General features: G+C 30.0%; 2 protein-coding genes across 7 annotated transcripts; both read right to left on the reverse strand.

The window, feature by feature from the left end:
* Positions 1-38981: 38981 nt before the first annotated feature.
* Positions 38982-53572, reverse strand: LOC127798577 (uncharacterized). Of its 6 annotated transcripts, none has more exons than XM_052332182.1 (12): positions 46521-46608; positions 45408-46427; positions 45035-45334; positions 44750-44934; positions 44523-44640; positions 44193-44437; positions 43024-43236; positions 42833-42925; positions 42652-42750; positions 42519-42569; positions 41984-42039; positions 38982-39184 (listed from the first exon to the last, which is right to left on the reverse strand). In XM_052332182.1, the coding sequence occupies exons 2-9, from the start codon at positions 45592-45594 to the stop codon at positions 42697-42699; spliced, it is 1395 nt and encodes a 464-aa protein (XP_052188142.1). In that variant the 5' UTR covers positions 45595-46427; positions 46521-46608; the 3' UTR covers positions 38982-39184; positions 41984-42039; positions 42519-42569; positions 42652-42696. The 6 variants fall into 6 exon arrangements, with proteins under 6 accessions (XP_052188142.1, XP_052188140.1, XP_052188143.1 ...); XM_052332180.1 differs by having other exon boundaries at positions 42249-42569; XM_052332181.1 differs by lacking the exon at positions 38982-39184 and adding an exon at positions 40389-41412 and having other exon boundaries at positions 42249-42569.
* Positions 47362-49314, reverse strand: LOC127788405 (uncharacterized). Its single transcript, XM_052316619.1, has one exon. The coding sequence runs from the start codon at positions 49312-49314 to the stop codon at positions 47362-47364; it is 1953 nt and encodes a 650-aa protein (XP_052172579.1).
* Positions 53573-72089: the final 18517 nt, after the last annotated feature.

The following is a 72089-nucleotide window of genomic DNA, read 5'->3' on the forward strand; positions in this document are numbered from 1 at the left end:
ACAAAAAATTGTTTGTGATCAGATTTTTTTCGATGTCATGATAATAGTATGGAAATACTGGTTCATTTCTTATAATTTTTTTTAGATATCTTGATTTCGAAGCACTCCCTGCAATTGATTCGGTTACTCATAATTGTACTGAAAATCAAGTTAAACCCTAATCTAGTGAATATTTCATTTACACTTCCAAATAAAATTACACTTAAAACCATATGAAATTATCTTCATTCCACCATTGAAAATTTAGAAAAAAAAAAAAAAGAATTTTTTTTTTCGACCAATGACGGGAAATATGAAGAAATTGTGCTTACGCCCTATTGTTCGATTTGATCGCTAATACTTTTGTTTCAACATTCAACAACCAAAAGGTTATTCTAATAACTAAATTAAAGTGTATTTTGAGTTCAATTATGTTTTTGTAAACGAATTCCGACGTTTTGACTTTTCGGCCGAAATTTTAGCTGCACAAAAAACTGTTTTTGATTAGATTTTTTTCGATGTCTTGATAATCATATGGAAATGCTGGTTCATTTCTTATAAATTTGTTTAGATATCTTGATTTCGGAGCACTCCCTGCAATCGATTCGGTTACTCATAATTGTACTGAAAATCAAGTTAAACCCTAATCTAGTGAATATTTCATTTACACTTCCAGATAAAATTACACTTAAAACCATATGAACTTATCTTCATTCCACCATTGAAAATTTCGAGAAAAAAAAAACAATTTTTTTTTTCGACCAATGACCGGAAAAATGCAGAAATTGCACTTACGCCCTATTGTTCGATTTGATCGCTAATACTTTTGTTTCAACATTCAACAACCAAAAGGTTTTCTAATAACTAAATTAAACTGTATTTTGAGTTCAATTGACTTTTTGTAAACGAATTACGACGATTCGACTTTTCGGTCAGAATTTTAACTGCACAAAAAACTGTTTGCAGTCAGATTTTTTTTCGATGTCCTAATAATCGTATCGAAATTCTGGTTTATTTCATACCATTTTTTTTAGATATTTTGGTTTCGGAGAACTCTCTACAATCGATTCGGTTACTCATAATTGTATAAAAAATCAAGTTCAAGCCCTAATCTTGTTAACACTTCAATTACACTTCCAAATAAAATTACACTTATAACGATATGAAATTATCTTCATTCCACCATTGAAAATTTAGAAAAAAAAAGAAGAAATTTTTAATTTTTGACCAATCACAAGAAAATTAAGAAATTACACTTACGCCCGATTGTTCGATTTGATCGCTAATAATTTTGATTCAATATTAGACAACCAAAAGATTGTTCTACTAACAAATTTAAAGTGTATTTTGAGTTCTATTGACTTTTTGTAAACGAATTACGACGTTTCGACTTTTAGGCCGGAATTACTGCTGCACAAAAAACTGTTTCCGATGTAATTTTTTTCGATGCCATAATAATCGTATCGAAATTCTGGTTCATTTCATATAATTTTTTTTAGATATCTTAGTTTCGGAGCATTGCCTGCAATCGATTCGGTTACTCATAATTGTACAGAAAATCACGTTAAACCCTTAATCTTGTGAATATTTTAATTACACTTCCAAATAAAATCACACTTAAAACCATATGAAATTATCTTCATTCCACCATTAAAAATTTAGAAAAAAAAAAAGAAATTTTTTTTATCGACCAATCACGGGAAAAATGATGAAATTACGTTGACGCCCTATTGTTCGATTTGATCGCTAATACTTTTGTTTCAACATTAAACAATCAAAAGGTTGTTCACATAAATAAATTAAAGTGTATTTTGAGTTCAATTGACTTTTTGTAAACGAATTACGACGATTCGACTTTTCGGCCGGAATATTAGCTGCACAAAAAACTGTTTCCGATCAGATTTTTTTCGATGTCATAATAATCGTATAGAAATTTTGGTCCATTTCATATAATTTTTTTTTAGATATCTTGGTTTCGAAGCACTCCCTGCAATCGATTCGGTTACTCATAATTGTACCAAAAATCAAGTTAAACCCCTAATCATGTGAATATTTAAATTACACTTCCGAATAAAATCGCACTTAAAACCTTATGAAATTAAATTCATTCGACCATTGAAAATTTAGATGAAAAAAAGAATTTTTTTTTTTACCAATCACGGGAAAAATGAAGAAATTACGCTTACGCCCTATTGTTCGATTTGATCGCTAATACTTTGGTTTCAACATTAAACAATCAAAAGGTTGTTCTAATAACTAAATTAAAGTGTATTTTCAGTTCAATTAAGTTTTTATAAACGAATTCCGACGTTTCGACTTTTCGGCCGAAATTTTAGCTGCACAAGAAACTGTTTCCGATCAGATTTTTCTCGATATCATGATAATCGTATGGAAATGCTGGTTCATTTCTTATAATTTTTTTTAGATATCCTGATTTCGGAGCACTCCCTGCAATCGATTCGGTTACTCATAATTGTAATGAAAATCAAGTTAAACCCTAATCTAGTGAATATTTCATTTACACTTCCAAATAAAATTACACTTAAAACCATATGAAATTATCTTCATTCCACCACTGAAAATTTTTCCACCAATGACAGGAAAAATGCAAAAATTACGCTTACGCCCTATTGTTCGATTTGATCGCTAATACTTTTGTTTCAACATTCAACAACCAAAAGGTTTTCTAGTAACTAAATTAAACTGTATTTTGAGTTCAATTGACTTTTTGTAAACGAATTACGACGATTCGACTTTTCGGTCAGAATTTTAACTGCACAAAAAACTGTTTGCGGTCAGATTTTTTTTGATGTCATAATAATCGTATCGAAATTCTGGTTCATTTCATACCATTTTTTTTAGATATTTTGGTTTCGGAGCACTCCCTGCAATCGATTCGGTTACTCATAATTGTATAGAAAATCAAGTTCAAGCCCTAATCTTGTTAATATTTCAATTACATTTCCAAATAAAATTACACTTATAACGATATGAAATTATCTTCATTCCACCATTGAAAATTTAGAAAAAAAAAAAAAGAAATTTTTAATTTTGACCAATCATAGGAAAATTAAGAAATTACACTTACGCCCGATTGTTCGATTTGATCGCTAATAATTTTGATTCAATATTAGACAACCAAAAGATTGTTCTACTAACAAATTTAAAGTGTATTTTGAGTTCTATTGACTTTTTGTAAACGAATTACGACGTTTCGACTTTTAGGCCGGAATTACTACTGCACAAAAAACTGTTTCCGATGTAATTTTTTTCGATGCCATAATAATCGTATCGAAATTCTAGTTCATTTCATATAATTTTTTTTAGATATCTCGGTTTCAGAGGCCTGCAATCGATTCGGTTACTCATAATTGTACAGAAAATCACGTTAAACCCTTAATCTTGTGAATATTTTAATTACACTTCCAAATAAAATCACACTTAAAACCATATGAAATTATCTTCATCCACCATTAAAAATTTAGAAAAAAAAAAGAAATTTTTTTTATCGACCAATCACGGGAAAAATGATGAAATTACGCTTACGCCCTATTGTTCGATTTGATCGCTAATACTTTTGTTTCAACATTAAACAATCAAAAGGTTGTTCACATAACTAAATTAAAGTGTATTTTGAGTTCAATTGACTTTTTGTAAACGAATTACGACGATTCGACTTTTCGGCCGGAATATTAGCTGCACAAAAAACTGTTTCCGATCAGAATTTTTTCGATGTCATAATAATCGTATAGAAATTCTGGTTCATTTCATATAATTTTTTTTTAGATATCTTGGTTTCGGAGCACTCTCTGCAATCGATTCGGTTACTCATAATTGTACTGAAAATCAAGTTAAACCCCTAATCATGTGAATATTTAAATTACACTTCCGAATAAAATCACACTTAAAACCATATGAAATTAAATTCATTCGACCATTGAAAATTTAGATGAAAAAAAGAATTTTTTTTTTTGCCAATCACGGGAAAAATGAAGAAATTACGCTTACGCCCTATTGTTCGAATCGCTAATACTTTTGTTTCAACATTAAACAATCAAAAGGTTGTTCTAATAACTAAATTAAAGTGTATTTTGAGTTCAATTAAGTTTTTATAAACGAATTCCGACGTTTCGACTTTTCGGCCGAAATTTTAGCTGCACAAGAAACTGTTTCCGATCAGATTTTTCTCGATATCATGATAATCGTATGGAAATGCTGGTTCATTTCTTATAATTTTTTTTAGATATCCTGATTTCGGAGCACTCCCTGCAATCGATTCGGTTACTCATAATTGTACTGAAAATCAAGTTAAACCCTAATCTAGTGAATATTTCATTTACACTTCCAAATAAAATTACACTTAAAACCATATGAAATTATCTTCATTCCACCACTGAAAATTTTTCCACCAATGACAGGAAAAATGCAAAAATTACGCTTACGCCCTATTGTTCGATTTGATCGCTAATACTTTTGTTTCAACATTCAACAACCAAAAGGTTTTCTAATAACTAAATTAAACTGTATTTTGAGTTCAATTGACTTTTTGTAAACGAATTACGACGATTCGACTTTTCGGTCAGAATTTTAGCTGCACAAAAAACTGTTTCCGATCAGATTTTTCTCGATGTCATGATAATCGTATGGAAATGCTGGTTCATTTCTTATAATTTTTTTTAGATATCTTGATTTCGGAGCACTCCCTGCAATCGATTCGGTTACTCATAATTGTACTGAAAATCAAGTTAAACCCTAATCTAGTGAATATTTCATTTACACTTCCAAATAAAATTACACTTAAAACCATATGAAATTATCTTCATTCCACCATTGAAAATTTAGAAAAAAAAAAAGAATTTTTTATTTCGACCAATGACAGGAAAAATACAGAAATTACACTTACGCCCTATTGTTCGATTTGATCGCTAATACTTTTGTTTCAACATTCAACAACCAAAAGGTTTTCTAATAACTAAATTAAACTGTATTTTGAGTTCAATTGACTTTTTGTAAATGAATTACGACGATTCGACTTTTCGGTCAGAATTTTAACTGCACAAAAAACTGTTTTCGATCAGATTTTTTTCGATGTCGTAATAATCGTATCGAAATTCTAGTTCATTTGATACCATTTTTTTTTTAGATATTTTTGTTTCGGAGCACTCCCTGCAATCGATTCGGTTACTCATAATTGTACAGAAAATCAAGTTCAAGCCCTAATCTTGTTAATATTTCAATTACACTTCCAAATAAAATTACACTTATAACGATATGAAATTATCTTCATTCAACCATTGAAAATTTAGAAAAAAAAAGAAGAAATTTTTAATTTTGACCAATCACGGGAAAATTAAGAAATTACACTTACGCTCAATTGTTCGATTTGATCGCTAATAATTTTGATTCAATATTAGACAACCAAAAGATTGTTCTACTAACCAATTTAAAGTGTATTTTGAGTTCTATTTGTTGAGTGTAGATTTTGATGATTGGCATATGTGAATGTGAATTTATATTTTATGTACTAACAACGCATGAAGCCTTCATAAGGCTTACAAAGCTACTCTCTAGAGATTTCTTGACACAGGTTATATATGGAAACTTCTTATATTGATATAGAGATTTCATTATATATGGAAACAAGTTTTTAGAGAGCTTTCTAGAAATTTGAGTATTTGAGCTATGTATGGAAAGTTCTTCTTGGATTTGAAAGTTTAGAAGATATATATATATATATGGAATCCTTGTTGGGAAGTTCAAAAGATCTATATGGAAGTTTTTGAGGAGATTGGAGTAGTCCACTATATGGAGTTGCCATATATTTAACTTGGCGACATGGCATTGTTAACATGGCATTTTGATGACATGGTAGCCACGTGGAGCACACTCATCAAGGCTAAATCATCTCGTTGGTCTAGATATGGTAAGAGAATCATGGAGTAAATTTAAAGGTTCCTAAAAGCTCCTCTACTCAGTTAAATATGGAAGATTTTTTTTGAATTGCATTCAAATGGAGAAGTTAAAGATTCAGCATTATTGTTCAACATTAACGGAGGAAATTAAGGTTTGAAAATTAAACCTTGATTGATATTACTTTCCTTTATTGTTGATTCTCTCTCATTAAAATGATATGGAGGCTCAAATCATGGAATCAAGTATCCTACTAATTATAGCTAATTGATATCTTCATTATGGGAGAATATTCAAAGGATATCTTGCATATATTCAGCTACACAAATTGATTCTCTACTTGTCAACATTTTTTAGTATGGAAACTTGATCAATTAAGGGCTTTTGAAGTTATAATTGATATATTCATTGTTGGACAAATTTACTTCATTATTTGGTTGGATTTTACACCATTTGGAGGTTTAAATTCAAATTTCAAATTAGCTATGCTTGTTATGGAAGCTAAGGGGCCAATTGCACAATCAAAGGAGTTTGAAGATCAACTAGAAGTCAGAATTGATTATTTGTTATTTAATTTCGATTTTGCAAGAATTATGAAGGGTTTGGATGATATTTTTAATCCTTGAAATCAGTCATGCATTAGTGGAATTGATTTGTTCATTCAAGGCTGATTGGAGATCTACAAAAGTCAAAGGTCTTGAAGATCAATCAAGTTAGCTGATTATGGAAGGTAAATCAAAAATTCAAAACGAAGGGCTAAGATTGGCTTGAAGACTTGACACATGGAGGGCTGAGATTGATCAAGGAAAGCCAACTCTAACACTATATAAAAGGATCTCTTGAAGGCTTTGGAACAACTTTTGGAAGCCCTATTATTTTTTACATCATTGGCCAAGATTTTCATTCTCTCTAAGTCTTTTCTTTTCCTCTATCTTCTTGAGAGAAAACTAAGAGAGTTCTCTACACTTCATTGTATTATTTTTGAGAGAACCCTATTTCTCAATCTCTGTTATTCTTGTATCTTGTAAAGAGCGTACAAAATCCAAACCAGTGAGTGTGAGACTCCAGAAATAGTTTGGTGGTGGTGAAGCCAAGTGAAGGCTTCTATGGTTGTATCAAAAGTTTCATATAGTGGATTTGGTTGAAAATCCTAAGGAAGGAAATCCTTAGGTAGTGGATGTAAGCCATAAGGGCCGAACCACTATACATCGCTGTGTTCTTCTTCTCTTCACTCTTTACTTATTCTTGCTTGATTATACTTGTTTGTTTTTGGTACTATATTCTGTTTTGCTTTAACTGATCATTCTTTATTTAAAGTCTTGTTATTGTGTGCATTCAAATCACATGTTTTCACCAAGTTGTAATTTGAAGAGTATATTGGATCTAAGCACATACTAGCACAGCTGGCGGATATCATATTATCCATCTAGTATTTAAGTGCTCCCGTACTCTCAACTACAATTTTGGTTTGTATTAAATTTGTTTTCTCATATATATACATGCATAAGTTTTGCATTAGAATTTTTAGAAGGTGTCAATTCACCCCCCCCTGACTAGGGTAGAACTCAACACTATTGACTTTTTGTAAACGAATTACGACGTTTCGACTTTTAGGGCGGAATTACCGCTGCACAAAAAACTGTTTCCGATGTAATTTTTTTCGATGTCATAATAATCGTATCGAAATTCTGGTTCATTTCATATAATTGTTTTTTAGATATCTTGGTTTCGGAGCACTGCCTGCAATCGATTCGGTTACTCATAATTGTACAGAAAATCACGTTAAACCCTTAATCTTGTGAATATTTTAATTACACTTCCAAATAAAATCACACTTAAAACCATATGAAATTATCTTCATTCCACCATTAAAAATTTAGAAAAAAAAAAAAAGAAATTTTTTTTATCGACCAATCACGGGAAAAATGATGAAATTACGCTTACGCCCTATTGTTCGATTTGATCGCTAATACTTTTGTTTCAACATTAAACAATCAAAAGGTTGTTCACATAACTAAATTAAAGTGTATTTTGAGTTCAATTGACTTTTTGTAAACGAATTACGACGATTCGACTTTTCGGTCGGAATATTAGCTGCACAAAAAACTGTTTCCGATCAGATATTTTTTATGTCATAATAATCGTATAGAAATTCTGGTTTATTTCATATAATTTTTTTTTAGATATCTTGGTTTCGGAGCACTCCCTGCAATCGATTTGGTTACTCATAATTGTATCGAAAATCAAGTTAAACCCCTAATCATCTGAATATTTAAATTACACTTCTGAAAAAAATCACACTTAAAACCATATAAAATTAAATTCATTCCACCATTGAAAATTTAGATGAAAAAAAGAATTTTTTTTTTTTTTGCCAATCATAGGAAAAATGAAGAAATTACGCTTACGCCCTATTGTTCGATTTGATCGCTAATACTTTTGTTTCAACATTAAACAACCAAAAGGTTGTTCTAATAACTAAATTAAAGTGTATTTTCAATTCAATTAAGTTTTTGTAAACGAATTCTGACGTTTCGACTTTTCGGCCGAAATTTTAGCTACACAAAAAACTGTTTCTGATCAGATTTTTTTCGATGTCATGATAATCGTATGGAAATGCTGGTTCATTTCTTATAATTTTTTTTAGATATGTTGATTTCGGAGCACTCCCTGCAATCGATTCGGTTACTCATAATTGTACTGAAAATCAAGTTAAACCGTAAGCTAGTGAATATTTCATTTACACTTCCAAATAAAATTACACTTAAAAACCATATGAAATTATCTTCATTCCACCATTGAAAATTTAGAAAAAAAAAAAAAAAGAAATTTTTTTTTTCGACCAATGACAGGAAAAATGCAGAAATTGCGCTTACGCCCTATTGTTCGATTTGATCGCTAATACTTTTGTTTCAACATTCAACAACCAAAAGGTTTTTTAATAACTAAATTAAACTGTATTTTGAGTTCAATTGACTTTTTGTAAACGAATTACGACGATTCGATTTTTCGGTCGAAATTTTAACTGCACAAAAAACTGTTTTCGATCAGATTTTTTTCGATGTCATAATAATCGTATCGAAATTCTGGTTCATTTGATACCATTTTTTTTTTAGATATTTTGGTTTCGAAGCACTCCCTGCAATCGATTCGATTACTCATAATTGTACAGAAAATCAAGTTCAAGCCCTAATCTTGTTAATATTTCAATTACACTTCTAAGTAAAATTACACTTATAACGATATGAAATTATGTTCATTCCACCATTGAAAATTTAGAAAAAAAAAAAGAAATTTTTAATTTTGACCAATCACGGAAAAATTAAGAAATTACACTTACGCCCGATTGTTCGATTTGATCACTAATAATTTTGATTCAATATTAGACAACCAAAAGATTGTTCTACTAACAAATTTAAAGTGTATTTTGAGTTCTATTGACTTTTTGTAAACGAATTATGACGTTTCGACTTTTAGGCCGGAATTATCGCTGCACTAAAAACTATTTCCGATGTAATTTTTTTCGATGTCATAATAATCGTATCGAAATTCTAGTTCATTTTATATAATTTTTTTTTAGATATCTTGGTTTCGGAGCACTGCCTGCAATCGATTCGGTTACTCATAATTGTACAGAAAATCAGGTTAAACCTTTAATCTTGTATATATTTTAATTACACTTCCAAATAAAATCACACTTAAAACCATATGAAATTATCTTCATTCCACCATTAAAAATTTAGAAAAAAAAAAAAGAATTTTTTTTATCGACCAATCACGGGAAAAATGATGAAATTACGGTTACGCCCTATTGTTCGATTTGATCGCTAATACTTTTGTTTCAACATTAAACAATCAAAAGGTTGTTCACATAACTAAATTAAAGTGTATTTTGAGTTCAATTGACTTTTTGGAAACAAATTACTAGGATTCGACTTTTCGACCAGAATATTAGCTGCGCAAAAAAATGTTTCCGATCAGATTTTTTTCGATGTCATAATAATCGTATAGAAATTCTGGTTTATTTCATATAATTTTTTTTCAGATATCTTGGTTTCGAAACACTCCTTGCAATCGATTCGGTTACTCATAATTGTACCGAAAATCAAGTTAAACCCTAATCTTGTGAATATTTCAATTACACTTCCAATTAAAATTACACTTAAAACCATATGAAATTATTTTTATTCCACCATTAAAAACTTAGAAAAAAAAAGAATTTTTTTTTCGACCAATCACTGGAAAAATGAAGAAATTACGCTTACGCCCTATTGTTGGATTTTACCGCTAATAATTTTGTTTCAACATCAAACAACCCAAAGGTTGTTCAAATAATTAAATTAAAATGTATTTTGAGTTTAACTGTCTTTTTGTAAACGAATTACGACGTTTAGGCCAAAATTTTGGTGGAACAAAAAACTGTTTTCGATCATATTTTTTTCGATGTCATAATAATCATCTCTAAATTCTGGTTCATTTCATATAATTTTTTTTCGATATCTTTGTTTCGGAGCACTCCCTACAATCGATTCGGTTACTAATAAGTGTACCGAAAATCACGTTAAATCCCTAATCTTGTGAATATTTCAATTACACTTTGAAATAAAATTAGACTTAAAATCATATTAAATTATCTTTATTCCACCATTAAAAATTTAGAAAAACAAAGAATTTTTTTTTCGACCAATCACGAGAAAAATGAAGAAATTACGCTTACGCCCTATTATTGGATTTGATCGCTAATACTTTTGTTTCAACATTAAACAAGCAAAACGTTTTTCAAATAACTAAATTAAAATGTATTTTGAGTTCAATTGAATTTTTGTAAACGAATTACGACTATTCGACTTTTCGCCCGGAATTTTGGCTGCACAAAAAACTGTTTCCGATGAAATTTTTTTCGATGTCATAATAATCATCTTGAAATTCTGGTTCATTTCATTTAATTATTTTTAGATATCTTGGTTTCGGAGCACTCCCTGCAATCGATTCAGTTACTCATAAATGTACCGAAAATCAAGTTAAACCCCTAATCTTGTGAATATTTCAATTACACTTCCAAATAAAATTACACTTAAAACCATATGAAATTATCTTTATTCCTCCATTAAAAAGATATAAAAAAAAGAATTTTTTTTTTGGACCATTCATCGGAAAAATGAAGAAATTATGATTACGCCCTATTGTTCGATTTGATCGTTAATACTTTTGTTTCAACATTAAACTGTCAAAAGCTTGTTGTAATAACTAAATTAAAGTGTATTTTGACTTCAATTGACTTTTTGTAAACAAATTACGACGTTTCGACTTTTCGGCCGAAATTATTGCTGCACAAAAAACTGTTTCCGATGAAATTTTTTTAGATATCTTGGTTTCGGAGCACTCCATGCAATCGATTCGGTTACTCATAATTGTACTGAAAATCACGTTAAATCCCTAATCTTGTGAATATTTCAATTGCACTTCCAAATAAAACTACACTTAAAACCATATGAAATTATCTTCATTCCACCATTCAAAATTTATAAAAAAAAAAAAAAGAATTTTTTTTTTCCACTAATGACAAGAAGAATGAAGAAATTACGCTTACGCTCTATTGTTCGATTTGATCGCTAATACTTTTGTTCCAACAATAAACAACCAAAAGGTTGTTCTAATAACTAAATTAAAGTGTATTTTGAGTTCAATTGACATTTTGTAAACGAATTTCGATGATTCGACTTTTTGGCCAGAATTTTGGTGGCACAAAAAACGGTTTCCGATCAGATTTTTTTCGATGTCATAATAATCGTATCGAATTTTTGGTTCATTTCATTTATTTTTTTTTAGATATCTTGGTTTCGGAGCACTCCCTGCAATCGATTCAGTTACTCATACTTGTACCGAAAATCAAGTTAAACCCTCATCTTGTGAATATTTCAATTACACTTCCGAATAAAATTACTCTTAAAACCATATGAAATTATCTTTATTCCACCATTAAAAATTTAGAAAAAAAAAGATTTTTTTTTCAACCAATTACGGGAAAAATGAAGAAATTAAGCTTACGCCCTATTGTTGGATTTCATCGCTAATACTTTTGTTTCAACATTAAACAACCAAAAGGTTTTTCTAATAACTAAATGAAATCTAGTTTGACTTCAATTGACTTTTTGTAAACGAATTACGACGTTTCGACTTTTCGGTCGGAATTTTAGCTGCACAAAAAACTGTTTCAGATGAAATTTTTTTCGATGTCATAATAATCATCTCAAAATTCTAGTTCATTTCATTTAATTGTTTTTACATATCTTTGTTTTGGACCACTCCCTGCAATGGATTCAGTTACTCATAAATGTACTGAAAATCAAGTTAAACCCTTAATATTGTGAATATTTCAATTACACTTCCAAATAAAACTACACTTAAAACCATGTGAAATTATCTTCATTCCACCATTGAAAATTTAGAAAAACAAAAGAATTTTTTTTTTCGACCAATGACGGAAAGAATCAAAAAATTACGCTTACGCCCTATTGTTCGATTTGATCACTAATACTTTTGTTTCAACACTAAACAACCAAAAGATTGTTCTAATAACTAAATTAAAGTATATTTTGAGTTCAATTAAGTTTTTGTAAACGAATTCCGACGTTAAGACTTTTCGGTCGAAATTTTAGCTACACAAAAAATTGTTTGTGATCAGATTTTTTTCGATATCATGATAATAGTATGGAAAGGCTGGTTCATTTCTTATAATTTTTTTTAGATATCTTGATTTCGAAGCACTCCCTGCAATTGATTTGGTTACTCATAATTGTACTGAAAATCAAGTTAAACCCTAATCTAGTGAATATTTCATTTACACTTCCAAATAAAATTACACTTAAAACCATATGAAATTATCTTCATTCCACCATTGAAAATTTAGAAAAAAAAAAAAGAAATTTTTTTTTCGACCAATGACTAGAAAAATGAAGAAATTGCGCTTACGCCCTATTGTTCGATTTGATGGCTAATACTTTTGTTTGAACATTCAAAAACCAAAAGGTTGTTCTAATAACTAAATTAAAGTGTACTTTGAGTTCAATTAAAGTTTTTGTAAACGAATTCTGACGTTTTGACATTTCGGCCGAAATTTTAGCTGCACAAAAAACGGTTTCTGATCAGATTTTTTTCGATGTCATGATAAATGTATGGAAATGCTGGTTCATTTCTTATAAATTTTTTTAGATATCTTGATTTCGGAACACTCCCTGCAATCGATTCGGTTACTCATAATTGTACTGAAAATCAAGTTAAACCCTAATTTAGTGAATATTTCATTTACACTTCCAAATAAAATCACACTGAAAACCATATGAAATTATCTTCATTTCACCATTAAAAATTTAGAAAAAAAAAAAATTTATCGCCCAATCACGGGAAAAATGATGAAATTACGCTTACGCCCTATTGTTAGATTTGATTGCTAATACTTTTGTTTCAACATTAAACAATCAAAAGGTTGTTCACATAACTAAATTAAAGTGTATTTTGAGTTCAATTGACTTTTTGTAAACGAATTACGACGATTCGACTTTTCGGCCGGCATTTTAGCTGCACAAAAAACTGTTTCCGATCAGATTTTTTTCGATGTCATAATAATCGTATAGAAATTCTGGTTCATTTCATATAATTATTTTTTAGATATCTTGGTTTCGTAGCACTCCCTGCAATCGATTCGGTTACTCATAATTGTACCGAAAATCAAGTTAAACCCCTAATCATGTGAATATTTAAATTACACTTCCGAATAAAATCACACTTAAAACCATATGAAATTAAATTCATTCCACCATTGAAAATTTAGATGAAAAAAAGATTTTTTTTTTTTTTTGCCAATCACGGGAAAAATGATGAAATTACGCTTACGCCCTATTGTTCGATTTGATCGCTAATACTTTTGTTTCAACATTAAACAACAAAAAGGTTGTTCTAATAACTAAATTAAAGTGTATTTTGAGTTCAATTAAGTTTTTGTAAACGAATTCCGACGTTTCGACTTTTCGGCCAAAATTTTAGCTGCACAAAAAACTGTTTCCGATCAGATTTTTTTCGATGTCATGATAATCGTATGGAAATGCTGGTTCATTTCTTATAATTTTTTTTAGATATCTTGATTTCGGAGCACTCCCTACAATCGATTCGGTTACTCATAATTGTACTGAAAATCAATTTAAACCCTAATCTAGTGAATATTTCATTTACACTTCCAAATAAAATTACACTTAAAACCATATGAAATTATCTTCATTCCACCATTGAAAATTTAGAAAAAAAAAAAAGAAATTTTTTTTTTCGACCAATGATAGGAAAAATGCAGAAATTGCGCTTACGCCCTATTGTTCGATTTGATCGCTAATACTTTTGTTTCAACATTAAACAACCAAAAGGTTGTTCTTATAACTAAATTAAAGTGTATTTTGAGTTCAATTGACTTTTTGTAAACGAATTACGACGATTCGACTTTTCGACTGGAATTTTGGCGGCACAAAAAACTGTTTCTGATCAAATTTTTTTCAATGTCAAAATAATCGGAACGAAATTCTGATTCATTTCATATAATTTTTTTTAGATATCTTGGTTTTGGAGCACTCCCTGTAATCGATTCGGTTACTCATAATTGTACCAAAAATCAAGTTAAACCCTTAATCTTGTGAATATTTCAATTACACTTCCAAAAAAAATTACACAAAAAACCATAAGAAATTTTCTTTATTCCACCATTAAAAATTTTAAAAAAAAAAAGATATTGTTTTTTATATTAATCACGGGAAAAATCATGAAAAACTGTTTTAACTGCACAAAAAACTATTTTTGATCAGATTTTTTTTCAATGTCATAATAATCGTATCAAAATTCTGGTTCATTTGATACCATTTTTTTTTTTAGATATTTTGGTTTAGGAGCACTCCCTGCAATCGATTCGGTTACTCATAATTGTACAGAAAATCAAGTTCAAGCCCTAATCTTGTTAATATTTCAATTACACTTCCAAATAAAATTACACTTATAACGATATGAAATTATCTTCATTCCACCATTGAACATTTAGAAAAAAAAAGAAATTTTTAATTTTTTCCAATCACGAAAAAATTAAGAAATTACACTTACGCCCGATTGTTCGATTTGATCGCTAATAATTTTGATTCAATATTAGACAACCAAAAGATTGTTCTACTAACAAATTTAAAGTGTATTTTGAGTTTTATTGACTTTTTGTAAACGAATTATGAAATTTTGACTTTTAGGCCGGAATTACCGCTGCACAAAAAACTATTTCGATGTAATTTTTTTCGATGTCATAATAATCGTATTGAAATTCTGGTTCATTTCATATAATTTTTTTTAGATATCTTGGTTTTGGAGCACTGCCTGCAATCGATTCGGTTACTAATAAGTGTATCGAAAATCACGTTAAATCCCTAATCTTGTGAATATTTCAATTACACTTCGAAATAAAATTAGACTTAAAACCATATGAAATTATTTTTATTCCACCATTAAAAATTTAGAAAAAAAAAAGAATTTTTTTTTTCGACCAATCACGAGAAAAATAAAGAAATTACGCTTACGCCATATTGTTGGATTTGATCGCTAATACTTTTGTTTCAACATTAAACAAGCAAAAGGTTGTTTTAATAACTAAATTAAAGTGTATTTTGAGTTCAATTGACTTTTTGTAAACGAATTACGATGATTCGACTTTTCAGCCAGAATTTTGGTGGCACAAAAAACGGTTTTTGATCAGATTTTTTTCGATGTCATAATAATCGCATCGAATTTCTGGTTCATTTCATATAATTTTTTTTAGATATCTTGGTTTCGGAGCACTCTCTGCAATCGATTCGGTTACTCATAAATGTATCAAAAATCAAGTTAAACCCCAATCTTGTGAATATTTCAATTACACTGCCAAATAAAATTGCACTTAAAACCATATGAAATTATCTTTATTCCACCATTAACAATTTAGAAAAAAAAAGATATTTTTTTTCGACCAATCACAAAAAAAATGAAGAAATTACGCTTTTGCCCTATTGTTCGATTTGATCGCTAATACTTTTGTTTCAACATTAAACAACCAAAAGGTTGTTCAAATAACTAAATTAAAATGTATTTTGAGTTCAATTGAATTTTTGTAAACGAATTACGACGATTCGACTTTTCGCCCGGAATTTTAGCTACACAAAAAACTGTTTCTGATGAAATTTTTTTCGATGTCATAATAATCATCTTCAAATTCTAGTACATTTCATTTAATTATTTTTAGATATCTTGGTTTCGGAGCAGTCCCTGCAATCGATTCGGTTACTCATAAATGTACCAAAAATCAAGTTAAACCCTAATCTTGTGAATATTTCAATTACACTTCCAAATAAAATTATACTTAAAACCTTATGAAATTATCTTTATTCCACCATTAAAAAGATAGGAAAAAAAAGAATTTATTTTTTCAACCATTCACCGGAAAAATGAAGAAATTATGATTACGCCCTATTATTCGATTTGATCGCTAATACTTTTGTTTCAACATTAAACTGTCAAAAGCTTGTTGTAATAACTAAATTAAAGTATACTTTGAGTTCAATTGACTTTTTGTAAACAAATTACGACGTTTCGACTTTTCGGCCGAAATTATTGCTGCATAAAAAACTGTTTCAAATGAAATTTTTTTAGATATCTTGGTTTCGGAGCACTCCATGCAATCGATTCGGTTACTCATAATTGTACTGAAAATCTCGTTAAATCCCTAATCTTGTGAATATTTCAATTCCACTTCCAAATAAAACTACACTTAAAACCATATGAAATTATCTTCATTCCACCATTCAAAATTTATAAAAAAAAAAAGAATTTTTTTTTTCGACTAATGACGGGAAGAATGAAGAAATTACGCTTACGCTCTATTGTTCGATTTGATCGCTAATACTTTTGTTCCAACATTAAACAACCAAAAGGTTGTTCTAATAACTAAATTAAAGTGTATTTTGAGTTCAATTGACATTTTGTAAACGAATTTCGATGATTCGACTTTTTGGCCAGAATTTTGGTGGCACAAAAAACTGTTTCCGATCAGATTTTTTTCGATGTCATAATAATCGCATCGAATTTTTGGTTCATTTCATATATTTTTTTTTAGATATCTTGGTTTCGGAGCACTCCCTGCAATCGATTCAGTTACTCATAATTGTACCGAAAATCAAGTTAAACCCTCATATTGTGAATATTTCAATTACACTTCCAAATAAAATTACACTTAAAACCATATGAAATTATCTTTATTCCACCAATAAAAATATAGAAAAAAAAAGAATTTTTTTTCGACTAATCTCGCGAAAAATGAAGAAATTAAGCTTACGCCCTATTGTTGGATTTGATCGCTAATACTTTTGTTTTAACATTAAACAACCAAAAGGTTCTTCTAATAACTAAATGAAATGTAGTTTGACTTCAATTGACTTTTTGTAAACGAATTACGACGTTTCGACTTTTCGATCGGAATTTTAGCTGCACAAAAAATTGTTTCAGATGAAATTTTTTTCGATGTCATAATAATCATCTCAAAATTCTAGTTCATTTCATTTAATTGTTTTTACATATCTTTGTTTTGGAGCACTCCCTGCAATCGATTCGGTTACTCATAAATGTACCGAAAATCAAGTTAAACCCTTAATATTGTGACTATTTCAATTACACTTCCAAATAAAACTAGACTTAAAACCATATGAAATTATCTTCATTCCACCATTGAAAATTTAGAAAAAAAAAAAGATTTTTTTTTCGACCAATGACGGAAAGAATCAAGAAATTACGCTTACGCCCTATTGTTCGATTTAATCGCTAATACTTTTGTTTCAACATTAAACAACCGAAAGATTGTTCTAATAACTAAATTAAAGTATATTTTGATTTCAATTAACTTTTTGTAAACGAATTACGTCGATTCGACTTTTCGACCGAAATTTTACCTGTAGAAAAAATTGTTTCCGATCAGATTTTTTTTGATGTCATAATTATCGGATCAAAATTTTGGTTCATTTCATATAATTTATTTTAGATATCTTGGTTTCGGAGCACTCCCTGCAATCGAGTCTGTTACTCATAATTGTACCGAAAATCATGTTAAACACCTAATCTTAAGAATATTTCAATTACAATTCCAAATAAAATTACACTTAAAACCATATGAAATTTTCTTTATTCCACCATTAAAAATTTAGAAAAAAAAAGACTTTTTTATATCAATCATGGCAAAAATCATGAAATTACGCTTACGCCCTATTTTTCGGTTTGATTGCTAATACTTTTGTTGCAACATTAAACAACCAAAAGGTTGTTCTTATAACTAAATTAAAGTGTATTTTGAGATCGATTGACTTTTTGTAAACGAATTATGACGATTCGACTTTTCGGCCGGAATTTTGGCGGAACAAAAAACTGTTTCCGATGAGATTTTTTTCGATGTCATAATAATCGGATCGAAATTCTGGTTCATTTCAAGTAATTTTTTTTTAGATATCTTGGTTTCGGATCACTCCCTGCAATCGAGTCAGTTACTCATAATTGTACCGAAAATCACGTAAAAGCTTAATCTTGTGAATATTTCAATTACACTTCCAAAAAAAATTACATTTAAAACCATATGAAATTATCTTCATTCCACCATATAAAATTTAGAAAAAAAAAAGAAATTTTTTTCCGACAAATAACGAGAAAAATGAAGAAATTAAGCTTATGCCCTATTGTTCGATTTGATCGCTAATACTTTTGTTTCAACATTAAACAACCAAACGGTTGTTCTAATAACTAAATTAAAGTATATTTTGAGTTCAATTGACTTTTTGTAAACGAATTACGTCGATTTAACTTTTCGGTAGAAATTTTACCTGCAGAAAAAACTATTTTCGATCAGATTTTTTTCGATGTCATAATAATCGTATCGAAATTATGGTTCATTTCATAAAAATTTTTGCAGATATCTTGGTTTCGGAGCACTCCCTGCAACCTATTCGGTTATTCATAATTGTACCGAAAATCACGTTAAACCCCTAATCTTGTGAATATTTCAATTACACTTCCGAATAAAATCACACTTAAATCCATATGAAATTAAATTCATTCCACCATAAAAAATTTAGTAAAAAAAAAGAAATTTTGTTTTCGATCAATAACGGGAAAAATGAAGAAATTACGCTTGCGCCCTATTGTTCGATTTCATCGCTAATACTTTTGTTTCAACATTAAACAATCGAAAGATTGTTCTAATAACTAAATTAAAGTATATTTTGTGTTCAATTGACTTTTTGTAAACGAATTACGTCGATTTGACTTTTCGGCCGAAATTTTACCTGCAGAAAAAACGGTTTCCGATCAGATTTTTTTCGATGTCATAATAATCGTATCGAAGTTATGGTTCATTTCATATAATTTTTTTTAGATATCTTGGTTTCAGAGCAGTCCCTGCAATCGATCCGGTTACTCATAATTGTGCCAAAAATCAAGTTAAACCCCTAATCTTGTGAATATTTCAATTACACTTCCAAATAAAATTACACAGAAAACCATATAAAATTATCATTATTCCACCATTAAAAATTTAGAAAAAAAAAGATATTTTTTTTATATCAATCACGGGAAAAATCATGAAATTACGGTTACGCCCTATTGTCAGATCTGATCGCTAATACTTTTGTTTCAACATTAAACAACCAAAAGGTTGTTCTTATAACTAAATTAAAGTGTATTTTGAGTTCAATTGACTTTTTGTAAACGAATTATAACGATTCGACTTTTCGGCCAGAATTTTACCTGCAGAAAAAACTGTTTCCAATAAGATTTTTTTCGATATCATATTAATCATATCGAAATTATAGTTCATTTCATATAATTTTTTTTAGATATCTTGGTTTCGAAGCACTCCCTGCAATGGAGTCGGTAACTCATAATTGTACCAAAAATCTAGTTAAACCCCTAATCTTTTGAATATTTCAATTACACTTCCGAATAAACTTACACTGAAAACCATATGAAATTATCTTTATTCCACCATTAAAAATTTAGAAAAGAAAAGATTTTTTTTTTATATCAATCACGGGAAAAATCTTGAAATTACGCTTACGCCCTATTGTTCGATTTCATCCCTAATACTTTTGTTTCAACATTAAACAACCAAAAGGTTGTTCTTATAACTAAATTAAATGGTATTTTGAGTTCAATTGACTTTTTGTAAACGAATTACGTCAATTCGACTTTTCAGTCGAAATTTTACCTATAGAAAAAACTGTTTCCGATCAGATTTTTTTCGATGTCCTAATAATCGTATCGAAATTATGGTTCATTTCATATAATTTCTTTTAGATATCTTGGTTTCGGAGCACTCCCTGTAATCGATTCGGTTACTCATAATTGTACCGAAAATCAAGTTAAACCCCTAATGTTGTGAATATTTCAATTACACTTCCAAATAAAATTACACTTAAAACCATTGGAAATTATCGTTATTCGACCATTAAAAATTTAGAAAAAAAATATATTTTTTTTATGTCAATCACGGGAAAAATCATGAAATTACGCTTACGTCCTATTGTTCGATTTGATCGCTAATACCTTTGTTTCAACATTAAACAACCAAAAGGTTGTTCTTGTAACTAAATTAAAGTGTATTTTTGAGTTCAATTGACTTTTTGCAAAAAAATTACGACGATTCGACTTTTCGACCGGAATTTTGGCGGCACAAAAAACTATTTCTGATCAGATTTTTTTCGATGTCATAATAATCGGATCGAAATTCTGGTTCATTTTATATAATTTTTTTTAGATATCTTGGTTTCGAAGCACTCTCTGCAATCGAGTCGGTTACTCATAATTGTACCGAAAATCACGTTAAACCCCTAATTTTGTGAATATTTCAATTACACTTCCAAATAAAATTACACTGAAAGCCATATGAAATTATCTTTATTCCACCATTAAAAATATAGAAAAAAAAAGATTTTTTTTATATCAATCACGGGAAAAATCATGAAATTACGCTTACGCCCTATTGTTCGATTTGATCGCTAATACTTTTGTTTCAATATTAAACAACCAAAAGGTTGTTCTTATAACTAAATTAAAGTGTATTTTGAGTTCAACTGACTTTTTGTAAACGAATTACGACGATTCGACTTTTCGGCAGGAATTTTGGCGGCACAAAAAACTGTTTCTGATCAGATTCTTTTCGATGTCATAATAATCGGATTGAAATTCTGGTTCATTTCATATAATTGTTTTTAGATATCTTGGTTTCGGAGCACTCCCTGCAATCGATTCGGTTACTCATAATTGTACCGAAAATCAAGTTAAACCCCTATTGTTGTGAATATTTCAATTACACTTCCAAATAAAATTACACTTAAAACCATCTGAAATTATCGTTATTCGACCATTAAAAATTTAGAAAAAAAATATATATTTTTTTATGACAATCACGGGAAAAATCATGAAATTACGCTTACGTCCTATTGTTCGATTTGATCGCTAATACCTTTGTTTCAACATTAAACAACCAAAAGGTTGTTCTTGTAACTAAATTAAAGTGTATTTTTGAGTTCAATTGACTTTTTGCAAAAAAATTACGACGATTCGACTTTTCGACCAGAATTTTGGCGGCACAAAAAACTATTTCTGATCAGATTTTTTTCGATGTCATAATAATCGGATCGAAATTCTGGTTCATTTCATATAATTTTTTTTAGATATCTTGGTTTCGGAGCACTCTCTGCAATCGAGTCGGTTACTCATAATTGTACCGAAAATCACGTTAAACCCCTAATTTTGTGAATATTTCAATTACACTTCCAAATAAAATTACACTGAAAGCCATATGAAATTATCTTTATTCCACCATTAAAAATATAGAAAAAAAAAGATTTTTTTTTATATCAATCACGGGAAAAATCATGAAATTACGCTTACGCCCTATTGTTCGATTTGATCGCTAATACTTTTATTTCAATATTAAACAACCAAAAGGTTGTTCTTATAACTAAATTAAAGTGTATTTTGAGTTCAACTGACTTTTTGTAAACGAATTACGACGATTCGACTTTTCGGCAGGAATTTTGGCGGCACAAAAAACTGTTTCTGATCAGATTCTTTTCGATGTCATAATAATCGGATTGAAATTCTGGTTCATTTCATATAATTGTTTTTAGATATCTTGGTTTCGGAGCACTCCCTGCAATCGATTCGGTTACTCATAATTGTACCGAAAATCAAGTTAAACCCCTAATCTTGTGAATATTTCAATTACACTTCCAAATAAAATTACACAGAAAACCATATGAAATTATCTTTATTCCACCATTAAAAATTTAGAAAAAAAAAGATTTTTTTTATATCAATCACGAGAGAAATCATGAAATTACGGTTACGCCCTATTGTCAGATTTGATCGCTAATACTATTGTTTCAACATTAAACAACAAAAAGGTTGTTCTTTAACTAAATTAAAGTGTATCTTGAGTTCAATTGACTTTTTGTAAACGAATTATGTCGATTCGACTATTCGGTCGGAATTTTAACTTCAAGAAAAAATGTTTCCCATCAGATTTTTTTCGATGTCATAATAATCGTATCGAAATTATGGTTCATTTCATATAATTTTTTTTAGATATCTTGGTTTCGGAGAACTCCCTGCAATCGATTCGGTTACTCATAATTGTACCGAAAATCAAGTTAAACCCCTAATCTTGTGAATATTTCAATTACACTTCCAAATAAAATTACACAGAAAACCATATGAAATTATCTTTATTCCACCATTAAAAATTTAGAAAAAAAAGATTTTTTTTTATATCAATCACGGGAGAAATCATGAAATTACGGTTACGCCCTATTGTCAGATTTGATCGCTAATACTATTGTTTCAACATTAAACAACCAAAAGGTTGTTCTTTAACTAAATTAAAGTGTATTTTGAGTTCAATTGACTTTTTGTAAACGAATTACGTCGATTCGACTTTTCGTCCGGAATTTTATCGGTAGAAAAAACAGTTTCGCATCAGATTTTTTTCGATGTCATAATAATCGTATCGAAATTATGGTTCATTTCATATAATTTTTTTTAGATATCTTCGTTTCGGAGCACTCCCTGCAATCGAGTTGGTTACTCTTAATTGTACCAAAAATCAAGTTAAACCCCTAATCTTGTGAATATTTCAATTACACTTCGAAATAAAATTACACAGAAAACCATATGAAATTATCTGTATTCCACCATTAAAAATTTAAAAAAAAAAAGAGATATTTTATTTATATCAATCACGGGAAAAATCATGAAATTACGGTTATGCCCTATTGTCAGATATGATCGCTAATACTATTGTTTCAACATTAAACAACCAAAAGGTTGTTCTTATAACTAAATTAAAGTGTATTTTGAGTTCAATTGACTTTTTATAAACGAATTACGCCGATTCGACTTTTTAGCCGGAATTTTACCAACAGAAAAAACTATTTCCGATCATATTTTTTTCGATGTCATAATAATCGTACCGAAATTATGGGTCATTTCATATAATTTTTTTTAGATATCTTGGTTTCGAGCACTCCCTGCAATCGAGTCGGTTACTCATAATTGTACCGAAAATCAAGTTAAACCCCTAATCTTGTGAATATTTCAATTACACTTCGAAATAAAATTACACAGAAAACCATATGAAATTATCTTTATTCCACCATTAAAAATTTAGAAAAAAAAGAGATAATTTTTTTATATCAATCACGGAAAAAATCATGAAATTACGGTTACGCCCTATTGTGAGATTTGATCGCTAATACTATTGTTTCAACATTAAACAACCAAAAGGTTGTTCTTATAACTAAATTAAAGTGTATTTTGAGTTCAATTGAATTTTTATAAACGAATTACGACGATTCGACTTTTTAGCCGGAATTTTACCTACAGAAAAAACTATTTCCGATCATATTTTTTTCGATGTCATAATAATAGTACCGAAATTATGGGTCATTTCATATAATTTTTTTTAGATATATTGGTTTCGGAGCACTCCCTGCAATCGAGTCGGTTACTCATAATTGTACCGAAAATCAAGTTAAACCCCTAATCTTGTGAATATTTCAATTACACTTCGAAATAAAATTACACAGAAAACCATATGAAATTATCTTTATTCCACCATTAAAAATTTAGAAAAAAAAAGAGATATTTTTTTATATCAATCACGGGAAAAATCATGAAATTACGGTTACGCCTTATTGTCAGATTTGATTGCTAATACTATTGTTTCAACATTAAACAACCAAAAGGCTGTTCTTATAACTAAATTAAAGTGTGTTTTGAGTTCAATTGACTTTTTGTAAACGAATTACGATGATTCGACTTTTCGACTGGAATTTTGGCGGCACAAAAAACTGTTTCTGATCATATTTTTTTCGATGTCATAATAATCGGATCAAAATTTTAGTTCATTTCATATAATTTTTTTTAGATATCTTGGTTTCGGAGCACTCCCTGCAATCGAGTCGGTTACTCATAATTATACAGAAAATCACGTTAAACCCCTAATCTTGTGAATATTTCAATTACACTTCCAAATAAAATTACACTGAAAACCATATGAAATTATCTTTATTCCACCATTATAAATTTAGAATTTTTTTTTTTTTTTATTTCAATCACGGGAAAAATCATGAAATTACGGTTACGCCTTATTATCAGATTTGATCGCTAATACTATTGTTTCAACATTAAACAACCAAAAGGTTGTTCTTATAACTAAATTAAAGTGTATTTTGAGTTCAATTAACTTTTTATAAACGAATTACGACGATTCGACTTTTCAGCCGGAATTTTACCTGCAGAAAAAACTATTTCCGATCATATTTTTTTCGGTATCATAATAATCGTATCGAAATTATGGTTTATTTCATATAATTTTTTTTAGATATCTTGGTTTCGGAGCACTCCCTGCAATCGAGTCGTTACTCATAATTGTACCGAAAATCAAGTTAAACCCCTAATCTTGTGAATATTACATTTACACTTCGAAATAAAATTACACAGAAAACCATATGAAATTATCTTTATTCCACCATTAAAAATTTAGAAAAAAAAAAGATATTTTCTTTTATATCATTCACTGGAAAAATCATGAAATTACGGTTACGCCCTATTGTCAGATTTGATCGCTAATACTATTGTTTCAACATTAAACAACCAAAAGGTTGTTCTTATAACTAAATTAAAGTGTATTTTGAGTTCAATTGACTTTTTGTAAACGAATTACGACGATTCGACTTTTCGCCCGGAATTTTACCTACAAAAAAAACTGTTTCCGCTCAGATTTCTTTCGATTTCATAATAATCGTTCGAAATTATGGTTCATTTCATATAATTTTTGTTAGATATCTTGCTTTCGGAGCACTTCCTGCAATCGAGTCGATTACTCATAATTGTACCGAAAATCACGTTAAAGCCTACTCTTGTCAATATTTCAATTACACATCCAAATAAAATTACACTTAAAACCATATGAAATTATCTTCATTCCACCATTAAAAATTTAGGAAAAAAAAAAAAAATTTCGATGAATCACGGGAAAAAATAAGAAATTAGGGTTACGCCTTATTGTTCGATTTGATTGCTAATACTTTTGTTTCAACATTAAACAACCAAACGATTGTCATTATAACTAAATTAAAGTGTATTTTGAGTTCAATTGACTTTTTATAAACGAATTACTATGATTCGACTTTTTGGCCAAAATTTTACTTGTACAAAAAACTGTTTCCGATCAGATTTCTTTCGATTTCATAATAATCGTATCGAAATTATGGTTCATTTGATATAATTTTGGTTTGATATCTTGGTTTCGGAGCACTCCCTGCAATCGATTCGGTTACTCATAATTGTACCGAAAATCAAGTTAAACCCCTAATCTTGTGAATATTTCAATTCCACTTCCAAATAAAATTACACAGAAAACCATATGAAATTATCTTTATTCCACCATTAAAAATTTAGAAAAAAAAAGATTTTTTTTATATCAATCACGGGAAAAATCATGAAATTACGGTTACGCCCTATTGTCAGATTTGATCGCTAATACTATTGTTTCAACATTAAACAACCAAAAGGTTGTTCTTATAACTAAATTAAAGTGTATTTTGAGTTCAATTGACTTTTTGTAAACGAATTCCGATGATTTGACTTTTCGCCCGGAATTTTACCTGCAAAAAAAACTGTTTCCGATCAGATTTCTTTCGATTTTATAATAATCGTATCGAAATTATGGTTCATTTCATTTAATTTTTGTTAGATATCTTGGTTTCGGAGCACTCCCTGCATTCTTGTCGATTACTCATAATTGTACCGAAAATCACGTTAAAGCCTAATCTTGTGAATATTTCAATTACACTTCCAAATAAAATTACACTTAAAACCATATGAAATAATATTCATTCCACCATTAAAAATTTAGGAAAAAAAAAGTTTTTTTTCTACGAATCACGGGAAAAAAGATGAAATTACGCTTACGCCCTATTGTTCGATTTGATCGCTAATACTTTTGTTTCAACATTAAACAATCAAAAGATTGTTATTATAACTAAATTAAAGTGTATTTTGAGTTCAATTGACTTTTTGTAAACGAATTACGACAATTCGACTTTTCGGCCGGAATTTTACCTGAAGAAAAAACTATTTCCGATCAGATTTCTTTCGATTTCATAATAATCATATCGAAATTATGGTTCATTTGATATAATTTTGGTTTGATATCTTGGTTTCGGAGCACTCCCTGCAATCGATTCGGTTACTCATAATTGTACCGAAAATGAAGTTAAACCCCTAATCTTGTAAATATTTCAATTACACTTCCAAATAAAATTTCATAGAAAACCATATGAAATTATCTTTATTACACCATCAAAAATTTAGAAAAAAAAAAAGATATTTTTTTTATATCAATCACGGGAAAACTAATGAAATTACGGTTACGCCCTATTGTCAGATTTGATCGCTAATACTATTGTTTCAACATTAAACAACCAAAAGGTTGTTCTTATAACTAAATTAAAGTGTATTTTGAGTTCAATTGACTTTTTGTAAACGAATTACGATGATTTGACTTTTCGCCCGGAATTTTACCTGCAAAAAAAACTGTTTCCGATCAGATTTCTTTCGATTTTATAATAATCGTATCGAAATTATGGTTCATTTCATTTAATTTTTGTTAGATATCTTGGTTTCGGAGCACTCCCTGCATTCTTGTCGATTACTCAAAATTGTACCGAAAATCACGTTAAAGCCTAATCTTGTGAATATTTCAATTACACTTCCAAATAAAATTACACTTAAAACCATATGAAATAATCTTCATTCCACCATTAAAAATTTAGGAAAAAAAAAGTTTTTTTTCTACGAATCACGGGAAAAAAGATGAAATTACGCTTACGCCCTATTGTTCGATTTGATCGCTAATACTTTTGTTTCAACATTAAAAAATCAAAAGATTGTTATTATAACTAAATTAAAGTGTATTTTGAGTTCAATTGACTTTTTGTAAACGAATTACGACAATTCGACTTTTCGGCCGGAATTTTACCTGAAGAAAAAACTGTTTCCGATCAGATTTCTTTCGATTTCATAATAATCGTATCGAAATTATGGTTCATTTCATATAATTTTTGTTAGATATGTTGGTTTCGGAGCACTCCCTACAATCGATTCGGTTACTCATAATTGTACCGAAAATCATGTTAAACCCCTAATCTTGTGAATATTTCAATTCCACTTCCAAATAAAATTACACAGAAAACCATATGAAATTATCTTTATCCCACCATTAAAAATTTTGAAAAAAAAAAAGATATTTTTTTTATATCAATCAGGGGAAAAATTATGAAATTACGGTTACGCTCTATTGTCAGATTTGATCGCTAATACTATAGTTTCAACATTAAACAACCAAAAGGCTGTTCTTATAACTAAATTAAAGTGTATTTTGAGTTCAATTGACTTTTTGTAAACGATTTACGACGATTCGACTTTTCGCCCGGAATTTTACCTGCAGAAAAACTGTTTCCGATCAGATTTCTTTCGATTTCATAATAATCGTATCGAAATTATGGTTCATTTCATACAATTTTTTTTAGATATCTTGGTTTCGGAGCACTCCCTGTAATCGAGTCAGTTACTCATAATTGTACCAAAAATCAAGTTAAACCCCTAATCTTTTAAATATTTCAATTACACTTCCAAATAAAATTAGACAGAAACCCATATGAAATTATCTTTATTCCACCATTAAAAATTTAGAAAAAAAAGAGATATTTTTTTTATATCAATCACGGGAAAAATCATGAAATTACGGTTACGCCCTATTGTTAGATTTGATCGCTAATACTATTGTTTCAACTTTAAACAACCAAAAGGCTGTTCTTATAACTAAATTAAAGTGTATTTTGAGTTCAATTGACTTTTTGTAAACGAATTACGATGATTCGACTTTTCGACCGTAATTTTGGCGGCACAAAAAACTGTTTCTGATTATATTTTTTACGATGTCATAATAATAGGATCGAAATTCTGGTTCATTTCATATAATTTTTTTTAGATATCTTGGTTTCGGAGCACTCCCTGCAATCGAGTCGGTTACTCATAATTATACCGAAAATCACGTTAAACCCCTAATCTTGTGAATATTTCAATTACACTTCCAAATAAAATTACACTGAAAACCATATGAAATTATCTTTATTCCACCATTATAAATTTAGAAATTTTTTTTTTTTTTATATCAATCACAGGAAAAATCATGAAATTACGGTTACGCCTTATTGTCAGATTTGATCGCTAATACTATTGTTTCAACATTAAACAAACAAAAGGTTGTTCTTATAACTAAATTAAAGTGTATTTTGAGTTCAATTAACTATTTATAAACGAATTACGACGATTCGACTTTGCAGCCAGAATTTTACCTGCAGAAAAAACTATTTCCGATCATATTTTTTTCGATATCATAATAATCGTATCGAAATTATGGTTTATTTCATATAATTTTTTTTAGATATCTTGGTTTTGGAGCACTCCCTGCAATCGAGTCGTTACTCATAATTGTACCGAAAATCAAGTTAAACCCCTAATCTTGTGAATATTTCAATTACACTTCGAAATAAAATTACACAGAAAACCATATGAAATTATCTTTATTCCACCATTAAAAATTTAGAAAAAAAAAAGATATTTTCTTTTATATCAATCACTGGAAAAATCATGAAATTACGGTTACGCCCTATTGTCAGATTTGATCGCTAATACTATTGTTTCAACATTAAACAACAAAAAAGGTTTTTCTTATAACTAAATTAAAGTGTATTTTGAGTTCAATTGACTTTTTGTAAACGAATTACGACGATTCGACTTTTTGCCCGGAATTTTACCTACAAAAAAAACTGTTTCCGATCAGATTTCTTTCGATTTCATAATAATCGTATCGAAATTATGGTTCATTTCATATAATTTTTGTTAGATATCTTGGTTTCGGAGCACTCCCTGCAATCGAGTCGATTACTCATAATTGTACCGAAAATCACGTTAAAGCCTAATCTTGTCAATATTTCAATTACACATCCAAATAAAATTACACTTAAAACCATATGAAATTATCTTCATTCCACCATTAAAAATTTAGAAAAAAAAGAGATTTTTTTTCTATCAATCACTGGAAAAATCATGAAATTACGGTTACTCTCTATTGTCAGATTTGATCGCTAATAATATTGTTTCAACATTAAACAACCAAAAGGTTGTTCTTATAACTAAATTAAAGTGTATTTTGAGTTCAATTGACTTTTTGTAAACGAATTACGATGATTTGACTTTTTGCCCGGAATTTTACCTGCAGAAAAAACTGTTTTCGATCAGATTTCTTTCGATTTTATAATAATCGTATCGAAATTATGGTTCATTTCATTTAATTTTTTTTAGATATCTTGGTTTCGGAGCACTACCTGCAATCGAGTCGGTTGCTCATAATTGTACCAAAAATCAAGTTAAACCGCTAATCTTTTGAATATTTCAATTACGCTTCAAAATAAAATTACACAGAAAACCATATGAAATTATCTTTATTCCACCATTAAAAATTTAGAAAAAAAAAAGAGATTTTTTTTCTATCAATCACGGGAAAAATCATGAAATTACGGTTACTCTCTATTGTCAGATTTGATCGCTAATACTATAGTTTCAACATTAAACAACCAAAAGGCTGTTCTTATAACTAAATTAAAGTGTATTTTGAGTTCAATTGACTTTTTGTAAACGATTTACGACGATTCGACTTTTCGCCCGGAATTTTACCTGCAGAAAAAACTGTTTCCGATCAGATTTCTTTCGATTTCATAATAATCGTATCGAAATTATGGTTCATTTCATACAATTTCTTTTAGATATCTTGGTTTCGGAGCACTCCCTGTAATCGAGTCAGTTACTCATAATTGTACCGAAAATCAAGTTAAACCCCTAATCTTGTGAATATTTCAATTACACTTCCAAATAAAATTTCATAGAAAACCATATGAAATTATCTTTATTCCACCATTAAAAATTTAGAAAAAAAAAAGATATTTTTTTTTATATCAATCACGGGAAAAATAATGAAATTACGGTTACGCCCTATTGTCAGATTTGATCGCTAATACTATTGTTTCAACATTAAACAACCAAATGGTTGTTCTTATAACTAAATTAAAGTGTATTTTGAGTTCAATTGACTTTTTGTAAACGAATTACGACGATTTGACTTTTCGCTCGGAATTTTACCTGCAGAAAAAACTGTTTTCGATCAGATTTCTTTCGATTTCATAATAATCGTATCGAAATTATGGTTCATTTCATTTAATTTTTGTTAGATATCTTTGTTTCGGAGCACTCCCTACAATCGAGTCGATTACTCATAATTGTACCGAAAATCACGTTAAACCCCTAATCTTGTGAATATTTCAATTACACTTCGAAATAAAATTTCATAGAAAACCATATGAAATTATCTTTATTCCACTATTAAAAATTTAGAAAAAAAAAAGATATTTTTTTTTATATCAATCACGGGAAAAATAATGAAATTACGGTTACGCCCTATTGTCAGATTTGATCGCTAATACTATTGTTTCAACATTAAACAACCAAAAGACTGTTCTTATAACTAAATTAAAGTGTATTTTGAGTTCAATTGACTTTTTGTAAACGATCTACAATGATTCGACTATTTGGCCGGAATTTACCTTCAGAAAAAAATGTTTCCCATCAGATTTTTTTCGATGTCATAATAATTGTATCGAAATTATGGTTCATTTCATATAATTTTTTTTAGATATCTTGGTTTCGGAGCACTCCCTGCAATCGATTCGGTTACTCATAATTGTACCGAAAATCAAGTTAAACCCCTAATCTTGTGAATATTTCAATTACACTTCCAAATAAAATTACACTTAAAACCATATGAAATTATCTTTATTCCACCATTAAAAATTTAGGAAAAAAGAAGTTTTTTTTCTACGAATCACGGGAAAAAAGAAGAAATTACGCTTACGCCCTATTGTTCGATTTGATCGCTAATACTTTTGTTTCAACATTAAACAATCAAAAGATTGTTATTATAACTAAATTAAAGTGTATTTTGAGTTCAATTGACTTTTTGTAAACGAATTACGACGATTCGACTTTTCGGCCAGAATTTTGCTTGAAGAAAAAACTGTTTCCGATCAGATTTCTTTCGATTTCATAATAATCGTATCAAAATTATGGTTCATTTCATATAATTTTTGTTAGATATCTTGGTTTCGGAGCACTCCCTGCAATCGATTCGGTTACTCATAGTTGTACCGAAAATCAAGTTAAACCCCTAATCTTGTGAATATTTCAATTCCACTTCCAAATAAAATTACACAGAAAACCATATGAAATTATCTTCATTCCACCATTAAAAATTTAGGAAAAAAAAAGTTTTTTTTCTACTAATCACGGGAAAAAAGAAGAAATTACGCTTACGCCCTATTGTTCGATTTGATCGCTAATACTTTTGTTTCTACATTAAACAATCAAAAGATTGTTATTATAACTAAATTAAAATGTATTTTGAGTTCAATTGACTTTTTGTAATCGAATTACGACGATTCGACTTTTCGACCGGAATTTTACCTGAAGAAAAAACTGTTTCCGATCAGATTTCTTTCGATTTCATAATAATCGTATCGAAATTATGGTTCATTTCATTTAATTTTTGTTAGATATCTTGGTTTCGGAGTACTCCCTGCAATCGATTCGATTACTCATAATTGTACCGAAAATCATGATAAACCCCTAATCTTGTGAATATTTCAATTACACTTCTAAATAAAATTTCATAGAAAACCATATGAAATTATCTTTATTCCACCATTAAAAATTTAGAAAAAAAAAAGATATTTTTTTTTATATCAATCACGGGAAAAATAATGAAATTACGGTTACGCCCTATTGTCAGATTTGATCGCTAATACTATTGTTTCAACATTAAACAACCAAAAGACTGTTCTTATAACTAAATTAAAGTGTATTTTGAGTTCAATTGACTTTTTGTAAGCGATCTACGATGATTCGACTATTTGGCCGGAATTTACCTTCAGAAAAAAATGTTTCCCATCAGATTTTTTTCGATGTCATAATAATTGTATCGAAATTATGGTTCATTTCATATAATTTTTTTTAGATATCTTGGTTTCGGAGCACTCCCTGCAATCGATTCGGTTACTCATAATTGTACCGAAAATCAAGTTAAACCCCTAATCTTGTGAATATTTCAATTACACTTCCAAATAAAATTTCATAGAAAACCATATGAAATTATCTTTATTCCACCATTAAAAATTTAGAAAAAAAAAAGATATTTTTTTTTATATCAATCACGGGAAAAATAATAAAATTACGGTTACGCCCTATTGTCAGATTTGATCGCTAATACTATTGTTTCAACATTAAACAACCAAATGGTTGTTCTTATAACTAAATTAAAGTGTATTTTGAGTTCAATTGACTTTTTGTAAACGAATTATGACGATTTGACTTTTCGCTCGGAATTTTACCTGCAAAAAAAACTGTTTCCGATTAGATTTCTTTCGATTTCATAATAATCGTATCGAAATTATGGTTCATTTCATTTAATTTTTGTTAGATATCTTGGTTTCGGAGCACTCCCTGCAATCGAGTCGATTACTCATAATTGTACCGAAAATCACGTTAAAGCCTAATCTTGTGAATATTTCAATTACACTTCCAAATAAAATTACACTTAAAACCATATGAAATTATCTTCATTCCACCATTAAAAATTTAGGAAAAAAGAAGTTTTTTTTCTACGAATCACGGGAAAAAAGAAGAAATTACGCTTACGCCCTATTGTTCGATTTGATCGCTAATACTTTTGTTTCAACATGAAACAATCAAAAGATTGTTATTATAACTAAATTAAAGTGTATTTTGAGTTCAATTGAATTTTAGTAAACGAATTACGACGATTCGACTTTTCGGCCGGAATTTTACTTGAAGAAAAAACTGTTTCCGATCAGATTTCTTTCGATTTCATAATAATCGTATCGAAATTATGGTTCATTTCATATAATTTTTGTTAGATATCTTGGTTTCGGAGCACTCCCTGCAATCGATTCGGTTACTCATAATTGTACCGAAAATCAAGTTAAACCCCTAATCTTGTGAATATTTCAATTCCACTTCCAAATAAAATTACACAGAAAACCATATGAAATTATCTTTATTCTACCATTAAAAATTTAGAAAAAAAAAGATTTTTTTTATATCAATCACGGGAAAAATCATGAAATTACGGTTACGCCCTATTGTCAGATTTGATCGCTAATACTATTGTTTCAACATTAAACAACCAAAAGATTGTTCTTATAACTAAATTAAAGTGTATTTTGACTTCAATTGATTTTTTGTAAACGAATTAAGACGATTTGACTTTTCGCTCGGAATTTTACCTGCAGAAAAAACTGTTTCCGATCAGATTTCTTTCGATTTCGTAATAATCGTATCGAAATTATGGTTCATTTCATTTAATTTTTGTTAGATATCTTGGTTTCGGAGCACTCCCTGCAATCGAGTCGATTACTCATAATTGTACCGAAAATCACGTTAAACCCCTAATCTTGTGAATATTTCAATTACACTTCCAAATAAAATTTCATAGAAAACCATATGAAATTATCTTTATTCCACCATTAAAAATTTAGAAAAAAAAAAGATATTTTTTTTTATATCAATCACGGGAAAAATAATGAAATTACGGTTACGCCCTATTGTCAGATTTGATCGCTAATACCATTGTTTCAACATTAAACAACCAAAAGACTGTTCTTATAACTAAATTAAAGTGTATTTTGAGTTCTATTGACTTTTTGTAAACTATCTACAATGATTCGACTATTTGGCCGGAATTTACCTTCAGAAAAAAATGTTTCCCATCAGATTTTTTTCGATGTCATAATAATTGTATCGAAATTATGGTTCATTTCATATAATTTTTTTTAGATATCTTGGTTTCGGAGCACTCCCTGCAATCGATTCGGTTACTCATAATTGTACCGAAAATCAAGTTAAACCCCTAATCTTGTGAATATTTCAATTACACTTCCAAATAAAATTTCATAGAAAACCATATGAAATTATCTTTATTCCACCATTAAAAATTTAGAAAAAAAAAAGATATTTTTTTTTATATCAATCACGGGAAAAATAATGAAATTACGGTTACGCCCTATTGTCAGATTTGATCGCTAATACTATTGTTTCAACATTAAACAACCAAATGGTTGTTCTTATAACTAAATTAAAGTGTATTTTGAGTTCAATTGACTTTTTGTAAACGAATTACGACGATTTGACTTTTCGCTCGGAATTTTACCTGCAGAAAAAACTGTTTCCGATTAGATTTCCTTCGATTTCATAATAATCGTATCGAAATTATGGTTCATTTCATTTAATTTTTGTTAGATATCTTGGTTTCGGAGCACTCCCTGCAATCGAGTCGATTACTCATAATTGTACCGAAAATCACGTTAAAGCCTAATCTTGTGAATATTTCAATTACACTTCCAAATAAAATTACACTTAAAAACATATGAAATTATCTTCATTCCACCATTAAAAATTTAGGAAAAAAAAAGTTTTTTTTCTACTAATCACGGGAAAAAAGAAGAAATTACGCTTACGCCCTATTGTTCGATTTGATCGCTAATACTTTTGTTTCAACATTAAACAATCAAAAGATTGTTATTATAACTAAATTAAAATGTATTTTGAGTTCAATTGACTTTTTGTAAACGAATTACGACGATTCGACTTTTCGACCGGAATTTTACCTGAAGAAAAAACTGTTTCCGATCAGATTTCTTTCGATTTCATAATAATCGTATCGAAATTATGGTTCATTTCATATAATTTTTGTTAGATATCTTGGTTTCGGAGCACTCCCTGCAATCGATTCGGTTACTCATAATTGTACCGAAACTCAAGTTAAACCCCTAATCTTGTGAATATTTCAATTCCACTTCCAAATAAAATTACACAGAAAACCATATGAAATTATCTTTATTCCACCATTAAAAATTTAGAAAAAAAAAAGTTTTTTTTTTTATATCAATCACGGGAAAAATAATGAAATTACGGTTACGCCCTATTGTCAGATTTGATCGCTAATACTATTGTTTCAACATTAAACAACCAAAAGGTTGTTCTTATAACTAAATTAAAGTGTATTTTGAGTTCAATTGACTTTTTGTAAACGATCTACGATGATTCGACTATTTGGCCGGAATTTACCTTCAGAAAAAAACGTTTCCCATCAGATTTTTTTCGATGTCATAATAATCGTATCGAAATTATGGTTCATTTCATATAATTTTTTTTAGATATCTTGGTTTCGGAGCACTCCCTGCAATCGATTCGGTTACTCATAATTGTACCGAAAATCAAGTTAAACCCCCAATCTTGTGAATATTTCAATTCCACTTCCAAATAAAATTACACAGAAAACCATATGAAATTATCTTTATTCCACCATTAAAAATTTAGAAAAAAAAAAGATTTTTTTTTTTATATCAATCACGGGAAAAATAATGAAATTACGGTTACGCCCTATTGTCAGATTTGATCGCTAATACTATTGTTTCAACATTAAACAACCAAAAGGTTGTTCTTATAACTAAATTAAAGTGTATTTTGAGTTCAATTGACTTTTTGTAAACGATCTACGATGATTCGACTATTTGGCCGAAATTTACCTTCAGAAAAAAACGTTTCCCATCAGATTTTTTTCGATGTCATAATAATCGTATCGAAATTATGGTTCATTTCATATAATTTTTTTAGATATCTTGGTTTCGGAGCACTCCCTGTAATCGATTCGGTTACTCATAATTGTACCGAAAATCAAGTTAAACCCCCAATCTTGTGAATATTTCAATTACACTTCCAAATAAAATTTCATAGAAAACCATATGAAATTATCTTTATTCCACCATTAAAAATTTAGAAAAAAAAAAGATATTTTTTTTTATATCAATCACGGGAAAAATAATGAAATTACGGCTACGCCCTATTGTCAGATTTGATCGCTAATACTATTGTTTCAACATTAAACAACCAAAAGGTTGTTCTTATAACTAAATTAAAGTGTATTTTGAGTTCAATTGACTTTTTGTAAACGATCTACGATGATTCGACTATTTGGCCGGAATTTACCTTCAGAAAAAAACGTTTCCCATCAGATTTTTTTCGATGTCATAATAATTGTATCGAAATTATGGTTCATTTCATATAATTTTTTTTAGATATCTTGGTTTCGGAGCACTCCCTGCAATCGATTCGGTTACTCATAATTGTACCGAAAATCAAGTTAAACCCCTAATCTTGTGAATATTTCAATTACACTTCAAATAAAATTACACTTAAAACCATATGAAATTATCTTCATTCCACCATTAAAAATTTAGGAAAAAAAAAGTTTTTTTTCTACTAATCACGGGAAAAAAGAAGAAATTACGCTTACGCCCTATTGTTCGATTTGATCGCTAATACTTTTGTTTCAACATTAAACAATCAAAAGATTGTTATTATAATTAAATTAAAATGTATTTTGAGTTCAATTGACTTTTTGTAAACGAATTACGACGATTCGACTTTTCGGCCGGAATTTTACGTGAAGAAAAAACTGTTTCCGATCAGATTTCTTTCGATTTCATAATAATCGTATCGAAATTATGGTTCATTTCATATAATTTTTGTTAGATATCTTGGTTTCGGAGCACTCCCTGCAATCGATTCGGTTACTCATAATTGTACCGAAAATCAAGTTAAACCCCTAATCTTGTGAATATTTCAATTCCACTTCCAAATAAAATTACACAGAAAACCATATGAAATTATCTTTATTCCACCATTAAAAATTTAGAAAAAAAAGATATTTTTTTTTATATCAATCACGGGAAAAATCATGAAATTACGGTTACGCCCTATTGTCAGATTTGATCGCTAATACTATTGTTTCAACATTAAACAACCAAAAGGTTGTTCTTATAACTCTATTAAAGTGTATTTTGAGTTCAATTGACTTTTTGTAAATGAATTACGATGATTTGACTTTTCGTCCGAAATTTTACCTGCAGAAAAAACTGTTTTCGATCAGATTTCTTTCGATTTCATAATAATCGTATCGAAATTATGGTTCATTTCATTTAATTTTTGTTAGATATCTTGGTTTCGGAGCACTCCCTGCAATCGAGTCGATTACTCATAATTGTACCGAAAATCACGTTAAACCCCTAATCTTGTGAATATTTCAATTACACTTCCAAATAAAATTTCATAGAAAACCATATGAAATTATCTTTATTCCACCATTAAAAATTTAGAAAAAAAAAAGATATTTTTTTTTATATCAATCACGGGAAAAATAATGAAATTACGGTTACGCCCTATTGTCAGATTTGATCGCTAATACTATTGTTTCAACATTAAACAACAAAAAGACTGTTCTTATAACTAAATTAAAGTGTATTTTGAGTTCAATTGACTTTTTGTAAACGATCTACGATGATTCGACTATTTGGCCGGAATTTACCTTCAGAAAAAAATGTTTCCCATCAGATTTTTTTCGATGTCATAATAATCGTATCGAAATTATGGTTCATTTCATATAATTTTTTTTAGATATCTTGGTTTCGGAGCACTCCCTGCAATCGAGTCGATTACTCATAATTGTACCGAAAATCAAGTTAAACCCCTAATCTTGTGAATATTTCAATTACACTTCCAAATAAAATTACACAGAAAACCATATGAAATTATCTTTATTCCACCATTAAAAATCACTACAAAAAAAAAGGTCTTTAACGAGGGGAAAACTAGTCGTTAAAAGTTGATTTCCCGTCGTTAAAGAGTTTTAACGACAGAAAAAATCCCTCGTCGCCCGTCGTTAAAACTTCCGTCGTTAATACTATTAACGATGGAAAAAAAATACCGTCGTTAATATAAGTAATGAGAGGCAAAAGTCCCGTCATTAAAAATAATATCAACGACGAATATTTCCGTCGCTATAACAATGTGTATGGTCGTTGAAAATATTATTAACGATGGACATTTCCATCGTTATTGGAATATTTATCAATCACTAAATATAATATTAATGATGAATATTCCCGTCGTTATTACAATAATTACCGATCACTAAACATAATCTAAACGACAAATAATCTTGTTATTATAACTATATATATATTTACTGGTCATTAAACATAATATCAATGATATAAATATTTCTATCATTATATCTATATTTATTTATCATTATTACTATTATTACAATTCTAATGATTATTTTTACTATTATATAAAAATTTATTTTGTACCTATTAATTTTTGCAAGAGAAATACTAATAATAAAAATATGATTCTCAATGAATTTAATAAAAACAAGATATATGTAAAATATTATCATCGACATTGATTATGTACTAATTACAATCATCTTAAGAACTTCCATACGTCCCCAATCATAGAAACGAGAAAAAAAAAATATGGGTTTCATATTATCCTAATCTCTCCCTATAATCAAAATCAAAAAATTGTTACAAGTGTCATTAGAATCCATATATTATAGTCACAACCAATATCAAGTGTTCCCTGCTGGACTTGTATCTTCAAGTACCTACAAATTACAAAGAAAAAAATCATATTATTCATCATCCTTCATAATAGTAATACTAAATTTCTAACATTATTCATTCAATTCAAGTGTCTAAAAGCATATGTCACAATGGAACTTCTCTGAAAGTGAGATTTGAGTTAAGCAGTGGAGCATGAATGGATAAAACTCAATTATCATAAAAATTAAATGCAAATATCTCAAAATTGACATATGAGAAACCATAACACAACGCAAATGCAAATATCTTCCGAATTCAATTATCATATAATAGACATATGAAATTAACCATAAAACTCAAAATTTTTTCCAATTAAAAAATTAACAGCTATTAACTAGACATGATTACTATCATAAAAATTAATATTTTCTGAAATTAATTATCATATAACTCAAAATTTTTTCCAAGTTAGGATCATGTGCGAATATGGCAATTTTAACTGGACAAAACTCGCTCCTGTGAGGAGCGAGTCAGTGTGGAACTCCCACCTCATGGAAGCGAGTTCCACCAAGGCTGCAATGGCTGCAATTCAAAAGTGCAAAGCAGCCTTGGTGGAACTTGCTCCTCTCAAGGGTGAGTCCCACTGTCAAATTTATCGTGCTGGCATATGATGCTGACTAGGGAAAATTTTTAGTGTTTTTTATAAATAGTATGAAAATTGCCCACGGAAACTAAAACCAGAAAATCATCCACTCCCTTTTATACATCAGCACACAAACTAAAACCAGAAAATCATCTTTTTAAATGCCCAAGGAAATACTGGTCCTAGAAGTGCACTCTATCCCTGCACCAACTTCAGAGCAATTACTCATTTGAAAGCAAATACCACATCATAAAAGGTAGCCATAAGGATCCCTACAGTGTCAACCACATACCCAAGAAAGTACATATCAGGAAGAAACTACCCTCCTGCAAAACTTCACCGACCAAATATAAAATTCAGTAACTATTTCCTAAGAAGAGCCTGATTGAACATAAGAATGTTTCCAGATACCAAGCCACCCAGGTGTAAAGGGGTGCAAAGTGCAAACTATTTCCAGCCCACCAGGCGACACTTGAACTCATCCTCAAAACCACTCAATAGAAAGTCCCTCTAAAGCTTTTGGAATTACCTAAGCACCAAAGGCAAGGAAGGAATCATCAAACTATAAAAGTGCTCACTATCAAGGTCAAGTGGAGCCTCTTCCACCTTGATGAACACCAATATATTCTCTCCATAATAATATGTCTGCCTGCTGGCCCTCCAAGAAGTACTGGTGTTGAGCTATTTATCCAACAAAGTCATATGATTCACAACTACATCTCTCACACTTCAACCAAAATTTCAGATCAACACGAGGTTCATAGAGCCATAGTCTAATTCCATTGTGATGTGCCATCATGCTTGTAGGACCTGATTTCAATAGTTCAGAGTTGTTTACCTTTCAATTTTATTCTTTGTTGGTTGAACATAAATAGAATATTTAAACCAAAAAAAAAAAAATCATGACCATATATTCTTTTGCATTTTTTTTTCGTCTGACCGTGTATCTACTGCAATTGAGATAGTTGCTTTTCAACTTCCCATATTGGACCTATACAAGGTTAGGCAGCTCCACTACCTACATCTAAGCTCAGAGAAGCTCTTTGTTCCATTACTTTGGAAATTAGCTAATTACAGAATAATTCTTTCCTCAAAAACGTAAAAAAAAAAAAAGAAAGAAAAAAGAAGGAGAGGAGAAAATATAAACTATGGCCTGAATAGTTCGTGATCAATACTAGTCATAGACTCTTCGAATCAGGAACTGCATTCAACGAAACGGTCAATTTCAGAGGCAAGACTTAATTAACAGCTATTAACTAGACATGATTACTATCATAAAAAAGAAATAAAAGGTGAAAGAATACTAATTTGTTAAACAAAATTGATTGATATATTTGGAGGTTACAAGTTGGAAGTATTATGGGAATTTTACAATAGTTGAATAGTGAACACATAAAATGGAAAGATATCCCTGTTGATTTCTCAAAGCATGAAACGGAGGGGGAAAAAAGAAGGAAGAATTGAAGGAAAGAAAGAGATTAGAATTAACTATAATAGGTGCATTCCCACGTTCTTTGGAAAGATTTCAAATTTCAACAGCAACAAGCAGAAAGCCTTTACCCATAAGGACATATAAGAAGATACATTCCAAATCAACAGCAACAAGCAAAAAGCCTTTACCCACAAGATAGGACAGGACCCCCGTTTCTAAAAATACAGAAATAAACAAACATGAGCACACATAAAGCAAGCTTATATGTTGAAGACAAAGTGACCCTACTATGTTACCAAGTAGAAGCATGCCAAAGCAAATCTACTTTTATACATAAAGAAAGAAAAAAATCAAAAACAAGTCTGAAAAATGATAGGAAGAAATGAAAAGAACAATAACAAAAGAAAGAAAACAAAGAAAAACAAGACCAAAAAATTATAGGAAAAAATGAAAAGAATAATAACAAGGAACAACATTTTTGCATGTTCTTGATTCAATGTAAATGCTAAAGTCAACAGAGGTTATTTATTCTCACCCCATACTCCTATCATATCTTTATCAACCCCTTGCCTACATAGCAAAAGCAAGAAGGGTATTGCATGCATACCTATTCTCATATGTGACAGCATACACAACATATCATTATGAACACATCAATAAGCTCCATTCTCAACATGAATACATTAATCCCATGATTAATACTACCTCTACTCAATAATCAATATTGTTTGTGATTAATTAAGTTCACCATTAATCTCATGTATAGGAGGTTTAAGAATGTCATACCTATTTAATAAGAAGTTGCCGAAAAACCTTCATATAGTCTAGCTTTGAACATTGTCCTGCAAATATTTAAATTATTCAGTAAAGAAAAAAGAAAACTTTAGGATCAAAAGTAATCATGTCTCTAAAAATAGACTTACATCATAAAATAATAATAAAAAAATAAATCCCTACATAAAGTGAATAGAATCTCATGTGAAAAAAGGCACACAACCAAGGAAACATGCAGACTAAGAAAAATGTATCAATGACTTCAAAATAATAGAACCTCATCAACATCTTCATTAACAGAAGATGGGGAAAATTCAATTGAAGCATTTGGGTTTTGTTGTATCACAGATTCAATCCTTCGCAATCTTTCTTCAAACTCTACAATGCGCCTTTTTAGGATGCGATTTTCTTCATCCTTGTCATTAAGTTTAGTTTGAAGCTCTTCCATCCTCTTTTTACTAGGATCTTTAAAGTTCTTCCGTTTGATTCCACCCCCATAGCCAAACACATGGCTGTGACGTTGCGCTCCAAAACATTTTTCAATTACCTCAATATTAGAAAGTGTTGGCTCTGCTTGAATGGTCTCTACAATTTGTTCCTGTAAAATTTAAGGACTTAAAATAGAATAGGATAATACTACTCAAAGAAACTTTAATCAAAGTTAAAGTAGTAGAACATACATGTTTTTCTTCAGTTTCAGGCTCAACAAACTTTTCATTCTTCTTTCAAGTTTCGAAAAAGATCTTTCCCATATCAGGTGGATTACCTTCTTTTCCTCCCTTTTGAAAATTATATATAAAATTATCAAGAAAATTATATTGAACAATAAACATCATAAATAAATAAATTAATATTTATTACCATTTCATAAATAATCTCTCTATGAGGGTTACTACCCGTGCGATGAGGCATTGAAGATTTAGCTCTATTTTGAGAGGCTTGAGAGCTTATTTTCTATATGAGAACCAAAAAATAATCATCAGAGATATGTAACAATAAAGAATCACAACATTAAAACCATTTTGCATTTGAATTTTAAAATTAGATTATACCTGAAAATCTTCAGTTAAAAAATACTTAGTCAGAAGCCATTCCCAGTCCTCCTTATCCATACTTTGTGGCTTATTTTTCAAAGCCTCAGCAACAGTTTTGCAAGGTTTCACATACATAGTATTCAAACTTGATCTCCAATTCGACCACAAAACATTCATATGTTCCAAGGTGTGGTCACGATACAACTCTATGTCAGGATTATCAAATTTATCCTATTAAAAATGATGTATAATTAGTAAAATTGATAAGACATCAAAGACTGTCTTAATTTTATAAGCTAAACTCATTCTATCAAAGTAAAAAACCACATCCTTAGCCATATATGATAAGAGTAAGTAAGCAAGAGAAAGAGTGATCTGAGCTCGAACTTCAGTTCTCAGCCTATTATGGACCATGAGGTTGGGCCATCACTTACCCATCTACAATACAAAAACCAAGAGATAAGTTGTCCATGTCACCATAAAAAATTAAGTGCAGAACCTAATAGACCAAAGTTTATGGTTCATCATAAGGCCTACCCTTAGATACTAGGACAACCATACAGGTTAAGTTCATGTAAGTTAAATAAAATCAATATTCTAATAAAAATTAAAACATGCTGAGCAGTTTCATGTAAATACTCCCCCCACCCCAACCCAAAAAAAAAAAAAAAAAAAAACAAAAAAAATAGAAAGAAAACCCACAACCACTAAAATCAGAATTTAATATAATTAGATAACTAAGCAATCCGTCATGCACAACTTTACAGGATTGAAATTACATGTGCAGTTCAGCCATTACTATGAATCCCAAGAACTTCTCTAACAATTCCATTCAATTTGCATCAGAAAAAAAGGGAAAATTGGTTTATGAATCTAAATAAACTCAACAATTAGAAGAAGATTAGTCTTGTAATCAGATTTTAGCTGAAAAACCTTACACTATCTACTAGTAAAGCAGAATAAATAACATGTACATATCTACAACAAATGAAACTATAATTACCAATATCCGCTTTGCAACCATTCATGTTCTTATAACAAATTAGGAACTAAAAATAAACTTTCATAAGATCAAATATTATTTGAGTTGTATGCCATTGTAGCCTTTTCATTAGGGAACTACTTGTTAAAATTACTCCCATAAAAATAAATCTCCCTAAAAGATAAGAGTAAAAAGGATAATTTACCTTAACTGCTTCCCACATGTGATTTTTTTCATTTTCCCCTATTTCTTTCCAAGCTTTTACTTGTATAGGACAAATGGTTCGATCACGCACAATTCTTCCCAAGTGCCTTGACCATAGTTGATGATTATCTCCCACTGCTCGATTATTGTAGAATATAATTGGAAGCTTTTCTCCACTTTTGAGCCCAGCTACTTTCTTATTCTGATTTTTTCCTCGAACTTTCTTTTTTTGAGTATGAATTTCACCTTTAAGAATTTGAAAAATAAAGAAAAATTAAAATACATATAATTAAATATAAACCAAATTAAGACTTGAATTGCATATACTTACCCTTAACAACTTGTTCTGAGGTAACAAACACTGGTTCACCTGATGTACCATCATGAGTCATAGGAGTATACTTTGCAACAATGTAATACCCAACAACTCCTATTGGTAAGAGAAATTCCTAAAATATTTTGAAATACCGTTCAATATTATAGATCAAAATTACAAGTTAAAATATACACAACAAAATTGAATTCAAAAATAAATAGCCTTGCATAATATATACATGCCTTTTCAGTGCTAGACATGCTGATCTCTTCAAGACCATTCTGAATATTTAATTGTGTAGTAGTGGTTTTATACCACTGAACTGCACTAGCAACTTCAGCCCCTCCAATAACAGTGCCAGTAATGATTATTTTATTGTTCACTTGGAGATCACCTTGTATCTTCAAATTTGTTACCTTTGGAGGTTCTAGTAATTATGAAACACATAAACAATCAATAAACATTTGATAAATTACAGAACATGGTAAATATAATGGTAGAATGTAGACATTAATAGAGAACTATACCAGAACTTGGAATATCATGTGGCAGTCTAAAAGGGACAACATCCATTTCTGTATCTTCCTCAACATAGAGGTGGATGTCTCTTATACCTTTATGGTCATTAAACATAGCATAAACATCAGCATCCCCAGTTAGTTGCTTCCCATCCCCATAGGAGATATTCACACCAACTGAGTATATGTCCATGAATTTTTGGCATATACTCAAAATGTCAATGAAAGAGCTACAATCTCGTTGAAAGTCATTGTCAAAATAATACAGTTCACCAAAGTGAACAAAAAGATGGTGGGATGTGAGTTCACCTAAAACAAAAAACAAAATGCAATCATTAGAAGTTTTACATTTGTGAGAAATTAGAAGCTACATGATATTTACCTAATCTAGCATTTATTTTAGTAGCACCATTTGAATATCCTCTTCGTAAATCTGCAACACCATTTAAATCTCTTCTTGACTGTAATTGTTTTAATCCCTGTTCGAATCCCTTACCCAATGCACCTAGGGCTATAAACTTGTTTGCCGTGGACGACAACCTTTTTCCAGCTTTGATCTTTTGCATCATTTACTTAAACTTGGAGTAAGACAAAAACAATAAACTGAGTTCAAAATAATACACACAACAGGTTAAGGTGTAACTAAAAATGAGATTTTAAAGGATATATGCACATATATATATAATAACTTACCTTTACAAAAGACAAAATGAATTTTCTAACATCTTCTTTTTCTTTTCTTTCTTTTAGTTGCTACTTCAACCACCATTGGCTCCACATTTTCCCTTTCCCAATTGATTTCATTGTTTATTGTAGTTGAAATAGGGTTTGCCTCTTTATAATTGAATGATTCCTCTTGTTGATACGCTTCACTAACATTATCCATCTTATCACAATTGTCATCCATTTGTAAAGGCAAGTCATAAGAATCACGTGGTTGTGTTTTTAGAACAACCTTCCAACCTTTAGTGATATTGTCAATGGCATAAAACACTTGGAATGCTTGGTATGCCAAGACAAATGGCTCATTTGTTTTTAACAAGCGATCACAATTTATAGTGGTGAAACCATACTCATCTACTTTGGCCCCCCTTTCCTTATCATGCACATCAAACCATTTACAACGAAATAGTACCACCCTTCTACCACCAAGATACTGCAACTCAATAATCTCAGTTAAGATTCCATAATAATCTATATTTCCCATTTTAGACCCAATGTCACCACTCACAACCACCCCACAATTTTGTGTTCTAAATCCTTTGTCATGACATTCTACACGAAACCTATACCCATTCACAACATAACCATTGAAGCAACAAACAGATTGGGAGGGACCACGTGACAAAGAGAGCAACTCCTCTGTTATTTTACGATTGTCTTGTTTATGTAACGCTGCAACCTACAAATCACAAAAAAGGTAAAGTACTAAATCAATTTCAATATATGCTTATTGATGATGATTATAAATATGTTGAAACATGAATTCACTTACTCTAATTTTAAACCAATTAATAAACCTTCTATCACTTTCCTCATTTGACATTTGTAGTGGTGCTCTAGCTTGGACTTGCAAATACTCCCTATATCATGAGTAACAATAGAAACAAAATTGTTAACAATATTTGCATAAAAGAACGTACATAAAATAAATTATTTTATTGATGATAACGTACTCTAAAAAAGGTTGAACTGCATCACAATTCTTCATAACAAAAAGATGCGCTTGTTCCCACTCATCCATGTGAAGATCCCGAGTCATACCAGATCCCAATGCACGTCCAAGTTGTGAAAATATTAATAATTCACTTTTGTATTCTTGACAACCATCATCATGATTTCGATTAAGACGATTAAACTTTGTCTCAATGTTAGTGAAGTATCTTGAGCAAAGTGTCATACATTCTTTTGCAATGTAACCCTCTGCAATTGAGCCCTCAGGACAAGCTAAGTTACGAATGAGTTGTTTTAACTCATACAACTCTCGCTCAATAGGGTACATCCATCGATATTGGACAGGTCCAGCAATTTTGGCTTCAAGGGCTAAATGAATAGGCAAATGGACCATCACATCAAAAAATGAAGGGGGAAAGTTGATTTCCAATTTACAAAGAGTCATGACAATTTGAGATTCAATCTGCTCCAACTCATCCACTCGTAAAGTCTTTGCACCCAAAATTTTGAAAAACAAAGACAATTCAAAAAGTGGTTCACATATTGACTTGGGAAGAAGACCACGTAATGCAAGAGGAAGTAAGTGTTGTAAGAGAACATGGCAATCATGACTCTTCAAGCCAGAAATCTTATGCTCTTTAATATTAACACAATGTGAAATATTAGACGAAAAACCCATCTGGCACCTTTAATTGCTTTAAAAACATACAAAATGTATGCTTTTCTTCTAGAGTTAATGTGTAAGTTGCAGCTGGCAACACAAGCTTGTCTCCTTTTTGTATTGGGTGCAACTCTGGTCTGATATTCATTGCTTCCAAATCAAGACGAGATTTAACAGTATCTTTGGTCTTCCCTTTAATGTTCATAATTGTTCCAAGCACATTATCACATATGTTTTTCTCAATATGCATCACATCCAAATTATGCCGCAACAAAAGACTACTCCAGTATGGAAGTTTGAAAAAAATGCTTTTCTTATTCCAATTATCCCCTCTATTATCATGTGAAACTTTTGTCTTTTTACTGACATCTTTAGATAAAATGACTCCTTCAAGATCTTTCACCTGATTTAGAATATCCTCACCAATAAGAGGTTTTGGTGGTAATCCATACTCTTTCGTGCCATCAAATGATTTCTTGTCAATACGCCATTTGTGATTCATTGGAAGATAGCGACGATGGCGCATGAAACATTGCTTTCTGCTATTGTCTAACCTCATAGAAAAGGTATCCTTGTTACAACAAGGACAAGCCAATTTACCCTTAGTGCTCCAACCTGACAGGTTTCCATATGCAGGGAAATCATTAATGGTCCATAGTAAAGCTACATGCATCTTGAAATTCTGGTGAATTGATGCATCAAATGTTTCAACTCCTACTTCCCACAGCTCTTGTAATTCTTCTATTAAAGGTTGGAGATAGACATCAATAGCATCCCCTGGTCCCTCAGGACCTGGAATAAGCATTGACAAAATGAAATTAGAGTCTTTCATGCACATCCAAGGAGGTAAATTGTATGGAATAAGGAATACTGGCCAAATACTATATGAAGTCTTGGAATGTGCAAATGGTTGGAACCCATCACTTGCAAGACCAAGTCTCACATTACGAGGCTTTGAAGCAAAATTTTCATGCATTTCATCAAAAGATTTCCATTGTAAAGAATCAGCCGGATGCCTCATTACTCCATCATCTACTCTTTTGTCATGGTGCCATCTCATAAAGGACGCTATCTTGCTGGACATAAATAGCCTTTGAAGCCTCGACTTTAACGGGAAATATCGCAATATTTTTACAGGTTTTCTTTTACCATTCCTTCCAACTTTGATTTCTCCGCTACAATTATCATTTTTCCATCTCGAAGCTCCACATATACTACAAAAGTTAGACTTCTCATCTTTCTTCCAATATAGCATACAATTATTGACACATGCATCTATTTTCTTATAGGAAAGTCCAAGATCTTGAATAATCTTCTTTGCCTCATAATATGAATTTGGCAAAGTCGAACCATCAGGGAGTAATTCATCTTGTAATATTTGTAATAACATAGTAAATGACTCATTACTCGAACGACCAAGGCTCTTGATATGTAATAGCTTGATTATAGTAGACAATTTTGAACTCTTAGAACCTTCATATAATGGTTGCTCCAAATCTGTCAATAGCCTATAAAATTTCTTTGCTTCATCATTAGGATCCTCTTTTTGCATATTATTGCTTGAGCCACCAAAATCTGCTGTACTTTTGTTGAAAGCATCTAAAGTAGGAAAAAAGTCCCTCATAATCCCATGAATATCTTCCTCTCCTCTAGTTTCTAATACCTCATCTTCTTCACCCTCAGATCCATATTCAGATTCAAAGTCAGATTCACCTAACCTTTCTCCATGATGATACCAAAATGTATAATTTTGGACTATACCATAAACTGTTAGATGGGTTTCAACCATTTCATGACTTCTTGAGTAAGTGTTATTACACTTGACACATGGACATCGAATGTCACGATCTCCCACCTTTTTTGTAGCATATCTTAAAAATTCCTTAATACCAAATTGATATGTTTCACTTAGCCGATCATTAACAAGATTCATCCACTGCTTATCGGGTGCCATTACTAATATAAATAATGACACTAATCTGAGAGTTCCAACATCAAAAAAAAATATAATGAGTTTCGATCTATCAATAAGAATTAAATAAGTAAATAAGTACGCCTAATTCAAATACATTTAAGGATATGAAAGGATGCATGAGGAACAGAATTATTAACTATTTCTTGTTCATTTTTGTTCCAGTTTTGAACTGAATTAATGACACTAACCATAAATCAGTTAAATACATGTAGTGCACATCCTCAATGACTATATTAAATAAACTGAATTTCTCTTACTAGAACTAGTTGCAAAAACTTTCCTATAAATCAGTTTGTAACAAACCTTCTTTTTTTCTTTTTTCTTTTTTTTGTAGTTCATGCTAGATCTACCCACATTGATTCTAATTGGTTGAAGATAGAATTGGATCACTCAATTACATGCAAAAATTAAAAAACAAAAAAATTAATTGGTAAGACGTTGCGCTCCAAAATTCAACTGATCCACTCAATTAAATCAATGACAAATTCAAATTGACAAGACAGTAAAAGATTTAATTCCTATCTAATTTTTAATTTTGAATTTGAGAAATTACCCAATGGTTCAATTTAAAAGATGGAACACAGATATGATGATCACCAATTTGTATAAATAAATCAAAATCAACCTAAATATTACATACAGGATGTCTCTAAGGAAGAAATATGCTTAGACCTAGTATAAAGGAAAAAAGGACAAGAAAGACATTAAACAACATTGCCATTAACAGAAACAAATAGTAATTAAATAACAGTTCACAAATATTATATGCACACTATGTTAAACTAAGATTCCCCACCATTATGGACATAGCATGATTGAACACCCTTATACAAATAGTAATTAAGATCAGCACCACTATTAATCCTGAGACTCAACACCCTTATACTATTAGCTTGATTACACGTCTAATGCATGAAATTCATTTTGCTGTTGATCCACATGTGGCTCGAAAAAGCAGGTAAGTCTATTTGTTTTGCTTTAGGTTGGAAAGAGATTTATGGTCTTCCAAATGTCAGCTAATTTTCCTGCTCAGAATTGGTATGTATTGCGCACATCAAATGGAACATGCAATTTCTTTTAATATAGGCATGCTTACATTTTAAGCTCACTTTCTGCAAGTAGTTATTCTACTAGCAAGTTCATATTTCTCAGTTAATTCTTGTTGGAATTCACTGCATTGATTTGTTTTTTTTTGTCTACTTTATGATGTCATGAATCTTAAATGTTACAGTCATGCCTCTGTTACACTGCTGAAATGCAATTACTTTTTGGGAAATTGAAAGACATTAAACAATACGTACTTCAGCTAATTCTATGGCATTACATGCAATGGATGTTATCCTTGAGCTACAAAAGCACTTTCCTATAAAATGGTCTCCAATGAGACAACGATTAACATTACCAGTACAAAAGCTTTCTTCTGTTATGGAGAAATTCAGTTTCTGGAATGCTAGTGTGGTTTCAAAGGATGAATCTGGAAGTCAACTTTTCATTGTAAGTATAGAGACATGAACCCATACTAGCAGCAGCAAATTTTATGCCAGGATTAAAGTAGTTTTTGGCTTCTTGCTTCCTTGGTCATTCAAGTTTTGATATAAGGTTACTTGATTTTCATCTGACAAATTCAACAAAGTAATACTTCCCCTGTTCCCCTTAACAGGGCATGTACAAATAAGGGGTAGAGTAAGCTTAATAATGCTGGTGCTTGGAATGAGTGTTCTTATGAATTGGAAGAAAGAAGACCGAACTTCTTTGGTCAATAATTTGTTTAGTATATCAGTTGATATTTATTGATTTGTTCCTACCTGGTTGGCTGAACTAGCTACAACATGTGTTTCCTTACTTTATGGTACACACAAAATAGTATGATCTATGTATTCACACAAAAGAAAATGATGCACACAAACTTCTTTTTCTTTCTTTGAGAAGACAAAATAAAATGAAATAATAATAACACAACTACATTGCATAAATACGTCTATATTAATTGGATTGGATCTGTCACTACAATCATTTATATGACACTAACACATCATAAGTTGTATGTATGATTAGTAAACTGGCAAGTTTCTTGTTCTTTTGTCCATGCCTATTTAACTATTTATATATATATATATGTATATGGATATAAAAAATGAGTGTTCCATCTCATGTATAGAGTTACAATATAAATAATGGCTAATGGCTCTAAAATACTAACAGCTTGCATCTCAACAATATAGCCCACCTTATTTCCCCAAGGACTAGCATATGGACAAAAAAAGGGCACAAGTGTTTTACTGTAGGAATTCAAACTGTCAAGGGACTATAACTATTATACCAAAAACCCATCACAAGTGTTTTACTGTAAGAATTCAAATACATATAAAAAATGTGAAAGATTCTTATATAAAAAAAAGAAACAATATATTCCTACAGCCCTCGCCTTACAGATAGTTGTAGTCTACCATAGCACCAGGGATTCCAGCAAAATTCAATGCCCAGATTACAAAGCAAAGCTAAAGTAGACACAACAAGTAAACACTCTAGCAATCATTTTAATTCACATTGTTAAAATCTTGACCTCCAATTCTTATAAGGGGTTAAGCTGACATTATCATTTTTTTTACTCCACCTGTCTTCAAAGATTGTAGTATTGAAAGAGAAATGAGATTCTGTATTTCAAGTCAATACCTATTAGTTTCTGTTTCTGTGTTCATTGATTTTGCATTCGACGAGAGGAAACTAGACATATTTAAGAGGCATTGAGAGAACAAGCAGCTGGATTAGATATTTTTTCGAGCTTAATTTTTTTAGTACATTTCTGAACGTTGATTCTTCATAATGGATTTTACAGTTGTCAACATGGGAAACAAATTTGGAGCCATTTTTATTGTACTTCTGGAAACTTTTCTTTCGTTCCATACAAGCTTTTCTGCGTTGAGTGACAGAGTGATTAGAGTTGGACTGAAGAAGAGGAAGCTTGACCAAATAATCAGGGTTGGTAAGCACATTGACATAAGGGAAGGACTTTCTGGTGCTTCAAGAAAGTCTCGTCATTGTGGTAACATGGGAGACTCTGAAGCTGATATTATTGCACTAAAGAAATACATGAATGCCCAGTGAAAACAAACTCAATTTCACTTCCAATAATTAAGCTAAAGGCCACTCCAAGCCAGATTCTTTCTAGAATTCCTATGACTCTCACTCTCTCAGGAAACTTGTTTTGGGCCCCACATCAAGGGAAAAGTCCAGCCAGAGAAAAATAGTTTAAACAAAGCAAAGATAACTAACTATACTAGACAGAACAATCCAAAGAAAATTTCAAGCGAAGATAACTAACTATACTAGACAGAACAATCCAAAGAAAATTTCTCTTGAATTTTATGTGAGGGGATTCTTGAGATTCCAATCACCACAAACCTTCTAGGGTCCCTGAAATAAATGAAAAAAAAAAAAAAACTAATTCAAAGATATGGTCGTAGTGATCCGTATTTGGTATTATGGGTGTAGAGGTCGCATACGGTATCCGTTTTTAACCCATAATATATGCTTTTGGGGTAGCTCGACGAGCCGGATTGAACTAGTGGCTTTGCCGCTACTATTATCATGTTTTAGCCATTTTAAATTGCCTTTTATGATTATTTATGATTTCTTTATTTTACGTTTGATATAATCGTGCTTTTTTTAACAGAAAGCAAGCCAGCAACTTAAGACTTATCTTTACACATAGTGTATCTATATATATATATATATAAGATTAGGGATACAGAAAAAAAAAAACAAAATAAGGTCTTAATCAGAAAGCAAGAATAAAGAAATTCACAGAGACAAGCCTAACATGTAGCAGAAATTAAAACATAAACCCTCAAAATCAACCACAATTGTATAAACTAAAAACTAACAGTTAGCTAGGGTTTAGCTACACATACAAAGGGATGAACGATTCTAATAACTGAGTACCTGAATATTGAAACTGAACAAAAGGAAATAAACCCATATCCGAACAGATTGACCAAACCGATTGAGATCCGAACAATGAACCAAAAGAAAACTTGGAGATGAACCAAAAGAAAACTTGGAGGAGCGATAGAGAAACTTACGCGAGACCAAGATCAACGACGACACTGGAAATAGCGATATGCAGGAGCTTCGATCGCTGATTCATAGATAGGGATTGACGGGAAGAAGGCGAAGTTGGTAGAGGGTAGTGCGATTTGGATTGGCGGGATTTGGATTCGACGGGAAGAGGCAAGAGTTAGACGCGCGGGAAGGATGAGGAATGAGGGAAGGGCTCTATTAACTAATAAAAAGGGTTTGGAAAATTTACAATAGAAATTAATAAAACTAATTATAAGATGAAGTGATAAAAGATAAATTAAGAAAAAAAATAATAAGAAGGGTTTAAAAAACTAATAAGAAGGGTTTAAAAAAATTAAGATGAAGTGTTAAAAGATAAATTAAGAAAAAAATATTTAATTAAGGTCATGGGTATATATTTGGTAGAAAATATTCAAGTTAATTTTTTAGGCTCAATAACGACGGGACTTTTAATTAATAGTGAGAAATTTAAATATCCGTCGTTAAAAAACTAATTTTATACCACATTTAACGAGAGTATAAATAATCTCTCGCTATAATCATAAAAATTATGTTTTTAGCGACGGGATATTTGTCCTCTCATTAATTTTTTCTCGTTAAAAGTCATTTTTTTTGTAGTGAATTTAGAAAAAAAAAAAAGATATTTTTTTTTATATCAATCATGGGAAAAATCATGAAATTACGGTTACGCCGTATTGTCAGATTTGATCGCTAATACTATTGTTTCAACATTAAACAACCAAAAGGTTGTTCTTACAACTAAATTAAAGTGTATTTTGAGTTCAATTGACTTTTTGTAAACGAATTACGACGATTCGACTTTTCGCCCGGAATTTTACCTGAAGAAAAAACTGTTTCCGATCAGATTTCTTTCAATTTCCTAATAATCGTATCGAAATTAGGGTTCATTTCATATAATTTTTGTTAGATATCTTGTTTTCGGAGCACTCACTGCAATCGATTCGGTTACTCATAATTGTACCGAAAATCAAGTTAAACCCCTAATCTTGTGAATATTTCAATTCCACTTCCAAATAAAATTACACAGAAAACCATATGAAATTATCTTTATTCCACCATTAAAAATTTAGAAAAAAAAGATTTTTTTTTATATCAATCACGGGAAAAATCATGAAATTACGGTTACGCCCTATTGTCAGATTTGATCGCTAATACTATTGTTTCAACATTAAACAACCAAAAGGTTGTTCTTATAACTAAATTAAAGTGTATTTTGAGTTCAATTGACTTTTTATAAACGAATTATGACGATTCGACTTTTCGCCCGGAATTTTACCTGCAGAAAAAACTATTTCCGATCAGATTTTTTTCGATTTCATAATAATCGTATCGAAATTATGGTTCATTTCATTTAATTTTTTTTAGATATCTTAGTTTCGGAGCACTACCTGCAATCGAGTCGGTTACTCATAATTGTACCAAAAATCAAGTTAAACCCCTAATCTTTTCAATATTTCAATTACACTTCCAAATAAAATTACACAGAAAACCATATGAAATTATCTTTATTCCACCATTAAAAATTTAGAAAAAAAAGTGATATTTTTTTTATATCAATCACGGGAAAAATCATGAAATTACGGTTACGCCCTATTGTCAGATTTGATCTCTAATACTATTGTTTCAACATTAAACAACCAAAAGACTGTTCTTATAACTAAATTAAAGTGTATTTTGAGTTCAATTGACTTTTTATAAACGAATTACGATGATTCGACTATTCGGCCGAAATTTTACCTGCAGAAAAAACTATTTCCCATCAGATTTTTTTCGATATCATAATAATTCTATCGAAATTATGGTTCATTTCGTATAATTTTTTTTAGATATCTTGGTTTCGGAGCACTCCCTGTAATCGAGTTGGTTACTCATAATTGTACCAAAAATCAAGTTAAACCCCTAATCTTGTGAATATTTCAATTACACTTCCAAATAAAATTACACGGAAGACCATATGAAATTATCTTCATTCCACCATTAAAAATTTAGGAAAAAAAAAGAATTTTTTTTTTCGACCAATCACGGGAAAAAAGAAGAAATTACGCTTACGCCCTATTGTTCGATTTGATCACTAATACTTTTATTTCAACATTAAACAACCAAAAGATTGTTATTATAACAAAATTAAAGTGTATTTTGAGTTCAATTGACTTTTTGTAAATGAATTACGACTATTCGACTTTTCGGCCGGAATTTTACCTGTAGAAAAAACTGTTTCTGATCAGATTTCTTTAGATTTCATAATAATCGTATCAAAATTATGGTTCATTTCATATAATTTTTGTTAGATATCTTGGTTTCGGAGCACTCCCTGCAATCGATTCGGTTACTCATAATTGTACCGAAAATCAAGTTAGACCCCTAATCTTGTGAATATTTCAATTCCACTTCCAAATAAAATTACACAGAAAACCTTATGAAATTATCTTTATTCCACCATTAAAAATTTAGAAAAAAAAAGATTTTTTTTTATATCAATCACGGGAAAAATCATGAAATTACGGTTACGCCTTATTGTTAGATTTGATCGCTAATATATTGTTTCAACATTAAACAACCAAAAGGTTGTTCTTCTAAGTAAATTAAAGTGTATTTTGAGTTCAATTGACTTTTTGTAAACGAATTACGACGATTTGACTTTTCGCTCAAAATTTTACTTGCAAAAAAAACTGTTTCCGATCAGATTTCTTTCGATTTCATAATAATCGTATCGAAATTATGGTTCATTTCATTTAATTTTTTTTAGATATCTTGGTTTCGGAGCACTCCCTGCAATCGAGTCGGTTACTCATAATTGTACCAAAAATCAAGTTAAACCCCTAATCTTTTCAATATTTCAATTACACTTCCAAATAAACTTACACAGAAAACCATATGAAATTATCTTTATTCCACCATTAAAAATTTGGAAAAAAAAGAGATATTTTTTTTCTATCAATCACGAGAAAAATCATGAAATTACGGTTATGCCCTATTGTCAGATTTGATCGCTAATACTATTGTTTCAACATTAAACAACCAAAAGGCTGTTCTTATAACTAAATTAAAGTGTATTTTGAGTTCAATTGACTTTTTGTAAACGATCTACGATGATTCGACTATTTGGCCAGAATTTACCTTCAGAAAAAAATGTTTCCCATCAGATTTTTTTCGATGTCATAATAATCGTATCGAAATTATGGTTCATTTCATATAATTTTTTTTAGATATCTTGGTTTCGGAGCACTCCCTGCAATCGATTCGGTTACTCATAATTGTACCGAAAATCAAGTTAAACCCCTAATCTTGTGAATATTTCAATTACACTTCCAAATAAAATTACACAGAAAACCATATGAAATTATCTTTATTCCACAATTAAAAATTTAGAAAAAAAAAAAGATATTTTTTTTTATATCAATCACGGGAAAAATCATGAAATTACGGTTATGCCCTATTGTTAGATTTGATCGCTAATACTATTGTTTCAACATTAAAAAACCAAAAGGTTGGTCTTATAACTAAATTAAAGAGTATTTTGAGTTCAATTGACTTTTTGTAAACGAATTACGACGATTCGACTTTTCGACAGGAATTTTACCTGCTGAAAAAACTGTTTCCGATCAGATTTTTTTCGATTTGATAATAATCGTATCGAAATTATGGTTCATTTCATATAATTTTTTTAGATATCTTGCTTTTGGAGCACTCCCGGCAATCAAGTCGTTTACTCATAATTGTACCGAAAATCACGTTAAACCCCTAATCTTGTGAATATTTCAATTACACTTCCAAATAAAATTACACTGAAAACCATATTAAATTATCTTTTTTCCACCATTAAAAATTTAGAAATTTTTTTACTTTTTTTTATATCAATCACGGGAAAAATCATGAAATTACGGTTACACCCTATTGTCAGATTTGATCGCTAATACTATAGTTTCAACATTAAACAACAAAAAGGTTGTTCTTATAACTAAATTAAAGTGTATTTTGAGTTCAATCGACGTTTTGTAAACGAATTATGATAATTCGACTTTTCGACCGGAATTTTGGCGGCACAAAAAACTGTTTCTGATCATATTTTTTTCGATGTCATAATAATCGGATCAAAATTCTAGTTCATTTCATATAATTTTTTTTAGATATCTTGGTTTCGGAGCACTCCCTACAATCGAGTCGGTTACTCATAATTGTACCGAAAATCACGTTAAACCCCTAATCTTGTGAATATTTCAATTACACTTCCAAATAAAATTACACTTAAAACCATATGAAATTATCTTTATTCCACCATTATAAATTTAGAAAAAAAAAAGATTTTTTTTTTTATATCAATCACGGGAAAAATCATGAAATTACTGTTACGCCCTATTGTCAGATTTGATCGCTAATACTATTGTTTCAACATTAAACAACCAAAAGGCTGTTCTTATAACTAAATTAATGTGTATTTTGAGTTCAATTCACTTTTTATAAACGAATTACGACGATTGGACTTTTCAGCCGGAATTTTACCCGCAGAAAAAACTATTTCCGATCATATTTTTTTCAATGTCATAATAATCGGATCGAAATTATGGTTCATTTCATATAATTTTTTTTAGATATCTTGGTTTCGGAGCACTCCCTGCAATCGAGTCGGTTACTCATAATTGTACCGAAAATCACGTTAAACCTCTAATCTTGTGAATATTTCAATTACACTTCCAAATAAAATTACACAGAAAACCATATGAAATTATCTTTATTCCACCATTAAAAATTTAGAAAAAAAAAAGATTTTTTTTTTATATCAATCATGGGAAAAATCATGAAATTACGGTTATGCCCTATTGTTAGATTTGATCGCTAATACTATTGTTTCAACATTAAAAAACCAAAAGGTTGTTCTTATAACAAAATTAAATTGTATTTTGAGTTCAATTGACTTTTTGTAAACCAATTACGTCGATTCGACTATTCGGCCGGAATTTTACCTTCAGAAAAAAATCTTTCCCATCAAATTTTTTTCAATGTCATAATAATCGTATCGAAATTATGGTTCATTTCATATAATGTTTTTTAGATATCTTGGTTTCGGAGCACTCCCTGCAATCGATTCGGTTACTCATAATTGTACCGAAAATCAAGTTACACCCCTAATCTTGTGAATATTTCTATTACACCTCCAAATAAAATTTCACAGAAAACCATATGAAATTATCTTTATTCCACCATTAAAAATTTAGAAAAATATATATATATATTTTTTTATATCAATCACAGGAAAAATCATGAAATTACGGTTACACCCTATTGTCAGATTTGATCGCTAATACTATTGTTTCAACATTATACAACCAAAAGGCTGTTCCTATAACTAAATTAAAGTGTATTTTGAGTTCAATTGACTTTTTATAAACGAATTACGACGATTCGACTTTTCGCACGGAATTTTACCTGCAGAAAAAATTATTTCCGATCAGATTTCTTTCGATTTCATAATAATCGTATCGAAATTATGGTTCATTTCATTTAATTTTTTTTAGATATCTTGGTTTCGGAGCACTCCCTGTAATCGAGTCGGTTACTCATAATTGTACCAAAAATCAAGTTAAACCCCTAATTTTTAGAATATTTCAATTACACTTCCAAATAAAAATACACAGAAAACCATATGAAATTATCTTTATTCCACCATTAAAAATTTAGAAAAAAAAGATTTTTTTTTTATATCAATCACGGGAAAAATCATGAAATTACGGTTACGCCCTCTTGTCAGATTTGATTGCTAATATTATTCTTTCAACATTAAAAAACCAAAAGGTTGTTCTTATATCTAAATTAAAGTGTATTTTGAGTTCAATTGACTTTTTGTAAACGAATTACGTCGATTCGACTATTCGGTCGGAATTTTACCTTCAGAAAAAAATGTTTCCCATCAGATTTTTTTCGATGTCAAGATAATCGTATCGAAATTATGGTTCATTTCATATAATGTATTTTAGATATCTTGGTTTCGGAGCACTCCCGGCAATCGATTCGGTTACTCATAATTGTACCGAAAATAAAGTTAAACCCTTAATCTTGTGAATATTTCAATTACACTTCCAAATAAAATTACACAGAAAACCATATGAAATTATCTTTATTCCACCATTAAAAATTTAGAAAAAAAAAAGATATTTTTTTTTATATCAATCACGGGAAAAATCATGAAATTACGGTTACGCCCTATTGTCAGATTTGATCGCTAATACGATTGTTTCAACATTAAACAACCAAAAGGTTGGTCTTATAACTAAATTAAAGTGTATTTTGAGTTCAATTGATTTTTTGTAAACGAATTACGACGATTCGACTTTTCGACAGGAATTTACCTGCTGAAAAAACTGTTTCCGATCAGATTTTTTTCGATTTGATAATAATCGTATCGAAATTATGGTTCATTTCATATAATTTATTTTAGATATCTAGCTTTTGGAGCACTCCCGGCAATCAAGTCAGTTACTCATAATGTACCGAAAATCACTTTAAACCCCTAATCTTGTGAATATTTCAATTACACTTCCAAATAAAATTACACTGAAAACAATATGAAATTATCTTTTTTCCACCATTAAAAATTTAGAAATTTATTTATTTTTTTTTTATATCAATCACGGGAAAAATCATGAAATTACGCCCTATTGTCAGATTTGATCGCTAATACTATTGTTTCAACATTAAACAACCAAAAGGTTGTTCTTATAACTAAAATAAAGTGTATTTTGAGTTCAATTGACTTTTTGTAAACGAATTACGATGTTTCGACTTTTCGACCGGAATTTTGGCGGCACAAAAAACTGTTTCTGATCATATTTTTTTCGATGTCATAATAATCGGATCGAAATTCTGGTTCATTTCATATAATTGTTTTTAGATATCTTGGTTTTGGAGCACTCCTTACAACCGATTCGGTTACTCATAATTGTACCGAAAATCACGTTAAACCCCTAATCTTGTGAATATTTCAATTACACTTCCAAATAAAATTACACTGAAAACCATATGAAATTATCTTTATTCCACCATTATAAATTTAGAAAAAAAAATATTTTTTTTTTTATATCAATCACAGGAAAAATCATGAAATTACGGATACGCCCTATTTTCAGATTTGATCGCTAATACTATTGTTTCAACATTAAACAACCAAAAGGCCGTTCTTATAACTAAATTAAAGTGTATTTTTAGTTCAATTGAATTTTTATAAACGAATTACGACGATTCGACTTTTCAGCCAAAATTTTACCTGTAGATAAAACTATTTCCGATCATATTTTTTTCGATGTCATAATAATCGGATCGAAATTATGGTTCATTTCATATAATTTTTTTTTAGATATCTTGGTTTCGGAGCACTCCCTGCAATCGAGTCGGTTACTCATAATTGTACCGAAAATCACGTTAAACCTCTAATCTTGTGAATATTTCAATTCCACTTCCAAATAAAATTACACAGAAAACCATATGAAATTATCTTTATTCCACCATTAAAAATTTAGAAAAAAAAAGATTTTTTTTTTATATCAATCACGGGAAAAATCATGAAATTACGGTTACGCCCTATTGTCAGATTTGATCGCTAATACTATTGTTTCAACATTAAAAAACTAAAAAGTTGTTCTTATAACTAAATTAAAGTGTATTTTGAGTTCAATTGACTTTTTGTAAACCAATTAAGTCGATTCGACTATTCGGCCGGAATTTTACCTTCAGAAAAAAATATTTTCGATCAGATTTTTTTCGATGTCATAATAATGGTATCGAAATTATGGTTCATTTCATATAATGTTTTCTAGATATCTTGGTTTCGGAGCACTCCCTGCAATCGATTCGGTTACTCATAATTGTACCGAAAATAAAGTTAAACCCCTAATCTTGTGAATATTTCAATTACACTTCCAAATAAAATTACACAGAATACCATATGAAATTATCTTTATTCCACCATTAAAAATTTAGAAAAAAAAAAGATATTTTTTTTTATATTAATCACGGGAAAAATAATGAAATTACGGTTACGCCCTATTGTCAGATTTGATCGCTAATACGATTGTTTCAACATTAAACAACCAAAAGGTTGGTCTTATAACTAAATTAAAGTGTATTTTGAGTTCAATTGACTTTTTGTAAACGAATTACGACGATTCAACTTTTCGACAGGAATTTACCTGCTGAAAAAACTGTTTCCCATCAGATTTTTTTCGATTTGATAATAATCGTATTGAAATTATGGTTCATTTCATATAATGTTTTTTAGATATCTTGGTTTCGGAGCACTCCCTGCAATCGATTCGGTTACTCATAATTGTACCGAAAATAAAGTTAAACCCCTAATCTTGTGAATATTTCAATTACACTTCCAAATAAAATTACATAGAAAACCATATGAAATTATCTTTATTCCAGCATTCAAAATTTAGAAAAAAAAAAGATTTTTTTTTTTATATCAATCAGGGGAAAAATCATGAAATTATGGTTAAGCCCTATTGTCAGATTTGATCGCTAATACTATTGTTTCAACATTAAAAAACCAAAAGGTTGTTCTTATATCTAAATTAAAGTGTATTTTGAGTTCAATTGACTTTTTGTAAATGAATTACGTCGATTCGACTATTCGGCCGAAATTTTACCTTCAGAAAAAAATGTTTCCGATCAGATTTTTTTCGATGTCATAATAATCGTATCAAAATTATGGTTCATTTCATATAATGTTTTTTAGATATCTTGGTTTCGGAGCACTCCCTGCAATCGATTCGGTTACTCATAATTGTACCGAAAATCAAGTTAAACCCCTACTCTTGTGAATATTTCAATTACACTTCCAAATAAAATTATACAGAAAACCATATGAAATTATCTTTATTCCACCATTAAAAATTTAGAAAAAAAAAAGATTTTTTTTTTATATCAATCACGGGAAAAATCATGAAATTACGGTTACGCCCTATTGTCAGATTTGATCGCTAATACTATTGTTTCAACATTAAACAACCAAAAGGTTGTTCTTATAACAAAATTAATGTGTATTTTGAGTTCAATTCACTTTTTGTAAACGAATTACGATGATTCGACTTTTCGACCTAAATTTTGGTGGCACAAAAAACTGTTTCTGATCATATTTTTTTGGATGTCATAATAATCGGATCGAAATTCTGGTTCATTTCATATAATTTTTTTTAGATATCTTGGTTTCGGAGCACTCCTTACAATCGAGTCGGTTACTCATAATTGTACCGAAAATCACGTTAAACCCCTAATCTTTTGAATATTTCAATTACACTTCCAAATAAAATTACACTGAAAACCATATGAAATTATCTTTATTCCACCATTATAAATTTAGGAAATATCAATCACAGGAAAAATCATGAAATTACGGTTACGCCCTATTTTCAGATTTGATCGCTAATACTATTGTTTCAACATTAAACAACCAAAAGGCCGTTCCTATAACTAAATTAAAGTGTATTTTGAGTTCAATCGACTTTTTATAAACGAATTACGACGATTCGACATTTCAGCCGAAATTTTACCGGTAGAAAAAACTATTTCCGATCATATTTTTTTCGATGTCATAATAATCGGATCGAAATTATGGTTCATTTCATATAATTTTTTTTAGATATCTTGGTTTCGGAGCACTCCTTACAATCGAGTCGGTTACTCATAATTGTACCGAAAATCACGCTAAACCCCTAATCTTGTGAATATTTCAATTACACTTCCAAATAAAATTACACTGAAAACCATATGAAATTATCTTTATTCCACCATTATAAATTAAGAAAAAAAAAGATTTTTTTTTATATCAATCACTGGAAAAATCATGAAATTACGGTTACGCCCTATTTTCAGATTTGATCGCTAATACTATTGTTTCAACATTAAACAACCAAAAGGCCGTTCTTATAACAAAATTAAAGTGTATTTTGAGTTCAATCGACTTTTTATAAACGAATTACGACTATTCGACATTTCAGCCGAAATTTTACCTGTAGAAAAAACTATTTCCGATCATATTTTTTTCGATGTCATAATAATCGGATCGAAATTATGGTTCATTTCATATAATTTTTTTTAAATATCTTGGTTTCGGAGCACTCCCTGCAATCGAGTCGGTTACTCATAATTGTATCGAAAATCACGTTAAACATCTAATCTTGTGAATATTTCAATTCCACTTCCAAATAAAATTACACAGAAAACCATATGAAATTATCTTTATTCCACCACTAAAAATTTAGAAAAAAAAAAGATTTTTTTTCATATCAATCACGGGAAAAATCATGAAATTACGGTTACGCCCTATTGTCAGATTTGATCGCTAATACTATTGTTTCAACATTAAAGAACCAAAAAGTTGTTCTTATAACAAAATTAAAGTGTATTTTGAGTTCAATTGACTTTTTGTAAACCAATTACGTCGATTCGACTATTCGGCCGGAATTTTACCTTCAGAAAAAAATGTTTTCCATCAGATTTTTTTCGATGTCATAATAATCGTATCGAAATTATGGTTCATTTCATATAATGTTTTTTAGATATCTTTGTTTCGGAGCACTCCCTGCAATCGATTCAGTTACTCATAATTGTACCGAAAATCAAGTTAAACCCCTAATCTTGTGAATATTTCAATTACACTTCCAAATAAAATTACACAGAAAACCATATGAAATTATCTTTATTCCACCATTAAAAATTAAGAAAAAAAAAAGATTTTTTTTTTATATGAATCACGGGAAAAATCATGAAATTACGGTTACGCCCTATTGTTTGATTTGGTCGCTAATACTTTTGTTTCAACATTAAACAACCAAAAGTCTGGTCTTATAACTAAATTAAAGTGTATTTTGAGTTCAATTGACTTTTTGTAAACGAATTACGTCGATTCGACTTTTCGTCCGAAATTTTACCTGCAGGAAAAACTGTTTCGGATCAGTTTTTTTTTTATGTTGTAATAATCGTATCGAAATTATGGGTCATTTCATATAAATTTTTTTAGATATCTTGGTTTCAGAGCACTCCCTGCAATCGATTCGGTTACTCATAATTGTGCTGAAAATCAAGTTAAACCCCTAATCTTGTGAATATTTCAATTACACTTCCAAATAAAATTACACAGAAAACCATCTGAAATTATCTTTATTCCACCATTAAAAATTTAGAATAAAAAAGAATTTTTTTTTTATATCAATCACGGGAAAAATCATGAAATTACGGTTACGCCCTATTGTCAGATTTGATCGCTAATACTATTGTTTCAAGTTTAAACAACCAAAAGGTTGTTCTTATAACTAAATTAAAGTGTATTTTGAGTTCAATTTAATTTTTGTAAACGAATTACGACGATTCGACTTTTCGGCCGGAATTTTGGCTGAACAAAAAACTGTTTCTGATCAGATCTTTTTCAATGTCATAATAATCGGATCGAAATTCTGGTTCATTTCATATAATTTTTTTTCGATATCTTGGTTTCGGAGCACTCCCTACAATCGATTCGGTTACTCATAATTGTCCCAAAAGTTAAACCCCTAATCTTGTGAATATTTCAATTACACTTCCAAATAAAATTACACTAAAAGCCATATGAAATTATCTTTATTCTACCATTAAAAATTTAGAAAAAAAAAGCTTTTTTTTTTTTATCTCAATCACGGGAAAAATCATGAAATTACGCTTAGGCCCTATTGTTCGATTTCATCGCTAATACTTTTGTTTCAACATTAAACAACCAAAAGGTTGTTCTTATAACTAAATTAAAGTATATTTTGAGTTCAATTGACTTTTTGTAAACGAATTACGACGATTCGACTTTTCGACAGGAATTTTACCTACAAAAAAAACTGTTTCCGATCAGATTTTTTTCGATGTCATAATAACTGGATCGAAATTCTGGTTCATTTCATATAATTTTTTTTAGATATCTTGGTTTCCGTGCACTCCCTGCAATCGGTTCGGCTACTCATTATTGTACCGAAAATCAAGTTAAACCACTAATCTTGTGAATATTTCAATTACACTTTCAAATAAAATTACACAGAAAACCATATGAAATTATCTTTATTCCACCATTAAAAATTTAGAAAAAAAGAAGATTATTTTTTCATATCAATCACAGGAAAAATCATGAAATTACGGTTACGCCCTATTGTCAGATTTGATCGCTAATATTATTGTTTCAACATTAAAAAACCAAAAGGTTGTTCTTATAACTAAATTAAAGTGTATTTTGAGTTCAATTGACTTTTTGTAAACGAATTACGTCGATTCGACTATTCGGCCGGAATTTTACCTTCAGAAAAAAATGTTTCCCATCAGATTTTTTTCGATGTCAAGATAATCGTATCGAAATTATGGTTCATTTCATATAATGTTTTTTAGATATCTTGGTTTCGGAGCACTCCCGACAATCGATTCGGTTACTCATAATTGTACCGAAAATAAAGTTAAACCCCTAATCTTGTGAATATTTCAATTACACTTCCAAATAAAATTACACTGAAAACCATATGAAATTATCTTTATTCCACCATTAAAAATTTAGAAAAAAAAAAGATATTTTTTTTTATATCAATCACGGGAAAAATCATGAAATTACGGTTACGCCATATTGTCAGATTTGATCGCTAATACGATTGTTTCAACATTAAACAACCAAAAGGTTGGTCTTATAACTAAATTAAAGTGTATTTTGAGTTCAATTGACCTTTTGTAAACGAATTACAACGATTCGACTTTTCGATAGGAATTTACCTGCTGAAAAAACTGTTTCCGATCAGATTTTTTTTGATTTGATAATAATCGTATCGAAATTATGTTTCATTTCATATAATGTTTTTTAGATATCTTGGTTTCGGAGCACTCCCGACAATCGATTCGGTTACTCATAATTGTACCGAAAATCACGTTTAACCCCTAATCTTGTTAATATTTCAATTACACTTCCAAATAAAATTACACAGAAAACCATACGAAATTATCTTTTTTCCACCATTAAAAATTTAGAAATTTTTTTATTTTTTTTATATCAATCACGGGAAAAATCATGAAATTACGGTTACGCCCTATTGTCAGATTTGATCGCTAATACTATTGTTTCAACATTAAAAAACCAAAAAGTTGTTCTTATAACTAAATTAAAGTGTATTTTGAGTTCAATTTACTTTTTGTAAACCAATTACGTCGATTCGACTATTCGGCCGGAATTTTACCTTCAGAAAAAAATGTTTCCCATCAGATTTTTTTCGATGTCATAATAATCGTATCGAAATTATGGTTCATTTCATATAATATTTTTTAGATATCTTGGTTTCGGAGCACTCCCTGCAATCGATTCGGTTACTCATAATTGTACCGAAAATCAAGTTAAACCCATAATCTTGTGAATATTTCAATTACACTTCCAAATAAAATTACACAGAAAACCATATGAAATTATCTTTATTCCACCATTAAAAATTTAGAAAAAAAAAGATTTTTTTTTATATCAATCACGGGAAAAATCATGAAATTACGGTTACGCCCTATTGTTCGATTTGGTCGCTAATACTTTTGTTTCAACATTAAACAACCAAAAGTCTGGTCTTATAACTAAATTAAAGTGTATTTTGAGTTCAATTGACTTTTTGTAAACGAATTACGTCGATTCGACTTTTCGTCCGAAATTTTACCTGCAGGAAAAACTGTTTCGGATCAGTTTTTTTTTTATGTCATAATAATCGTATCGAAATTATGGGTCATTTCATATAAATTTTTTTAGATATCTTGGTTTCAGAGCACTCCCTGCAATCGATTCGGTTACTCATAATTGTGCTGAAAATCAAGTTAAACCCCTAATCTTGTGAATATTTCAATTACACTTCCAAATAAAATTACACAGAAAACCATCTAAAATTATCTTTATTCCACCATTAAAAATTTAGAAAAAAAAGATTTTTTTTTATATCAATCACGGGAAAAATCATGAAATTACGGTTACGCCCTATTGTCAGATTTGATCGCTAATACTATTGTTTCAACATTAAAAAACCAAAAGGTTGTTCTTATAACTAAATTAAAGTGTATTTTGAGTTCAATTGACTTTTTGTAAACCAATTACGTCGATTCGACTATTCGGCCGAAATTTTACCTTCAGAAAAAAATGTTTCCCATCAGATTTTTTTCGATGTCATAATAATCGTATCGAAATTATGTTTCATTTCATATAATGTTTTTTAGATATCTTGGTTTCAGAGCACTCTCTGCAATCGATTCGGTTACTCATAATTGTACCGAAAATCAAGTTAACCCCCTAATTTTGTGAATATTTCAATTACACTTCCAAATAAAATATCACAGAAAACCATATGAAATTATCTTTATTCCACCATTAAAAATTTAGAAAAAAAAAAGATTTTTTTTTTATATCAATCAAGGGAAAAATCATGAAATTACGGTTACGCCCTATTGTCAGATTTGATCGCTAATACTATTGTTTCAACATTAAACAACCAAAAGGCTGTTCTTATAGCTAAATTAAAGTATATTTTGAGTTCAATTGACTTTTTGTAAACGAATTATGACGATTCGACTTTTCGCCTGGAATTTTACCTGCAGAAAAATCTGTTTCCGATCAGATTTCTTTCGATGTCATAATAATCGTATCGAAATTATGGTTCATTTCATATAATGTTTTTTAGATATCTTGGTTTCGGAGCGCTCCTTGCAATCGAGTCGGTTACTCATAATTGTACCGAAAATCACGTTAAACCTCTAATCTTGTGAATATTTCAATTATACTTCCAAATAAAATTACACAGAAAACCATATGAAATTATCTTTATTCCACCATTAAAAATTTAGAAAAAAAAAAGATTTTTTTTTTATATCAATCACGGGAAAAATCATGAAATTATGGTTACGCCCTATTGTCAGATTTGATCGCTAATACTATTGTTTCAACATTAAAAAACCAAAAAGTTGTTCTTATAACTAAATTAAAATGTATTTTGAGTTCAATTGACTTTTTGTAAACCAATTACGTCGATTCGACTATTCGGCCGGAATTTTACCTTCAGAAAAAAATGTTTCCCATCAGATTTTTTTCGATGTCATAATAATCGTATCGAAATTATGGATCATTTCATATAATGTTTTTTAGATATCTTGGTTTCGGAGCACACCCTGCAATCGATTCGGTTTTGGATTACTGTACCGAAAATCACGTTAAAGCCCTAAATCTTCTGAAGATTTCACTTTGACTCCAAAATAAAAATACACTTAAAATGATATGAAAAGAGAAATTTTGTCGTACTAACTAAATTAAAGTGTATTCCGGGTTGTGTTGACTTTTTTTCAATCAATTACGACAACTCGGTTTTTCGGCGTTAATTTTCGGTGCATGAAAAGTTGTTTCCGATCAGATTTTTTTCGATGTCATAATAATCGGTTTAAATTCTAGGTCATGTCATATAATTTTTTTTAGAAATCTGGGGTACGGAGCATTCCCTGCAATCGATTCGGTTTTGGATTACTGTACCGAAAATCACGTTAAAGCCCTAAATCTTCTGAAGATTTCACTTTGACTCCAAAATAAAAATACACATAAAATGATATGAAAAGAGAAATTTTGTCGTACTAACTAAATTAAAGTGTATTCCTTGTTCTGTTGACTTTTTTTCAATCAATTCCGACGACTCGGTTTTTCGGCGTTAATTTTCGGTGCACGAAAAGTTGTTTCCGATCAGATTTTTTTCGATGTCATAATAATCGGTTTTAAATTCTAGGTCATGTCATATAATGTTTTTTAGAAATCTGGGGTACGGAGCATTCCCTGCAATCGATTCGGTTTTGGATTACTGTACCGAAAATCATGTTAAAGCCCTAAATCTTCTGAAGATTTCACTTTGACTCCAAAATAAAAATACACTTAAAATGATATGAAAAGAGAAAGTTTGTCGTACTAACAAAATTAAAGTGTATTCCTTGTTCTGTTGACTTTTTTTCAATCAATTCCGACGACTGAGTTTTTCGGCGTTAATTTTCGGTGCACGAAAAGTTGTTTCCGATAAGATTTTTTTCGATGTCATAATAATCGTTTCTAAATTCTAGGACTGGTCATATAATGTTTTTTAGAAATCTGGGCTAGGAAGCATTTCCTGCAATCGATTCGGTTTTGGATTACTGTACCGAAAATCACGATAAAGCCCTAAATCTTCTGAAGATTTCACTTTGACTCCAAAATAAAAATACACTTAAAATGATATGAAAAGAGAAAGTTTGTCATACTAACTGAAATAAAGTGTATTCCGGGTTGTGTTGACTTTTTTTCAATCAATTACGACGACTCGGTTTTTCGGCGTTAATTTTCGGTGCACGAAAAGTTGTTTCCGATCAGATTTTTTTCGATGTCATTATAATCGTTTTTAAATTCTAGGTCATGTCATATAATGTTTTTTAGAAATCTGGGCTAGGGAGCATTCCCTGCAATCGATTCGGTTTTGGATTACTGTACCGAAAATCACGTTAAAGCCCTAAATCTTCTGAAGATTTCACTTTGACTCCAAAATAAAAATACACATAAAATGATATGAAAAGAGAAATTTTGTCGTACTAACTAAATTAAAGTGTATTCCGGGTTGTGTTGACTTTTTTTCAATCAATTCCGACGACTCGATTTTTCGGCGTTAATTTTCGGTACACGAAAAGTTGTTTTCGATCAGTTTTTTTTCGATGTCATAATAATCGGTTTTAAATTCTAGGTCATGTCATATAATTTTTTTTATAAATCTGGGGTACGGAGCATTCCCTGCAATCGATTTGGTTTTGGATTACTGTATCGAAAATCAGGTTAAAGCCCTAAATCTTCTGAAGATTTCACTTTGACTCCAAAAAAAAAATACACTTAAAATGATATGAAAAGAGAAAGTTTGTCGTACTAACAAAATTAAATTGTATTCCGGGTTGTGTTGATTTTTTTTCAATCAATTCCGACGACTCAGTTTTTCGGCGTTAATTTTCGGTGCACGAAAAGTTGTTTCCGATCAGATTTTTTTCGATGTCATAATAATCGTTTCTAGATTCTAGGTCATGTCATATAATGTTTTTTAGAAATCTGGGCTAGGGAGCATTTCCTGCAATCGATTCGGTTTTGGATTATTGTACCGAAAATCACGATAAAGCCCTAAATCTTCTGAAGATTTCACTTTGACTCCAAAATTAAAATACACTTAAAATGATATGAAAAGAGAAAGTTTGTCATACTAACTGAAACAAAGTGTATTCCGGGTTGTGTTGACTTTTTTTCAATCAATTCCGACGACTCGGTTTTTCGGCGTTAATTTTCGGTGCATGAAAAGTTGTTTCCGATCAGATTTTTTTGGATGTCATTATAATCGTTTTGAAATTCTAGGTCATGTCATATAATGTTTTTTAGAAATCTGGGCTAGGGAGCATTCCCTGCAATCGATTCGGTTTTGGACTACTGTACCGAAAATCACGTTAAAGCCCTAAATCTTCTGAAGATTTCACTTTGACTCCAAAATAAAAATACACATAAAATGATATGAAAAGAGAAATTTTGTCGTACTAACTAAATTAAAGTGTATTCCGGGTTGTGTTGACTTTTTTTCAATCAATTCCGACGACTCGATTTTTCGGGGTTAATTTTCGGTACACGAAAAGTTGTTTCCGATTAGATTTTTTTCGATGTCATAATAATCGGTTTTAAATTCTAGGTCATGTCATATAATTTTTTTTATAAATCTGGGGTACGGAGCATTCCCTGCAATCGATTCGGTTTTGGATTACTGTATCGAAAATCAGGTTAAAGCCCTAAATCTTCTGAAGATTTCACTTTGACTCCAAAATAAAAATACACTTAAAATGATATGAAAAGAGAAAGTTTGTCGTACTAACTAAATTAAAGTGTATTCGGGTTGTGTTGACTTTTTTTCAATCAATTCCGACGACTCTATTTTTCGGCGTTAATTTTCGGTACACGAAAAGTTGTTTCCGATCAGATTTTTTTCGATGTCATAATAATCGGTTTTAAATTCTCGGTCATGTCATATAATTTTTTTTATAAATCTGGGGTACGGAGCATTCCCTGCAATCGATTCGGTTTTGGATTACTGTATCGAAAATCAGGTTAAAGCCCTAAATCTTCTGAAGATTTCACTTTGACTCCAAAATAAAAATACACTTAAAATGATATGAAAAGAGAAAGTTTGTCGTACTAACAAAATTAAAGTGTATTCTGGGTTGTGTTGACTTTTTTTCAATCAATTCCGACGACTCGGTTTTTCGGCGTTAATTTTCGGTGCACGAAAAGTTGTTTCCGATCAGATTTTTTTCGATGTCATAATAATCGGTTTTAAATTCTAGGACTTGTCACATAATTTTTTTTAGAAATCTGGGCTACGGAGCATTCCCTGCAATCGATTCGGTTTTGGATTACTGTACCGAAAATCACGTTAAAGCCCTAAATCTTCTGAAGATTTCACTTTGAGTCCAAAATAAAAATACACTTAAAATGATATGAAAAGAGAAAGTTTGTCGTACTAACTAAATTAAAGTGAATTCCGGGTTGTGTTGACTTTTTTTCAATCAATTTCGACGACTCGGTTTTTCGGCGTTAATTTTCGGTGCACGAAAAGTTGTTT

Source organism: Diospyros lotus, chromosome 1, assembly GCF_014633365.1.
Source record: "Diospyros lotus cultivar Yz01 chromosome 1, ASM1463336v1, whole genome shotgun sequence".
Classification (NCBI taxonomy): Eukaryota; Viridiplantae; Streptophyta; class Magnoliopsida; order Ericales; family Ebenaceae; genus Diospyros; species Diospyros lotus.

What these genes read in the sequence shown, in the direction of transcription:
- LOC127788405 (XM_052316619.1), bottom strand. Translation starts at nt 49,314, where the DNA reads ATGGCACCCGATAAGCAGTGGATGAATCTTGTTAATGATCGGCTAAGT.
- LOC127798577 (XM_052332182.1), bottom strand. Translation starts at nt 45,594, where the DNA reads ATGATGCAAAAGATCAAAGCTGGAAAAAGGTTGTCGTCCACGGCAAAC. An exon ending in TAAAATAAATGCTAGATTAG is followed by an intron (nt 45,335 to 45,407) that starts GTAAATATCATG and finishes TTTTTGTTTTAG; the next exon opens with GTGAACTCACATCCCACCAT. An exon ending in GAGAGATTATTTATGAAATG is followed by an intron (nt 42,751 to 42,832) that starts GTAATAAATATT and finishes AATTTTCAAAAG; the next exon opens with GGAGGAAAAGAAGGTAATCC.